Source organism: Paramisgurnus dabryanus, chromosome 22 (genome assembly GCF_030506205.2).
Source record: "Paramisgurnus dabryanus chromosome 22, PD_genome_1.1, whole genome shotgun sequence".
Taxonomy (NCBI): Eukaryota; Metazoa; Chordata; class Actinopteri; order Cypriniformes; family Cobitidae; genus Paramisgurnus; species Paramisgurnus dabryanus.
In genome coordinates, this window is record NC_133358.1 from 11,836,249 (window position 1) to 11,908,337 (window position 72,089).

At 39.0% G+C, this 72,089-nt stretch overlaps 2 long non-coding RNA genes across 4 annotated transcripts; one reads left to right on the forward strand and one right to left on the reverse strand.

Moving 5' to 3' along the window:
• Positions 1-24,694: 24,694 nt before the first annotated feature.
• Positions 24,695-26,930, forward strand: LOC135753583 (uncharacterized). 2 transcript variants are annotated; one of them, XR_012335727.1, is made up of 4 exons: positions 24,695-25,987; positions 26,070-26,217; positions 26,307-26,372; positions 26,448-26,928. It is a non-coding gene; the product is annotated as an uncharacterized lncRNA (long non-coding RNA). The 2 variants fall into 2 exon arrangements; XR_010533748.2 differs by having other exon boundaries at positions 24,695-26,217; positions 26,448-26,930.
• A 6,812-nt stretch (positions 26,931-33,742) lies between these two features.
• LOC135753584 (uncharacterized) lies at positions 33,743-36,035 on the reverse strand. 2 transcript variants are annotated; one of them, XR_012335726.1, is made up of 4 exons: positions 34,743-36,035; positions 34,513-34,660; positions 34,358-34,423; positions 33,743-34,282 (listed from the first exon to the last, which is right to left on the reverse strand). It is a non-coding gene; the product is annotated as an uncharacterized lncRNA (long non-coding RNA). The 2 variants fall into 2 exon arrangements; XR_010533749.2 differs by having other exon boundaries at positions 34,513-36,035.
• Between the last annotated feature and the right edge of the window lie 36,054 nt (positions 36,036-72,089).

Consider the following 72,089-nt stretch of genomic DNA (forward strand, 5'->3'; position numbering starts at 1 on the left):
CCTATGAGTCTGTCCCCCTCAGAGGCCAGACCCACAAACTCATTCGCTCTGGGCAGGGGTGAAACACAGTGCCCCTCGCCTGAGACAACAGATCCCTCCTGATCGGCACCTGAAATGGGGAGCCGTCTAGAAGGGAGACCAAGTTCGAAAACCATACTCGGGCCGGCCAACACGGGGCTACAAGCAACAGCTGGGCCTTCTGTTGACGGACCCTCTCCAGAACTCCCGGGAGCAGAGCGATTGGGGGAAAGGCATACAGGAGGCCCTCGGGCCAGTCCTGTACCATGGCATCCAGGCCGAGCGGGGCTGGATGAATGAGAGAAAACCAGAGAGGACAATGTGAGTTCTCCTGAGTTGCAAACAGGTCGGCTTTCGCTTGGCCGAACCTGAGCCAAATCTGCTCCACCACGTCCGGGTGGAGTCTCCATTCCCCCGGGCTCAACGTCTGCCTCGACAGAACGTCCGCTCCGATATTTTGTACACCTGGGATGTACACCGCTTTTAGAGAAGCCAGCTTCCCCACTGTCCACAGTAAAATATTCTTTGCTAGTTTGTATAGATGGCGTGATCTGACCCCTCCCTGATGATTTATATAAGCGACCACTGCTGTGTTGTCTGACCGGACAAGCACATGGTGGCCCCTTAGGGCTGGGAGAAAGTGCTTGAGTGCTCTGAACACTGCTAACATCTCCAGTGCGTTTATATGCCATGACTGATGGTGGCTGTTCCACAGGCCCTGGGCTGAACGGCCTTCCATAACCGCCCCCAGCCTGAAAGAGATGCGTCTGTCGTTAACGTCATGCGGCGACAGACTACACCTAGATTCGGGCCTTGTGACAGAAACCCGACATCTTTCCATATTCGTAGGGCACGTAGACATGAGCGCGTAACCCTGAACATGCGAAAAGGATTGCCCCTCGGGGAAAAACCCTTGCTTTTGAGCCACCACTGCAGGGGTCTCATGTACAAAAGACCGAGCGGAATTATATTGGCTGCGGCTGCCATGAGCCCCAGCAGTCTCTGGAAATATATGCTGGTGTGAAATTGACCTAGCCTCATTTTGCTCACTTCTGTGAAAATGGAGGTGACACGAGCAGGTGACATCCGTGCCTGCATCGCTGTCGAATTCCATATTATCCCCAAAAACGTGATCACCTGTGTTGGGACTAACGTACTCTTTTTGGCGTTCAGTCTCAACCCTAGGTGTCTCAGATGTGCAAGCACAACATCTCGATGCTGTGCTGCCATCTGTGCTGACTGGGCTAATATTAGCCAATCGTCTATATAATTTAGTATGCGAATGCCCTGGAGGCGCAGTGGCGCCAGGGCAGCATCTACTCATTTTGTAAATGTGCGGGGGGATAGAGATAGGCCAAAAGGAAGGACACGATACTGGTATGCCACGCCCCCAAGGGCAAACCTGAGGTACTTTCTGTGTGCAGGAAGAATCGAAATGTGAAAATAGGCGTCCTTTAAATCTATTGTCACAAACCAGTCCTCGGACCTGATTTGTGACACAATGTGAGGGACCGTCAGCATTTTGAATTTTAGTTTTCTGATGGCTCTGTTTAGGCGGCGCAGGTCTAAAATTGGACGCAGCCCGCCGTCTTTCTTTGGCACTATGAAGTACCTGCTGTAAAAGCCTGTATCCCTGTGTGCTGGCGTAACTGTCTCTATGGCGCCTTTTAGCAGAAGGGATTCCACTTCCTGCTCTAATATTAGGGACTGTTCTGACCCTATAGTTGTACTCAGCACCCCTTCGAATCTGGGGGGAGACTGAGTGAACTGAATCTTGTAGCCGAACCTTATTATGCGTAACACCCATTGAGATATATTTGGAATGTTTTCCCAGGCTGTCATAAATGTATTCAATGGAACCAACCTCTCGAGGCTGGTCCCTAACTCGGCTGGACTCACTGTGCTCCGTACTACGAGAGGCGGAGTGTTCACAGTTAACATCAGAGGGCACTGAGGAGTGTGGAAACCCGTAAACTGCGGAAAAATCCCGCACTCCCCGGGAGTGCATGCCCCCTTTAACTCGGCTGGACTCACTGTGCTCCGTACTACGAGAGGCGGAGTGTTCACAGTTAACATCAGAGGGCACTGAGGAGTGTGGAAACCCGTAAACTGGGGAAAAATCCCGCACTCCCCAGAAGGGCATGCCCCCTTTAACTGCTCTGTAGCACTCTGGTCAGGGCTGCTTTTTAGAGCTCTTTTTTGCTTGAATTACCGTCCTCAGATCGGGTTTCTTTTGGGGTTTTTGAGCGCGCCAACCTGACCCCCAGTCTCTACGAGGGGGGCCACGAGTGCTAACGCTCTCTTTCTGCACTTGTCTATGCTGAGGAGTTTGCGGGTTCGGCCGTGATGAGGAAGCATAAACTCTCCGAGGAAGAAAGGTTCTAAAGGCTGCCGCCTGCCTTCGCGCTTCCTGGTGTCTCTCGACAACGCTATTCACAGCGTCGCCAAACAGCCCAGAGGAAGACAAAGGAGAATCTAATAAAACTGACTTATCCGCAGATTTAATGTCCGACAGATTAAGCCACAAATGTCTCTCAGTTGTCACCATCAGTGACATAGATCTCCCAATAGCTCTAGCTGTCTCTCTTATCACTCTGAGAGAAATATCTGATGCCCTTCGTAACTCATGTAACTCATCAGAACCGCCCGCTGCCCCCTCATCAATGTCTTTCAATAATTCAGCTTGATAAGCCTGCAGAACAGCCATGGTATGCATAGATGCAGCCGCCTGCCCTGCAGCCATATAAGCTTTCCCTACCAGCGATGAAGTTAAACGACATGGGTGCGTGGGTAAAGCTGGAGATTTTAATGACGAGGCTGCCGAAGGCGAAAGATAGCTCGCAAGCGACTGTTCAACCTTCGGCATACCTGCATATCCTTTATCATAATGCCCGCTTATGTTAGAGTATATATTAGACTGGGGTGTGTGAACTCGTGCAGAGAAGGGGCGAGACCATGATTTTGCAACTTCAGTGTGTAAATCCGGAAAAAAGGGCAAACTACGACGCGACGGCTGATGTTTAGCCCGCAGAAAGCGCTCTGACAGTTTACTCTGTGGAGCGTCCTCCTGCTTATCTTCGGGCCAATCTAAACTCAACTTAGCCACCGCTCGTGTTATTACACCAACTAAATCATCATACGCTGGGGGAGAGGATAGCTGGGCGTCCTCTGCCCCCGCAGTCCCAGATTCAACACTCGTAACATCTACATCTACATCTACATCGTCAGAGGAAGATAGCATCATAACACCCTCTACCCGGGGGGAAGTAACCGCATAACGGGCTTCCGCACCCGGAGAGAGAGCAGCGGGAACGCCCGACGGAGGAAAAGATAGGGCTGAGCCCGTCTCCGCCTCCTCGAGCAGATCCATTTGCGAACCCCAAGAGTGTAGGACCCGGGCTGCCTCGACAGCGGCGGGACCAGAGCCCTGAGGAGCGCGAAGCTGCCCGCCTTTCTCAAAAAGCGAACAGCGAGAGCGAAGCACTTTTAGTGATAGGTTCTCACAGTCGGGGCACGCAGCTCCCTCGAGAGCTGCGAAAGCGTGCTCCGCTCCTAAACACTTAACACACATATCATGCGAATCCTCTCCCGTAATAAATCGAGAGCAGGGAGGAACGCATCGCCTAAAGTCTGACTTTGCTGTAGCTTTCATTTTTCAATCACACAATTTTTAAGCTATTCAGTCACACAGTTTTTAAGCTATTCAGACACTCTTTGACACACACACACAGATAGCCGTCTGAGGCAATAGAGATAGTGGGGGCGTGGTTGTACGTTGCCTTTATGCTTTCCGGCTCCTGCGTCACCCCGCCGGTGACGTCACGCCCCACCATTGGTTGGATTTGACATACACATTCAGACGCACTCACACCTGAAGGCGTTCCCATAGCGTCTCTATGGCGACGCAGCGCGAGTTCCCTCGAAAGGGAACCTAATAGAATCTGGACTTTTTTTGATAGACCCGCACCACACATTCGCAATCGAGCCAGCGATGTCGGTTAGTAGACACGCCCCTTACTGCTGATTGGCTACAATTGTGTTTTGTTACTCTGCCCACTCCCTTTTCCAAAGTGTTTTTCTAAAATCATGCACCCCGCCTTTAAGTGTCTAAATGTTTAAATACTCACTTTTGTCTGTAATTGATGTGAGTTTGGAACTCTATCAGTGTTGCTTTGCAAGCTTTCAGCTATGTTGCGGCTCACTAACAGGTGTTTTTTCATCTAAACACTTATCATCTGTCACTTTCATAAAATGGAAAACGAATTACTGTTAAAAGTTAAGTCAAAGTGGTGTCAAAGTTGCAATACAGTGACGAGTTAACAGCACTTTTTGATTGCTTTTTGATTTAATGACTGAAAACATATTCAAACTTCAGAAAACTTATCAAAATCAAAATTGGAAACAAAGATGTTATTTACACCAGTATTATTTAATAGCACACATAATGGCTTTAGTTTTTTAGTTTAGTTGATTGATTATTTCTGCATCTGGATCATGTTTATACAACGAAGTTCTGAACAGCTGTGCATGTGCAGACAGCAAGGAGGGTGTGAGCAAAAGCTTTACACTTTTCATGCTGTTGAAAGACATTTAATACAAACTGAAATATTTCATCAGAAAAGTGACCTTTCTTCAGCGCTGCAGGACAATGGTATCATTCTGTGAAATCATTCAAATCTATTCACAGAAATGTACCACTGTTTTGAGTATTTAATGGTCTCTTGGGCCCATAAAAGCAATACTGTGTCTTAATATCATGTAGATATAAATATGATTTCCGTATAATAAGGTCCTTTCTGTTTGAGATGCTATATTATCATGTTTTTTGGACATAAATGCCACAGTATATAAAAATGGTATTAATTTAATACAGTTTTTTTGCTGCAGTACGTTGGGTAGAGTGGGGCAAGTTGTCACACTTTTCACACTGTTTAACATTTACTGAGCACCATACATCACAATGGTATAAATCTCATACCAAATGAAAGAAGGAAGTTTTGGGCACATGTGTTGTATTCATAACATTTTCATATGTTATCTCTTTATGGAGTTGTAGACTAATGAATAGAGAATGTTCACATGTGAACCCCCTAAGCCCCCTATCGGCGTGTAAGTTACCGCACTAGATTATCTAAAAAGAAGAACACAACTACTTATTGATTTTAATTTTTAAATTCAAACCAGAACTGGAAATATTAACAATCATGCTTAGAGAATTTGGAAAACTCTTTTGTTGATCATTTCGAAACCATCTTCCTTCCTTTATTCCTTCCTGCCTTCCTTTCTTTCTTCAAAAACCTTATTACAATTACAAACAAATAACAATATTACAATGTGATTTTGAGCATGTTCTATGTGTTTATTTGTACTGGGGCAAGTTGTCACACATAACAACTTGCTATGGTGAGCTAACCCTGAGATTTAGCCAACATTAGCACACATGTCAGTTTGGGGCAAGTTGTCTCAATGACTTTGGGGCAAGTTGTTATGTGTGACAACTTGCCCCAAACTGACATGTGTGCTAATGTTGGCTAAATCTCAGGGTTAGCTCAACATAGCATGTCAGCTAAAGTATCAAAAGACATAGACATAGATATTGTCTCCTCTATTTTGTGCACAATAATAAAGTTTAACATTCATACACTGAAAAAAATTATTCATTCCACTTACTCATTTTTTTAAGGTGTTTGCAATCAATTTATTTAAGCTACACTTAAACAAAAGTTTTGTTTTGCCTTCCTAATTTTTTTGTTTAAATGTAGCTTAAATAAATTGATTGCAACCACTTACCTTAAAAAATAAATAAATTAATAAATATTTTTTCCAGTGTAGCTAACAAAGTTTTAGAAAAGTAAAAGTTTAGTTTTTAAAAGTAAAAAGTAAAGTTTTACTTTTAAAACCAGAAAATAAGAAATAAGAAAATAATTGTGCTAACGTCAGATTAGAGAGATCTTGTCCACATGTGAACATGTTGAAGTTGACTATAGAAAAAGTCATCATTTTTTTTCTAGTGTTGGAGTTAAAAACAGACAACTTACCCATGTGAAAACTTACCCCACTCTCCCCTACTGTATTTGTAAAGGTCTATTCTTCTTGTTTTCACCTCTTCTCTTGTCTTCCTTTAACCTAAAGATCTTTTCCCGATCCACATTACTGAGGCACAGATCCTCTGATCTCATACAATGACCAGAATCTGTGGAAACACTCCTATTCATTTGCACGTCATGTTCTGAGAAGCTGTCAAAGGCCATTAGCTGACTATCCGAAGGCCTGCGAGAGCTGGGAGGAATTATCTCACGCGACAGAGTGTCATGGTTGTCTGCTTCCGGCCCTCATCTTGCTACAAGCGTACGGTCTTGTCCGCTAATAATACAAGACAACCCCAGGTGGACCTGGGCCCAAAGCGACAGAATCAATTGATCCTGGCAAGGTCAACATGAAAGGAGCTACTTCATTTATAAAATGTAGAAAGGGTGCAGGGTATGAGAGGATATGGCAGAGCTAACAACATAATAGGGCTATGATAATTTGGCCGAGCCAGTGTCAAATAATAGCTTGGAAAATGATGTAGGGTTGGACCATTTAGCATGTTAACATTTTTTTCTCTTCACAGTTATGCTCGTATTGGATCTAATGTCACAAGTTTTGATGAATTGAATAAACAAAATGTTCCTTAAATTTAGCTCCACTAAAGTCACGAGCCAAGACCACATCAAACGATGAAAGCTTGAGGGAATTTTTTCCCGTTTAAGTTTTCTTATCCCCTCACAACTGGTCACGACATTATGACTGATGGCCTGGTTTTGTTTCAGCGCAGCTCTCTGATTTGTAGCAGCTTTATGAGAGCGCAGTTTATCAGGCACTACAGTTTAAATACATCAGGCTAAGGCCAATAAATGAATAGAAGCAATATACCAACAACCTGTAATGATACCTGTTTTACGGATATATATTGTTACGATAATTGTCTGAATTCAATTGAGTGAATAATTCGAAACACGTGCTGGAATAATTAATACGCTTTATTTCGCCAGGCAGACAGCTATTCACTCGAGAGTGTCTGTGAGGGGGTTTGTGTGAGACAAAAGATGTGTTTGACAGTCTTTATGTTAATCTCAGAGGGGTCACCTTTTATTTCCAAATCAACCAAATATAAAAAAGAAAATGACATTTTACATAATGAACATGATGCCAGATAAGACTTGTTTGCATTACAAAATTATTTCTGGGACAACTGCCACATACCCCCACCCCCAGACAGTCATTATCATAATATGTAGATAATGTGTGCCTGTATTAATATATATATATATATATATATATATATGTGTTGAGCCAATGACTGTTAAACCGCTTTCGCAATGCTTTTATTGGGAGGGAAATGTACCAAGCCCCTAAGGTGACATTGGAGAAAAAAAATCAAAAGTTTAGTTTTGCGTGCTCACGTGAAACTTTCGTGGGTGCACATGAAACTGTTGCGTGCGCACGTGAAAGCAAAAATATCTAAACGTGATAGTTTCACGTACACACGCGAAACTATACTTTATTTAATTTTTGCTCCATGTCCCCTTAGGGGCTCCGTAGTAATGTTCTATAATGGCACAATGCAGAAAATCATAATAGTCCAAAATAGCTGTCTTTTTCTTGCAAGGCAAGCACTGTTTTATTCCTCTTCTTTATCTTTTCCACAAAAATTCTGTAATTAATTCAACCCAAAGCACTTCAGGCTCTACTGAAAGTTTTGAATTCATTTTGTAGATAATTGTGTGCTATCTGTTTAAAGTTTTTGAACATTTGAACAATGTATTTTTATCCAAAGCGTAATGTATCATTCAATGTAAACATTATACCATAAGCAAAAATGTAAGATTATCCCTGTCTGTCATCCTACCGGTTCTCCTGTTCATCCCCAGTCTTTGGCCCCGTTTACACATGGTACATGGTTATTTTAGAAAATGGAGACATATACCTTCATTTGCGCCATTCATTTACATGCAAACAGAGAATACGCCTCTGAATCAGATTCTTTCTAACAATTTGGCTGTCTGTGACAAATTTTGAAATCCTAAAAGATTTCTGGAATCCCAGGCTATAATCTGCCGTCTTTGATCGCTAGTTCGACATGTTCACAGACAGCCGATTAATGACCATTGCGATCAAAATGATCCTTCGGCAGTGTCAGAAATTTTGAGACACAATCCTGCTGTGTGACATCTCCATACGACAACCGGCAGCTCAATAACCAATAGAAGCACAGAACCCGATGACGCAATTAGTGCGGCGACAACAACAAATCAACGCAGACAAATGTCAAAAAGAGCCAGGTAGACTGTACAGCAGAAAGAGAAACTTGTGGAGTTAGTCTGACATTGATGGAAACTGAGATCATACCGTGTGACATGGACTTAACTACGATCTTGATCGCACAGTGTGGCAAGATTTAAAATCGCACTGTGTATACCGGGCTTTATGTAAACTGAGACAAACGGGTGTTTAGGCAGCCAATGTCACAGTTTGCGCCAGAGCTCGCACCTACGTCAAAAGTGCAGCCTTGTTCAAAAGAGGAACAGGAAGTGATTTGTTGCTGTTGTTACTTTTTTTATTTTGATTGGCTTATGTTGGCTTGAGCTTCTAGGTACACCACCACCTACAGGTTTGGCATGCTCTTGACAGCATATATACACTTGTATGTTTAAAAAAAAAAAATGAAAACTGACATGTGTGCACAATGTTATTTTTGAAACCGGAGAGGTTGAAATGTCTGTTTATTAAAATAGCTGCCCACATTTAATTGATGCTGCGTCCGAACTGCCTACTTCCATACTATATAGTATGCGAAAAGCAGTAGGCGAGGTGAGTAGTATGTCCGAATACATAGGATTAAACAGTATGCGAAAAGTACCCGGATGACATACTACTTCCGGTTACATTTTGCAGTGTGCATACGATGGACACTTCACTATCACATGATGTTCCCCAGGGAGAGGAGTTATCCAACGAAGAAGACGCCGCGGTGGCTGTATTCGCACTGGAATGACATGATGTGATGACAACGTATGTCACGTGATGTAACATAATGGATGTAGTATGTCCGAATCTCATTCATACTACCAAGATTCGTACAGTACTGTACAGTACCTACTGTTTTAACTTCATCTCATTTAGTACCTACTATACAGGTATGCGATTTCGGACGCAGCCTTAGTTTTCATTTCCCATTATCCTCCATGCTCCCTCACCTGTCTCTCGTCATCATTATCCTCACCTGACAGTCCTCACCCTCATCACTCCATTGTATAAATACCCTGCTGTTCACGTTTGTGTATGTCATGATAATGTTACCCTTTTGATGTGTTGTATTTGCCTAGTATTTGTTTATTAAAAGTTCTATGTTTATTGTCATCCGTCGTCCGTCCTTCATCCTCCACCACATACCATAACAATTATCATGTTTACCGAGACTTTACTGGGATTAGTCTTATTTCTTTTATTGGTTTGCATTTTCCTACATCAATTTAGCATTTAAAGTCACAACTAAGGCAGCACAGAACACACAATGTTCCCGAGTTTAAAAGAGTTTATAACTGAACGCAATGTTTTTAACGATTTACAAGTTAAAAATACACCTAATTACTTCATTCTGTGTTTGAAACTGTAGCCTGCCAAAGTACGTCCTAATAATTTACTAAGTAGTTAAACTGCAGTCCAGTTACTCTTTTAAAAAGTTGTGAGCAACACCACAATGAAGCTACTTGGGCAACATCTATGCAACAATATAATGATATGTTTTACAAGCAGAAAATATTTTTTTTTACTACATCTCAAAAGACTAGTAGCAATTAGGAAGACAGCAATACCAACAAGCAAGTCTATGAAGTATTTGACGCAATCTCATGGCAACTTGTAGGTATTTTATGAGGTGACTAATTTGTATTAATTCATACGACCACATTTGTACATTTTTTGTCTGATTTTCTTTCACTCGTGTGACACTGGGGTTAGGAACGGGATTTTATTTGTTTTATCTTAAACATATATATATATATATATATATATACACACACACACACACACACACACACACACACACACACATATATATATATATATATATATATATATATATAAACACGATATATAAATAAAACATTTCTTAAATATATATATATTTAAGAAATGTTTTATTTATATATCGTTTTTATTTATATAGAATATATAAAAATATAAACAAATATATATACACATGTAAATGTTTCTTAAATATATACATACATGCATGTGTGTGTATTTATATATACATAATAGTTACACACATTACTTTTATTTTTTATGAGAATAATCTAGATTAATCTATGCCCAGCAAAAACTTTTATACGATTCACTTCATACAAATAGATTAACCAACTTGAAAAATACATATAAATTCAAATGAGATCATGCTAGAATCATATATTTCTAACTATTATTTTTAATAAAACATTCAAAGCCAAAATTAATTTAAAATTTTCAGCTACATGTGTGTGAGAGAAATGCTTTGGTTATTTCTTTAGCTCACACAGGAGCTCACATGTTTGGTTATGCTACATCACAGCAAGTATTTTAATTTTTACTAGAAAAGCGACACTATTTTGAAAACAGTTTAACTATTGTCATGCTAATCTAAATGTTAGTAGTAGTGTTTTCTTTTAATAACTGTAGTCACTCCCCAAACAGCCAGATTTTGAGTTGAAATATGAACCAGACATGTTCTTGGCAGGCCTCGAGACACTTAATCCCTTTGTGCGTGCGCATATCTTGAAGAAAAGCAGTAAGACAGAGAGGAAACACTCGGGGGTAGAGAGTGGCACATTAAGATCTTTTCTTTCTTTCTCTATCACACTTTTCCCAACATTTTCCATGGACAGGGTCTCTGACTGTCAATTCCAGCCAGCGGTGCTGAAAAGCTGGAAGCTGCTGCTTATTTTGGCCATCTTGTAGTGTTTTCTCAGCTGAAGCCACAGAAACATTTGGATCCGAAACAGCCTGACCACTGAGGGGCTGCTCTGAGTCTTCAGGCTTTGTCTCCACCATAATAAGGAAAAAGAAAGACAGACGTTTTTATACTCACCAAAACCGTCTGTTACACCATGATGGTGGGTTGATGTAATTATTTGTCAGACATACTCAAGAGCCAAAACACAGTATGAAGGTTTTTTCCATCTCAAAAGTGGATCGTTTTCATTCATGGTTTCTTCTTGCATGGAGATGACAACAGAATTGGGTCTTTTGTTGCCACTTACAATGGATGAAAGGATGTTGTGACAAAGAAAAGCCAAACATGGTTAGCGGCCTCAGTGCCAGCGTTGATGAGACTGCAGCTTATTTTGACGCTATTTAGTCTCTCGAAGTCTCGCGATTTGGCAGCCATCCATCTCGCGCTTCCTGCGATGTACACCTGCGCACCATATGCCTGCATCTAAACGTGCTTTATTTTGAATCAGGAGGATTCTTCTGAATACATGATGGAGGGGAAGGTCCTCTTGTTTAACAATCTAGAAGATTCAATGTCAAACGCTGTTACAGGCGCCTTTGATGTTGCTGTGTAACAGCGATTGTGTCGGCATCCTCATTGTTTCATTAAGTTCCCAAGAGGTTGAATTTTGACACGCTGCGCGAGTAGGAACAGTAAGGATTGCATCAGTCTCATTGATGTTCTCTTTGAAAAGCATGAGGTTCAGTCGCATGTGCAAGCGGAAGAATTAGAGAGGAATATGGGTTGAGGAGAGTATAGAGACAAAAGGAAAACGAGGAACAAAGAGTGAGAAAAGCATAGTAAGTAAGAGAAGCGAGGAGGGAGTTTGGGATGATGAGCGGAAGTCTACGAGGACTGTGAAACATGGAAGTGTGAAAGGTGTGAACTCAGAAATGGAGGTCTTGGCATAGAAAGCGACAGAGGGCAAGAAATACGAGCGAATAGGATACAAGATTTATGATTGGAAAAGTACTTGAGAGAAAGAAAGATGAGGAATATAATATAGAGGAAAATATATAGCTCAGAAGATGCTTTTCTCATCACATTTAATGATATCCTCAGTTATGCTTCATTTAAAGGGCTAGTTCGCACAAAAATCTGCTGCAACTCATTTTGTTCTATGTCGAAACAACTGAGATATCCTACAGGTAATTTGAGAGAAAGAATCCAAAGTTTCCTTTCACATCATATTAGTCAGTGCACTAGAGAGCTTGCCTAGCAGCGAAAGAAAGTGAAGGCGGAGGAGAGAAAATGAAGAGGAGGAGATAACTAGAGCCAAGAGGAGGAGAGAGACAGGCGAGGGATAGCAGAAGGAGGAGTTGGAGGAAAAGGAGAGAAAGGAAAGCTGCTTTCCCGCTCTGGGACTCTTTCCTGAAGTGACTAGAGGAAGAGCAGCTGTGGCAGCAGAATAAATTTCAATACTGATCAAGTCTCACTAATAAATAAGACTGCGAATCAGAACAGCTGGCCCGGTTCTCTAGTGTAACTCCACAAGAACGTCAGACTAGGATGGGCTGATTACACCAAATCTGCTTGATCCCACTAGTGGAGAGAAACTATCACATTTAGCACTGTAGTGCTGTTGATTTCTATATAAACCTGGTAGAATTGAACATCACACCGGGATAGAGAGGAAACAGTTGAGAGCCAGGGGCGGGGCCAGGGGGGGGCCAGGGGGGGCACGGGCCACCCCCACAATTTGATTGGCCACCCCAAGTGCCCCCCCTCCCACACCATCAGTCTCGTCAGTATTAATTATGTACTAGTGGTTTTGCTTTTCTTAAAATAAAACTTCATATTTTACAGGGCTTTGATTTATTTATATTACATTTTTTTTATTAGCTTAAAATATTAAAATATAAATTTTTGTGGAGGCTCCGCCTATGAAAAATTGTCTAGACCCGAGGAACCACTCTACCGTGACATGTTGTTATCGGAGTCAATTAGTAGGCGCACACTTATAGTAACGAACGGTGGTGGCACCAATAAAAAGCAAGGAAAAACATGGAAAAACACAGAGGACGGAGAAAGGAGTTTTATGCAGATAGTGAAAAAGGACAACAAAGTCATAGGTGAGTGAGCTGAGTTTTGATATGTTTCCTTAAATGTGGAAACCTGCGATTAGTAAGTTAGAGCTAGCTCCTCTCTGTTACTGTCGAGAATGCTCATTACTAAAGTTGAAGACAACCTAACGGTACATTAAAAGAATATATAAAGTCACGTTTGCCTTTGCGTTTGTAATAAATAGTGGTGTGTTAGATCGCAGTTTATCCATACGGATCAGAACCCACGTTTCAACCCGCATGCGATTCGATCGCGGATTAAACAGGGATAGTTTATAATTTACACGTATTTTAAAATGTAAACCTTCAAGTGCTTTTAAGCAATTTAACACTAAAAAGGCACTAAGTGAGTAGCTGTATGCAAAGACAGGTTGAATGTGTCCGGTCCCGTTCCAATCAGACGTAATCCTCCCTATATCCTTCAAATATTGATGTGTAAACTTTAGGGAGAGTTGCGCTATTGTATATCATATTGTATGGAATAGATCAATGAAAAACAACGTAACGTTTTTATGTGGAGTGACTGTTTAAGCTGCGCCGTCTGTGTGTGCATGGGTTTATTTAAGACGACAAGTGCCCTCAATAGTCGACACACGGAGAGAGCTTTGCGTTGATTCGGCGCATGCAAAAACATTAACATGTCATACGACTATGAATAAACGTCTAGAATTTCCTCAGCCTCTAAACTTTCATTGCTATTAACTGTTTTCCTTTTGTTAAGTACATTTTCTGTTGCATGAAGCAGGTTTCACTTTCAGGTGCACAGGCTTTGCAAACTCTAGATAAAACACAAAGTTTAAACCAAGCATTGTCCAACATCTGATCCTGATCTAAACCAGTTTGGATTTATCTGGATTTGTCGACTCCAAACTTACTCTGAATTTTGAAAATTAAGAGTTTGTTGTTCAAATAGCTTCATGCAACAGACCACAGCCTCAGAAGCATATTTAAAGAAAACAACATAAACATTATTTTTTTCTATACATTAACTCACATGGGGCTCTGTGCAATATGCCATTTAATACAACCAAATGTTAGGGATGGCGAAAACGAAACATTTTCTTGACCGGCCACCGAGCCTCTAACTGATAGGCCTATTAGTTTAAAATATGCTATGCTATTTAAAATAAACAGCCATTTCGAGCCGCGCCTGCAATTTCGCAACTCGCATCTCTCTGCGCTCTGCCTCCGGCTCACACACACACAGACCTCACAATACTTTTTAAATCCCCTACAGCGCGAAACATGAGTCCCGCAAACGGCGCCGTGCTTAGTTTCGAAATAGTTTAGGTACTAGGTGATCGCGTTGAACTTGAAAATAAAGGCGTTTGTGAAGCTCATTTGAAAATTGCCGCGGCTCATTTAATAAAATGACAGCTCAGAAGAGACGCTTTAGTTTGGGGTAGTAATATTAAAGACATAGGATGATCATCATCACCTTTTCTGTTACCACTGATGTAATGTATTTCCAAATCTAAACCCATCTTATGCGGAATGTTGCCTAATAGACTGCAACACGATAAAACCAATGGATTAAACGGGCACCTTCAGAATGTGTAAAAGCACCGGCCAAAGCAGGTCTCGCACTGTTTTTGTTCTAGAACAAATGCAGCAAAGATATTTAATGCTTGTATGAGGCATATAGGCCTACGCTGAGTTTTATTTATTTATGATGAGGTGCGTTCTAATTAACAATGCAATGCAAGTGAACTCGCAGTGCCGGCGCCTTCATGCACGGACCGGTAATTATATACTCTGCTATATTTGCTTTTTATTTAATAAATACATGCATTTGGTTGATTAAACATTTATTAAAATTAAGATACAATTTATACAAAACGAAATTCACTTCAAAGAAATGCTTTCTACAAAGCAAAACTTAATAAAGTGGTAAAAATCATGGCTGAGGATTTACAGAAACAAAACTTACTCTGCACTTTACTGTTAGCCTAAAAGACATAAATGTTAATAATTTGGAACACAACCAGGAGAGACTTTAATTTTAATTATTGTATTACTGTATTTTATTTACTATTCGAATAAAGGAATTTATCAAAAAATAGCCTGTAGCATTTACTTTTCGCAAACCTTGTGAACATGCGAAACCAAAAGCAGTGACCTCGCGCCAAATGTTTTTTTATTGGTTTATAAAGTACAAACAGACCAGTTATGAAAAACTGAGTGTGAGGGATTTGTTCACTTCACACAAAAAGATCTTGGAAAGAAAGAGATGACTAACTGTAGTAGGGTTTAGTCCACTGTCTATAATAGCCTAATTTACAGATCCCTTTTTTTAACCGACAACCGACAACTTTGACCGGTTAACGTTGATCGGTTAACATCCCTACCAAATGTAATATCTTTATTAAGATGATATGCGGACAACATTCAACTTTAGGAAATAAATTAGTTTATGACTTGACAAAGTAACTGAGAAAAATGCATTATTATTTCTTTAGGGACAGACAGACAGTCAGATACAGGCAATAGGACCAATGAAAAGGTCTCAAAAAATTCAGAATTTCTTCATTTTGAAGAAAAAAAGAGAGATAGAAGCAGAAAGGCATGAGGAGAGGGAAGAGAGGAAGACGCAGCAGTAGTCCACTGACTTTTCTGCAAACCAAGGTATGTGTATTACATGCAGAGACCAGAGGGAGGTTAAAACAAAAACACATCAGCAGGTTTAAATGTACTAAATGTATCAGGATACAGTATACAGTATTATTACCTTCAATGTAGGGCAAGTTACACTAATTCACTGTTTATATGTATTTAAATGTGCCACCCCTCTCTAAGTCTGTGCCCCAGTCCGGCCCCCCCATGAAAAATTCTCTAGACCCGCCCCTGTTGAGAGCACTGGGGAGGCCTTGCTGTCTTTTCTTCATTAGGGAGGAGAGACAAAGACGATGGCGTAATAACCTGCTGGTAACTTGTATAAAATGTGATTTTTTATTAATTGTTAACTCTCTAGAAATGTTGGGTTATTTTCAATATTTGATACCCTAGACTGGCTAACACCAGACCAGTCTTATAGAGAATGAGATGTGGTCTGGGAACCCTATGCTCATTTTCTCGTATTTGAGGTGTGGTTTACGAATGCCCAGAGCCATATATCCGTAGCTGTATATTGATATCGAAAAGCAACACAACTTAGTAGCACTGTGACAACCACAGTACAGGCATAATGACAATTTGATATTAATGAATACCACTTACCATTTATAAGTTAATTGTACTTCGTCTACAACGATGCCTATCAGGGTGGTCCTATTAAACTCCGTGGCTATCCTGTCTTGCCATATCCAAACATCCTTCTTGGATATGAAATTGTTTAACGCCAAAAGTTGGGCTTTTTTAATATACTTGCATTCAAAACTACTTTGAACACTATCTAAGGCTGCATCAAAAAGTTACTTCGCATCTACTGCCGTGTTGGATAAACAAAACTGCTTCAGTATGTCGCATAGACGTCGTCATCATCTTGCTGCCCCCTCCCCTTTCTGTGATTGGTCTCCTATTTGAGGGGCAAAATTGGCCCATAGTTTCCATGCTAGACTTGCAGGGTGAATACATTTGTACGCAAGGCAGCGTGGGGAAACCCAGGCTAGAGAAACCCAGCAGTTGGTTTAAATTAAACAATTTTTTTAAATATATTTGACCCAAAAATTGGTTAAAACAACCTAACATACTGGGTTGAAACATCCCAGCATAGGGTAAATTACAGTTAGGTTTGTCCCTTTTTGACCTAACAATGAGGCCCTGTCCCAAATGGCACATTGCGGACTTGAGGACTTTCTCCACACAAGTCCAAACTTTGATGACATCATGTAGTGCAGACCTTAGGGACCCTTGGCACAAGTCCACAAGGGTGCCCCAGAGTCATATTTTGGGACAGACTTGAGCGTCATGCCAGAAATAGGAAGAAAAGTTGCCAATCAGTGTGAACTCCTCCCTTTTGTCGTCTGATTGGTCTGATTGCTCTTTCGCAAGGACTTCTGGGTTGGTAAAATGCATGAAGCCTGCTGCAGTGCGGGCTCTGCCAAAGATCGAATCAAGGGTGCAAAGGGGGCACTGATGAGCACACTTTGGAGTGTAAAAATGACAGATAGGACGCCCTATGGGCTCGTAGACTAAGCGTGCATGCGCAATTTAAGGCTATGAGACCGAAAGCCCACCAGTGCGCCTTTTGGAACAGGCCTGAGTTGAACATAACCCAGCATTTTTTGGAGTGTACGCTGAAAAAGTACAAAAGTTGTCACTGGGACAGTTACTTTTAGAAAGGTCCTATTATGTACCGTTTTGGCACTAATATGTACCTTTGGGGTATCAATATGCACCTTTTAGGTACTACACTTAGGTACTAGGAACTTTTGTAAATTCTTGTACCTTTTTGTGCTGATGCCTTTTTCTATATCTTTGATAAGATTTTTTTTACTATACATGTATTAAGTTCACGGTTTTCTCAAAAAAATTTTTTTTACCTTTTCCACTTTGAAAATGTTGGGTTGTTTCAACCCATGTATGGTGAAAACTTTGACAAGCCCAACTACCGGGTTTATCTTTGCCTATCCGTGGTTGATGCTGGGTTGTGTCATCCCAGGGGATGCAACCCACTAGAAAGCAATGTTATGGTAACGCTACTGTATATGATGGAAAGAGCTTATAAACAAAATATGGGCCTATATACACATTTGTGTAACTTCTGCGAAGTTTGAAATCTGGGTCACTAACTCAATAAACACTGCACGGATTGAAATTCACTTTAATTACAGCAACAAATCAACAAGAAAATAACAAAAATACCATATTATTTACCATGTCAGAATAAAAAAGAAACAGAGAGAGCTTCGGCAATCCCAGAAGACCTCAAAACCGCATCCCACCATCAAAGGAGAGAGCGGATAAAAGAGGCATCATTTTCAAGGCACGATGGCTTTGAATTTCTGGGTTACAAATTAACAATGTAAATATCTTTGCTGTTAGCAATTATACATTCTTCCATCTGCGCGCCACACTCCTCTCTCTGCATTTTCTCTGAACATTTGCTTGAGGTCCAAGACCTTTTGCTTTCTGGAATTACACGCGTGTGGAAGGCGAGGAGAGCGGCTCTTCTATGTCATTAAACCGGTTCGCCAAATTCAACGAGTTTAGCTAATGAGAAATTTTAATTAATATTCTCATTAGGTTTTTTTTCATAATTGCCTGCACCCTGTGATTATGAAGCAGGAGGGTATCGCGTACGACACAGGCACAATAGATACCAGATAAAGATTACTGTAATGTTCCAGCGCTAAACAAGTTCAGCTATCGTGCTAATTACAATATGCTTTGATGATAAATACATGCCTTCAGTCGACTCATTAAGCTCGCCGTGGATTATTCTACCGTCCGCGTGCCGGAACTGTGTTCGTTTGTTTATGCGTTTCTACTGTTTGTTTGTGGGCTGGAAGGTTTTTTTTTCTCTTGGCAAGCTGGAAAACTGCAGGGCTGTGTGTTTACTGAAAAAGGAGCTTTGACGTGTTTTTAAAAACATTTGTATGAACATGTGAAAACGTGTTTCAGGCCCCTGCAACAGCAGTTCGTGAAATCTGGGTAGAGATTAACAGGGAGATAAGAATAATTAAGTAGAAAAGAACATTTAGTCAAAACAAACTTCGAATGTTGGTTTAGCAAAGCTTTGCCTGAACATTCAAACAATACAGAAGATTACTTCAGGGTTTAATAGTTATACAAAGAGATTTAAAGCTTGAAGGTTATATAAGCTTTGTGTCATTTAAAAACTATTATCTATAGGTTTCTTATACTGTACTAAATGGTTAGAAGTAGTTGCTTTGGTGTTACAGTAATTTGATTCTAGGGTGCTACTTGTGCGTTCTGGACGGTTGCTAAGAATTTGAGGTGGTTACTTGTGTTCTAAATGGTTGCTAGGGTGTTGCTAAGGTATTCAGAGTGATTGCTGGAAAGTTAAGGGCCAATCACATTATAAAGATAACTGGGTGATTCTCACGAAATCCAGAATTAGAAGGTGTCCAGCATCAGAATTTTTAAAAAGCCCTTGAAGCCAATTTTTTTGCACATAAGATTAAGGTCTGAACTTTTAGAGGATTTAAAAATATTTTCTATAGAATTTTTAACATTTTTTTAGATTATCATTATCAAAAAATTATCATTACCGCAACTTGACATTGCATTAAATTTATGCATTTACAACTAATGTTTTGGTGACGAGAACTAAAAAGTTGTCTAGGTACTATGACAAACAAAGTTGTAACTTTTACCTGGGGAGAAAAAATAAGAACTGCTTACCTGGTAGCAATTTTGAGTGTCAAAGTGAATTATGTCCCTTCCAACAATTTTTTTTAAATGTTAGTTCCATAAACAATGATTGAAAATTGTTGCGGAGGATGAGAAAATTGGTCTTGGACGCATTTATATTCCTTATTATTGTCTCTACATTTACCAATGATCACCAAATACCACATGTTTCTTTACTGTAAATGTTTATAGTATAACATGCACTGAAGCTTTTTATTTTTTAGATTTTTTAATTATAAATATTTCCATGTCAAAGAACCCAAATCCAGTCATGGACATGTTGCGGTAATGAAAAAATTCCCCTTAAACGTGGAAAAACCAACAAAATTGGTTTGTATGATGTCATTTGAAATCATGTGCAAAATAGTACATGAAGAGATGTTCGTAACTGTATGCTTCTTATTTTGATAGCATTTGCTTTTTTTTCAAAATGTTTCATGACACCTCATAAGTCTAATTCTGCGAGAATCACCCAACTATGTTAACTATAATGATAACTATATTAGTGCCCACACCACCGAACGATTGCGATACCTTTATGTTAATGGGCTCACGCAAATCAAATACCTTCAATGGCATTTACTAATACCTGTAAATAAAATGTATACGTCACTGAATCTGTAAATATGCTGTACATGTTGCATTTACACAGCGGGTAACCAGCAGATGTCTTCAACACTGCGTTTCACGTAACTCTAAACAGTGAATCCAGTAGTTTGTGTAATATAATATCTTACGTTTTGGCTTGGTCAGTGTAGTAGGATAAAAGCATTACGTAGTGAATTTCAAAGCAACTGCATCAGCGCTGGAAACCTGAGGTAATTTTATGTTGTAGACCTCAGCAATGAGCTTCTCCACCGTGCATCTGTCATTTGAAATGTGCGTGCACTTGACTGGCCGTCAATTATTTATTGTTTTTCAGAAAAGGAAAAAAGCGATTAGGAAGTGATCCCAACGATATCGTTCATTGTATCTTTAACGTTGTAGCTGTGGTGTGAACTCCGCTATTCTCTTTAATATAAAATTATATTTTTTATACTTATAGTTACCATTAAATGTCCCTTTAACCATTAAACGTCCCTTTACAAGGGAATTGATAACGATGGTTGCTATGTGATGAATGGTTAAAAAGACAGATATATGGATAGATGTCCTCTTACCTTAAAGAAAGAATGTGTAAATAATGTGGAACAGGTTTACCAGACAAAAGAGGAGCAATCAAGGGAAAACGGGAGAAAATCCTTTCCCATTCCCCTTCTGAGCTGACATTTTGATTGACATATGACTGCAGCTGGGTCTCTGCCTACAGGAATGTATCTGAACACAAAGAGCCCATTCCTGTCTGAGAAAGAGAGATTGTATTGATCAGGTGCGTGAGAGTTACTTGCAGTCAGTCATTAGTTCACTTTGGCTTAAACTGAAAATGGTTAGGGTGGTACAGGATTAATAATAAAGGACCTTTTCATTGTTAACCACATCTGAAGAGCAGTACTTGCACTCGATTTAATTCTAAACTTAAGGGTATTGATACAGTGCATGAAGAAAATGCATGAAAAAGAAATTGGGGAAATTACATATGAGATCTTTTGAACGTTTAACATTCTTCCTAGACAACAATGTGATTAAATTCAGATGCAAGATCTTTGTCATCTGTACTTATTTTGTCCATTCCTCTAAAAAGACAGGGGAGAAGGCCATAAGAAACAATCAATGACACAAACACTACGCTGTCAGAAATAAAGGTACAAAAGTCGGGCAGTATCCTTTAAAAAGGTCAAAATGTCTACCATTTAGGTGCAGATATGTATCTTTGAGGTATCAGTATGCATCTTTGAAGTAATATTTACCTTTGAAGTACTAACAAGCACCCTTTAGGCACAAATGTGTAAGGGAGCAAAAGTAACGTGGGAAGAAAGTAACAAAGCATTTTCTGCCAGCCCTGATAACATTTGCATTCCAAACTATGACAGCATCTTTAACACACAAACCCTTGACAGAGCTGACAATTATCGCGTTATTTACTCACCATTTTCAGCGTGTAGATTCAGAAAGGTTTTTTGAACCATGATAAGTAACAATATATCGCAGTCTATAACATTATCTTTTAAAATTAAGTTTTTCTGAAAAATGACATTTCGCCCCTGCTCTCCCCTACTTTAAAAAAAGGGTACAGCCCCAGGGACAGCTTTTGTACCTTTGTTTCTGAGATTGTAGACATACATATAAAAAAGTATACAATATATGATTGCGATGTGATGCGATTGCAATTGCCACTGCGAATGCGACTGCCAATGATAATGCCACTGCGAATGCCACTGCGAATAATGCAAATGTCACTGCGAATGCCACTGCGAATGCCACTGCGAATGCCACTGCGAATGCTACTGCGAATGCTACTGCGAATGCTACTGCGAATGCTACTGCGAATGCTACTGCGATGCACTTTATTTACAATGACCCGACCCACACCACACAATTTACTATACCGGACAAAGAACTGGGAAATACATAAGAACTTAAATAGAGGAGCTGATGAGGGTAATGGCTGGCAGGTGACAATGATTGGAGACGAGGAGCAGGTGCGGGAGAGTGAGGGATGCTGGGAGTCCATGGGGAGAGGACATGGAAAACAAAGGGAAAACAGGCAGGTAGAAAGAATAGGATCCTGACACATTATAAGAATAAACAATATACAATAATAAAAATCAATGTAAAAAAGGGGAATCAAGAGTGAAAAATTAATTCGGAAGTGTATCAGAAGAGAGCTCAATGTCACAAACTCACATAGATTGCAAGATACAAAAAAGAACCAAATGTTTATTTCAAGTAAAGATTTATGTACATTAAATATAATAATAAATATTTAAAAAAAAAGCTTTGTACTCCCACTATTTTTGACAAGTGTCTCATTTGCATGTTTTATAATAATAAAGAAGAGACAAAGTTGACACTTAAATGATACAAAACCCAAATGAAGTCTCATGAGCAAGCAACAAACACAAATCAACATTGACAAGAATAAAGAATTGTTGCATTAACATTTATTATTTATGAATATGTAACGTTTAAAGGCTAAAATAAGGAATGACTATACGAAATTCATAAATAAATCAATTTGACTCAAGCAATGACGCTTAAAAAAAAACAAAATGATTCATTCCGACCAATCGCATCCAAACTGCCCACACAGCACTGAGCATTGTCACTCGCAGCTGAGCGAACTCTAAAATGACAGGCTGTTGGGTCACGCCTAACGTCTGCCAGCCCCATGCCCAAATGTGCCATCTTCAAATGGTACATGTGATGCCACGGCCTGCTCCCTCGTGTTCCGATAACGCCAGTAGCAGGGGTTCATCACCACCACCCCCTCTCCTCCCTAAACCAGACCTCCCCTGACTCTGTATGCATGCGTGTGGTTATGCTTCATCATGCAGTCAGTGAAAAACAGATGGGTACTGCACACTTCATCTGGACACCAGGGAGCCAGAGGCACCCTGATAACACCCCGGTGGAGGAGAGCCAAGCCTGGGCTCCGCTCTTCTGAGAAACGGGCAGAGCTTGTGCTGAACAGAGCGCTTGCTTTGTTTGCCTAAAAGATTAAGTTCAGATTTTTCTTTGCTTGGTGACGAGAGAGGACATTAGAAGGCGATTAGACTCTGCATATGTTTTCCAGTGTGGAGATAAGATCTTAAGACTGTCATTAGTCTGATTTCACAGCCAAAATAAGCAATGCTACGTAGAGATTAAACTGTGAATCGAGCCACCTGTATGCAGGGTTAAAAAATAAATAAGCAACTGTCTGCGAATATTTTATTTGGTTGCATTTCATGTAATCCATTCCTGCATTTGATTTGTGCTGTTCTTTATAGTCACAAAGCACACAAATAAGCAAAAGTATTTTGGGAACTAAAAGTGTTTTTCTATCCAATGGTTATAATCCATGTGAAGGTGAAGTTAGGTTATCGTACCTTTTTCTTGCAGAAAAGGTAAATTTTGGTACAGCATTTTGCCGCTTTCTCTTCGTTTGTGCGTTTTATGTTTATCTGGTCCAGCGTGTCAGTTTGATACAACGGCAAGCTGTTTTGCATTTGCCCTAATACACACTGCATAAATATTGGATTAAATAAACAAATCCAGACTCTAAGGGATGAATGGTATCGGAAAGTGGGCCTCCGCAGCCGAGAAGAAACGGCACGGTCGCATTCTGTTGCAAGTCTGCCACATGAAAAGGAAATGAGAGAGAAGGAAGAGAGGGAAAAATGAAATGGTGGCTAATCCCCCTGTAGCGTTATCTCTCAGGTGTTTTGCAAGCTTTGCTGTGTAGAAACTTTGAAACCAGGCCAAGCTTTCATGTCGAGTCTGGGGTGATGGTCTCTTTCTCTATGCCAGAGAGAACCCAGATTCTTGCCTGCAAACTCAAATAACATTCACACATGTCATTGTGAGAGTAAGTCATTAACTGACTTCCAATTATTGACCCATTTTGATGTAATGTAAATTGCATGTCCAAGTCGAATCTGTATTAACTTGTAGAAACTACCCTCTATTAATAATTTATTATAATAATTTGACTAATTGTCTAAAACAAATGATGCTAGTACTCCCATTTGTACTGCCACTGATCACGCAAATGTACAAACAAAAATGTATAATTAGCTACAACATTGCGGCTAGCCGGCTAACAGCTTTTCATGAAGTCCAGTATAATATAGCTATGGGTGAAGAAAAGTCCTGCTGTTACTGCTTTGCAGCCAATCACATTGTGTGGACTGCTGTGTATCCAATCAGTTATTCAGCCGTCCACAGGAGTCACACCAAATGTGAATGTGTGTTGATTTTCTTGCCCTCTAGCTCACAGTAAATGTCAGCGCATCCAGTTGGTGTCCTGAGCTCATGGGCATCACAAATGGGACTTTTAAGGCGAGTGGGGTGAGTGATTGTATTGTAGGGTGGGCTTCAGTGGTAGAATCTGTGGAGAGCCATTGTGCATTAAGCCTAAGAGGGCAGTAGTTGTAACGATACACCATTCGTCAAACTTTTATGACCCCCTCCCCCACCCGTTGACAGGTCGTTTTTATGACCCTTTGACAGGGGGGCGGGACCATCAATCAAAATCTGTACAAGTTGTCAACTTTAGACAGAAAGTATTTAATGGTTTTATTGCCGGTCATTTAGAGTGATTGTTTTTCCTGAGTGTGTTTTATGTTAAGCGTATGGTGTCATGTTTAATGACGGCTCGTGTTTCGACATTTACTGTTTATTGACATTTGATGTCAGCCCTCAACCATCCTCCCACCTTTGCTCGCCCCGTGCGCTTCTCAATACTGACTTTCACACCGCGGGTGTGTTGTTGAATCTAAAGTTTTGCAACAGCATAAGTTTATTTAAAGGCAATCACTAATCATATATATATATATATATTAGATGTACCAGGCTACGCTTAAAGCCGATGTTTTCTATCGAGCTATAGTTTCTGATCAGACACAAAGTCTGAACTAAATAAAATTTTAAACGGTTCACGAAGTCCGGGAATCTTTTCATGACCTGGTCTACAGTTTCACGCGTATTAAAGATCCGGCGGTGTCTGACAAAGCGTCGGGTGATTGTTCATATCTGTCATTTAAAATAAAGTTAATAAATGTAATTCTGTCCACTATGGCAAAATAGGAATTTATTTTAGATTTAGGGGAATCTTTAACCATGTCTCTGATTAAAACTTTTGATTGTAACATCACAAGTTATTTAATTAAATATTCTGTATACGGGTATAGTTTAAGCAATGACCTGAGCCATTACCTTCGGAGCCGTCAATACTACATTCTTTAGACGATAGTCTAAATAAATAAATTTTTAAACGGTTCAGGAATTCCGTGAATCTTTTCATAACCTGCACTATAGTTTCACGCGTATTAAAGATCCGGCGGTGCCTGACAAAGCGCCGGGTGAGTGTTCATATCTGCCATTTTAAAATAATGTTAATAAATGTAATTCTGTCCACTATGGCAAAATAGGATTTTATTTTAGATTTAGGGGAGTCTTTAACCAAGTCTCTGACTAAGACATGTGTATACGTGCACAGATGGTGACAGAGAAACTTACATATGACGTTAATAAACTTTTAAATGTTTTTAAGACGTATTCACACCATTTTGGGGTTTTATTTTTAATTAAAGGCTTCTTAAAACATGTGTGAATATGTGTATATTATACAAAGAGTCTTATATTGTCTGCTCTGACAAAAATAAAGTATTTTTTAGGTTTAGGGGAATTGACTGCGTGTGTCTTATAAATACAACTTGATAATACGTTTGTTTTGTAAAGAGACTTCTTTAAAGTCACGCAAGAATAAAATATTTTAGTTGTAACTGGTTAAACTTAAAGCCGATATTTTCTATCGAACTAGTCTATTTTCTGTTCAGACACAAAGTTTTCTGATGCTGATATTATGTCAGGGTGTGTTTGTGTGGGGGTCGTGTGATGTAATCTTTGAAAGTTTATGACCGAACCTTTATTGGGGAGCGACAAGAGATCTCCCGGAATCAGTTTGGATGGAGCAGAGCTGTTATACTCAAGTCTATTGGTATGTATGTGTTTCGCTGTGTTCGTGCCAGTATTTTGTATGATTTATTTAAAAACTAAAAATTCGATCTCTGGTATTGCAGCGAAATTGTCTAAACTGGTATTAACTATTCCTGGTAAATCGCGGAGAAGAGTGGCCTGAACAAAAAAGTCAGACCGAGACTAGAACCTCCCGCAGCGTAACACGGAAATCTTGGAACAAAAGAGACGCCGACTGGCTCGTGTTGTCCGGTGTGTTTTTATTTAATCCTGTTACAATAGATTTAAACAAACTGGTTTGGTTTAATATTTTCTAATAACATGTGTTATCTGTTTTAAAGGTTTGGATATCAGAGGCAAAGCGAACGTTGTGTGTACTATTGCAAAATATATAGCGGATCTCCACGGTACGTTTATCTTGCATAAGAAAATTGTTTTATTTAGATATTTGTCCTAATAACTTTGTTTTTATCTGTTTACAGGTTAGGATACAGACCACAACGCTTTGGACGTATCTTTAAAAAAGATTAAAATCAGAGACTTTTTGGATTTGTCTGGGGACATTTTAAACATTTTGTGGCAAATTGGATTTAAAACATTTCGGATACTGGATACCTAGTTTGATTTGTCCACAGAGCTTGTTTAAGACGTTTTCACCGCATTTTAGGGTTTATTTTTAATCAAAGGCTTCTTAAAACATGTGTGAAAATGTGTATATTATACAATGAGTCTTATATTGTCTGCTCTGACATAAATAAATTTTTATATTAGATTTTAGATCAATTGACTGTGTGTGTTTTATGTCAAGCGTATGCTGTTATGTTTAATGACGGCTCGTGTGACAGCTTGTGTTTAGGCATTTGATGTCAGATATCACCCTTCCTCCCTCCTTTCGCACAAGACCTGCATTCTTTCACAGGGGTGCGTGTTGTAAAGCGATTAAAGATTTCTAAAACTCAATGTTGGTAAAACAATCCCCCATTACGGTGTCAAAAAAGTAAAATGTTTATTTTAGATTTAGACAAATCATGAACAATGCTACGATTAAAACATTTGTTTATAACATCACAAGTTATTTAATGAAATATTCCGTATACGTGTATAGTTTAAGCAATGGTCTGAGCCATAACCTTCGGAGCCGGCAATACTATAATCTTTAGACGAAAGTCTAAACTAAATAAAATTTTAAACGATTCATGAGTTCCGTGAATCTTTTCATGACCTGCTCTATAGATTCACACGTATTAAAGATCCGACGGTGCCTGACAAAGCGCCGGGTGAGTGTTCATATATGCCGTTTTAAAATAACCTTAATAAATGTAATTCTGTCCACTATGACAAAATAGGATTTTATTTTAGATTTAGGGGAGTCTTTAACCAAGTCTCTGACTAAGACATGTGTATACGTGCACAGATGGTGACAGAGAAACTTACATATGACGTTAATAAACTTTTAAATGTTTTTAAGACGTATTCACCCCATTTTGGGGTTTTATTTTTAATTAAAGGCTTCTTAAAACATGTGTTAATATGTGTATATTATACAAAGAGTCTTATAGTGTCTGCTCTGACAAAAATAAATTATTATTTTAGATTTTAGGACAAATGACTGCGTCTATCTTATAAATACAACTTGATATATACGTTTGTTTTGTCAATAGACTTCTTTAAAGTCACGCAAGAATAAAATATTTTAGTTTTAACTGGTTAAACTTAAATGTACTATTATCTATTTAACTATAAGCTATATTTTCTGAGCAGATATTTTTCTGTTTCTGATGCTGGTCTTATAACAGTGTGTGGGAGATGATGGCTGTTCACAGCAGGTGGCGGGTTGTAAACTAGGGTCTTTTTAAAACTGTAGTGGTAAAAAATGTAATAGCACATTGACAAAAATAAAGCATTTGGTTGTAACAAATTATTTAATGAAATATTCAGTATGTGTATAGCGATGAACGGTGTCAAAATCACCGGGGTCCCAACAATACTATAGTCTTTAGACTAAAGGGTATTTATTTTAATATAAATAAAATCTTAATCTTTTCGTGCACAATATTCTGATCACGCCATTAGATTGTGTACCAGCGTTTACAATAGAGAACATACGCGGATGAGTGTTCATATACACCGTTAAGAAACTTTTTTTTAAACGATTAAAGACATTTTCAAATCATCTTATGGGGTTTGTTTTAAATTAATGACATCTTAAAACCAACAGGGAATATGTGTTTATTACACAATAAAATGTAATTCTGGCCGCTCTGACAAAATAAGGGTTTAATTTTAGATTTAGTGAATTCTTTAATCAAGGCTCTGATTAAAACACATGAATGCGCGAACCACAGTTGCCAGAGAACGTACGCTGAGGCGCTCTTATGGCGTTAAGAACCTTTTTATTGTTTAAGACATTTTGACCCCATTTCCTGGTTTTGTGTCCGCTGTGGATCCCAACCTCTATGTGTTTATTATACAACAAATGCAATTCTGTCAGCATTTCTAATTTAGAACGCCTTTGATTTAAACATGAGGGTTTTAAAATGAAACGTCCATGTGACTTTTATGACAAAAGCTATTCGATCTTAATTTTTTGTTTTAACATCCAAAAGTTTTATACACAGTCCATAATTAAACAACTAGGTGTGTATGAGTAAGATTATATCTAATGTCACACGAGCAGCACCAAATCACGCATGTGTCTGTGTGTGTGTGTGTGCAACCAGGCTGTTTATGTGTGGGCGTGTTTATGAGCCTGTGTCTTTGCAAGGTGTGTGTGCGTGTGTGTGTGTGTGTGTGTGTGTGTGTGTTTGCATGGGGGTCTATGATGTCTCTGTTTGTTACTAAAGTTTTGATATTAAGTCTGTGTCCTCATTGACAATAAGTAAGGGTTTTTAGATGTAGGCTTTATTACACAGATACTGATTAAATCATGTTATGCATTATTTGCGATTTAAAGAAACTTAAAAGGTTTAAGACATTTTATCTCACATTGTGGTGTTGTTTTTTAATTAATGTAACCTTAAAACCCTCTGTTATCCATTTAGGGAACAATAAAATGTTAGCAAATATTATTTATCAAAGTTGACGATGTTATAAGCCAGGATGTCACTAACGTGACAACAAACATTTATTTAAAGACAAAACATTTTAACAAAATTGCCATGGCTTACAGAGACACACTAGACTTAATAATAAAAATAAAAATATACTATTCGAACATCCTAACCTGGTATTAGGTTAGATTAGGTTTTAAGGTCAATCAGCGTCTTTAGCTTTACAACTTACAGCACAAAACCCCCAATGACAGGATTTTTATGAAGTGGAGCAGACCCTTGGTATGCCTGTGGGGTTAGGTACAACTAAGGTCAACATCTATCAGTGCATAATAAGCAAACATGAAATTATATTTTAACTATGGTTTGTTAATGATGTTGCTAGGTTCGCGTATTTTTTCTGAAACAAACTTTTCTTTTCAAACTTAGTTAGGATACACACGTTTGTCGCCTCAAACACCTGATCAAAGTTTTTCTTCGCTAGCGACAACTAATGTCTGAGATTTTGTAAATTCATCAGATGTTTCTTACTTGTGTATTTTCTTAAACAAACTTTTTCTTTTCAATCTTAGACAGTCTTCATACGTTTGTCTTTCGATAAGTTGTTCATAGTTTTTCTTCGCTAGTGTCAACTCATGTATGAGATTTGTAAATTTCATCATATGTTCTTACATGTGTATTTTCTGAAACAAATTTATGCTTTTCAAACTCAGGTAGTCATCATACTTTTGTCTCTACATACATTTGTTCAAAGTTTCTTGTAGCTAGTGTCAACTGATGTCTGAGATTTTGTAAATTCAACAGATGGTCTTACGTGTGTATTTCTTAAACAAACATGTTGCTGTTCAAACTTAGGCAGTGTTCATACGTTTGTCTTTTCATAAGTTGTTCATAGTTTTTATTTGTTAGCGTCAACTAATGACAGAGATTTTGTAAACTCATCAGATTCAAACAAAACTCATTCATTTCTGTAGTTTATGTAACACCTTGTCAAACTCTTAAAGGTAGTACTATCTGTTTAAAACAACAATGCAAAGTATTTTAGATTTACTTGATAAATCTTTTACATCAAAACAAACTAGGATAGCAATATGTTTGAATCTGTAACAGGTGATACCACCAATAGCGTGATGTACATAACAAAGTCTGTAAAATAATAAAGATTGATTAGGTTTTTATTTAGTAAACCTTTTAACACAAAGTGTAGAGTCTTTTGTATGTAACAACAAAGATGCGATGAAACAACGCAAAACAAGAGAGGATGCGTTTGTTAAAACACATATAAATTAAGATGCATACATCTACAAATGGGGCAATGTTTGAAATAGTTTGGCCGTATAGCCTCTAAATTCGGGACCAATAGATTAAAGACATTGCCCCATTTGTAGATGTATGCATCTTAATTTATATGTGTTTTAACAAACGCATCCTCTCTTGTTTTGCGTTGTTTCATCGCATCTTTGTTGTTACATACAAAAGACTCTACACTTTGTGTTAAAAGGTTTACTAAATAAAAACCTAATCAATCTTTATTATTTTACAGACTTTGTTATGTACATCACGCTATTGGTGGTATCACCTGTTACAGATTCAAACATATTGCTATCCTAGTTTGTTTTGATGTAAAAGATTTATCAAGTAAATCTAAAATACTTTGCATTGTTGTTTTAAACAGATAGTACTACCTTTAAGAGTTTGACAAGGTGTTACATAAACTACAGAAATGAATGAGTTTTGTTTGAATCTGATGAGTTTACAAAATCTCTGTCATTAGTTGACGCTAACAAATAAAAACTATGAACAACTTATGAAAAGACAAACGTATGAACACTGCCTAAGTTTGAACAGCAACATGTTTGTTTAAGAAATACACACGTAAGACCATCTGTTGAATTTACAAAATCTCAGACATCAGTTGACACTAGCTACAAGAAACTTTGAACAAATGTATGTAGAGACAAAAGTATGATGACTACCTGAGTTTGAAAAGCATAAATTTGTTTCAGAAAATACACATGTAAGAACATATGATGAAATTTACAAATCTCATACATGAGTTGACACTAGCGAAGAAAAACTATGAACAACTTATCGAAAGACAAACGTATGAAGACTGTCTAAGATTGAAAAGAAAAAGTTTGTTTAAGAAAATACACAAGTAAGAAACATCTGATGAATTTACAAAATCTCAGACATTAGTTGTCGCTAGCGAAGAAAAACTTTGATCAGGTGTTTGAGGCGACAAACGTGTGTATCCTAACTAAGTTTGAAAAGAAAAGTTTGTTTCAGAAAAAATACGCGAACCTAGCAACATCATTAACAAACCATAGTTAAAATATAATTTCATGTTTGCTTATTATGCACTGATAGATGTTGACCTTAGTTGTACCTAACCCCACAGGCATACCAAGGGTCTGCTCCACTTCATAAAAATCCTGTCATTGGGGGTTTTGTGCTGTAAGTTGTAAAGCTAAAGACGCTGATTGACCTTAAAACCTAATCTAACCTAATACCAGGTTAGGATGTTCGAATAGTATATTTTTATTTTTATTATTAAGTCTAGTGTGTCTCTGTAAGCCATGGCAATTTTGTTAAAATGTTTTGTCTTTAAATAAATGTTTGTTGTCACGTTAGTGACATCCTGGCTTATAACATCGTCAACTTTGATAAATAATATTTGCTAACATTTTATTGTTCCCTAAATGGATAACAGAGGGTTTTAAGGTTACATTAATTAAAAAACAACACCACAATGTGAGATAAAATGTCTTAAACCTTTTAAGTTTCTTTAAATCGCAAATAATGCATAACATGATTTAATCAGTATCTGTGTAATAAAGCCTACATCTAAAAACCCTTACTTATTGTCAATGAGGACACAGACTTAATATCAAAACTTTAGTAACAAACAGAGACATCATAGACCCCCATGCAAACACACACACACACACACACACACACACACACACACACACGCACACACACCTTGCAAAGACACAGGCTCATAAACACGCCCACACATAAACAGCCTGGTTGCACACACACACACACAGACACATGCGTGATTTGGTGCTGCTCGTGTGACATTAGATATAATCTTACTCATACACACCTAGTTGTTTAATTATGGACTGTGTATAAAACTTTTGGATGTTAAAACAAAAAATTAAGATCGAATAGCTTTTGTCATAAAAGTCACATGGACGTTTCATTTTAAAACCCTCATGTTTAAATCAAAGGCGTTCTAAATTAGAAATGCTGACAGAATTGCATTTGTTGTATAATAAACACATAGAGGTTGGGATCCACAGCGGACACAAAACCAGGAAATGGGGTCAAAATGTCTTAAACAATAAAAAGGTTCTTAACGCCATAAGAGCGCCTCAGCGTACGTTCTCTGGCAACTGTGGTTCGCGCATTCATGTGTTTTAATCAGAGCCTTGATTAAAGAATTCACTAAATCTAAAATTAAACCCTTATTTTGTCAGAGCGGCCAGAATTACATTTTATTGTGTAATAAACACATATTCCCTGTTGGTTTTAAGATGTCATTAATTTAAAACAAACCCCATAAGATGATTTGAAAATGTCTTTAATCGTTTAAAAAAAAGTTTCTTAACGGTGTATATGAACACTCATCCGCGTATGTTCTCTATTGTAAACGCTGGTACACAATCTAATGGCGTGATCAGAATATTGTGCACGAAAAGATTAAGATTTTATTTATATTAAAATAAATACCCTTTAGTCTAAAGACTATAGTATTGTTGGGACCCCGGTGATTTTGACACCGTTCATCGCTATACACATACTGAATATTTCATTAAATAATTTGTTACAACCAAATGCTTTATTTTTGTCAATGTGCTATTACATTTTTTACCACTACAGTTTTAAAAAGACCCTAGTTTACAACCCGCCACCTGCTGTGAACAGCCATCATCTCCCACACACTGTTATAAGACCAGCATCAGAAACAGAAAAATATCTGCTCAGAAAATATAGCTTATAGTTAAATAGATAATAGTACATTTAAGTTTAACCAGTTAAAACTAAAATATTTTATTCTTGCGTGACTTTAAAGAAGTCTATTGACAAAACAAACGTATATATCAAGTTGTATTTATAAGATAGACGCAGTCATTTGTCCTAAAATCTAAAATAATAATTTATTTTTGTCAGAGCAGACACTATAAGACTCTTTGTATAATATACACATATTAACACATGTTTTAAGAAGCCTTTAATTAAAAATAAAACCCCAAAATGGGGTGAATACGTCTTAAAAACATTTAAAAGTTTATTAACGTCATATGTAAGTTTCTCTGTCACCATCTGTGCACGTATACACATGTCTTAGTCAGAGACTTGGTTAAAGACTCCCCTAAATCTAAAATAAAATCCTATTTTGTCATAGTGGACAGAATTACATTTATTAAGGTTATTTTAAAACGGCATATATGAACACTCACCCGGCGCTTTGTCAGGCACCGTCGGATCTTTAATACGTGTGAATCTATAGAGCAGGTCATGAAAAGATTCACGGAACTCATGAATCGTTTAAAATTTTATTTAGTTTAGACTTTCGTCTAAAGATTATAGTATTGCCGGCTCCGAAGGTTATGGCTCAGACCATTGCTTAAACTATACACGTATACGGAATATTTCATTAAATAACTTGTGATGTTACAAACAAATGTTTTAATCGTAGCATTGTTCATGATTTGTCTAAATCTAAAATAAACATTTTACTTTTTTGACACCGTAATGGGGGATTGTTTTACCAACATTGAGTTTTAGAAATCTTTAATCGCTTTACAACACGCACCCCTGTGAAAGAATGCAGGTCTTGTGCGAAAGGAGGGAGGAAGGGTGATATCTGACATCAAATGCCTAAACACAAGCTGTCACACGAGCCGTCATTAAACATAACAGCATACGCTTGACATAAAACACACACAGTCAATTGATCTAAAATCTAATATAAAAATTTATTTATGTCAGAGCAGACAATATAAGACTCATTGTATAATATACACATTTTCACACATGTTTTAAGAAGCCTTTGATTAAAAATAAACCCTAAAATGCGGTGAAAACGTCTTAAACAAGCTCTGTGGACAAATCAAACTAGGTATCCAGTATCCGAAATGTTTTAAATCCAATTTGCCACAAAATGTTTAAAATGTCCCCAGACAAATCCAAAAAGTCTCTGATTTTAATCTTTTTTAAAGATACGTCCAAAGCGTTGTGGTCTGTATCCTAACCTGTAAACAGATAAAAACAAAGTTATTAGGACAAATATCTAAATAAAACAATTTTCTTATGCAAGATAAACGTACCGTGGAGATCCGCTATATATTTTGCAATAGTACACACAACGTTCGCTTTGCCTCTGATATCCAAACCTTTAAAACAGATAACACATGTTATTAGAAAATATTAAACCAAACCAGTTTGTTTAAATCTATTGTAACAGGATTAAATAAAAACACACCGGACAACACGAGCCAGTCGGCGTCTCTTTTGTTCCAAGATTTCCGTGTTACGCTGCGGGAGGTTCTAGTCTCGGTCTGACTTTTTTGTTCAGGCCACTCTTCTCCGCGATTTACCAGGAATAGTTAATACCAGTTTAGACAATTTCGCTGCAATACCAGAGATCGAATTTTTAGTTTTTAAATAAATCATACAAAATACTGGCACGAACACAGCGAAACACATACATACCAATAGACTTGAGTATAACAGCTCTGCTCCATCCAAACTGATTCCGGGAGATCTCTTGTCGCTCCCCAATAAAGGTTCGGTCATAAACTTTCAAAGATTACATCACACGACCCCCACACAAACACACCCTGACATAATATCAGCATCAGAAAACTTTGTGTCTGAACAGAAAATAGACTAGTTCGATAGAAAATATCGGCTTTAAGTTTAACCAGTTACAACTAAAATATTTTATTCTTGCGTGACTTTAAAGAAGTCTCTTTACAAAACAAACGTATTATCAAGTTGTATTTATAAGACACACGCAGTCAATTCCCCTAAACCTAAAAAATACTTTATTTTTGTCAGAGCAGACAATATAAGACTCTTTGTATAATATACACATATTCACACATGTTTTAAGAAGCCTTTAATTAAAAATAAAACCCCAAAATGGTGTGAATACGTCTTAAAAACATTTAAAAGTTTATTAACGTCATATGTAAGTTTCTCTGTCACCATCTGTGCACGTATACACATGTCTTAGTCAGAGACTTGGTTAAAGACTCCCCTAAATCTAAAATAAAATCCTATTTTGCCATAGTGGACAGAATTACATTTATTAACATTATTTTAAAATGGCAGATATGAACACTCACCCGGCGCTTTGTCAGGCACCGCCGGATCTTTAATACGCGTGAAACTATAGTGCAGGTTATGAAAAGATTCACGGAATTCCTGAACCGTTTAAAAATTTATTTATTTAGACTATCGTCTAAAGAATGTAGTATTGACGGCTCCGAAGGTAATGGCTCAGGTCATTGCTTAAACTATACCCGTATACAGAATATTTAATTAAATAACTTGTGATGTTACAATCAAAAGTTTTAATCAGAGACATGGTTAAAGATTCCCCTAAATCTAAAATAAATTCCTATTTTGCCATAGTGGACAGAATTACATTTATTAACTTTATTTTAAATGACAGATATGAACAATCACCCGACGCTTTGTCAGACACCGCCGGATCTTTAATACGCGTGAAACTGTAGACCAGGTCATGAAAAGATTCCCGGACTTCGTGAACCGTTTAAAATTTTATTTAGTTCAGACTTTGTGTCTGATCAGAAACTATAGCTCGATAGAAAACATCGGCTTTAAGCGTAGCCTGGTACATCTAATATATATATATATATATGATTAGTGATTGCCTTTAAATAAACTTATGCTGTTGCAAAACTTTAGATTCAACAACACACCCGCGGTGTGAAAGTCAGTATTGAGAAGCGCACGGGGCGAGCAAAGGTGGGAGGATGGTTGAGGGCTGACATCAAATGTCAATAAACAGTAAATGTCGAAACACGAGCCGTCATTAAACATGACACCATACGCTTAACATAAAACACACTCAGGAAAAACAATCACTCTAAATGACCGGCAATAAAACCATTAAATACTTTCTGTCTAAAGTTGACAACTTGTACAGATTTTGATTGATGGTCCCGCCCCCCTGTCAAAGGGTCATAAAAACGACCTGTCAACGGGTGGGGGAGGGGGTCATAAAAGTTTGACGAATGGTGTATCGTTACAACTACTGAGGGCATTGAAAGAGAACTGACGGTCTGACTGAATATCTCTGTCCAGTGAAATGACTGTAATGTCCCATAGAGAGAGAGAGAGGGAGGGAGAGAGACTTGTCAGTTTGGATGACCTTTTACTAGGCTCACCACTTTACATTTTCAGACTGAATCATCTTCCATTTTGGAGCTCATATTGGAGCTGTGAGGCACCCTAAGTGTGTGTCATATCCGCCCCTTCCTCGCCAGCTGAGTGTACCATCTCCCGAAATATATCTTCCGCTGATGTTACTTCCTTTCACTACTTCTCAAACACAAAAGCCCTGTCCCAAATGGCACCTTAAATACTCAAGGTCTTCATACAAGTCTGACCTTTCATGACGTAACACAGATTTGATTGTCGGGAAGAAGTCTGCTGCGAAGCTTGCATCAATGGCGCATATCGATTTAAAGGGGAAGCACATGAGCACCCTTTTGAAACCTAAAAAGGCACATTAGACACCTTACGGCAGGGTTCCCCAAACTTACCCTGCAGAGTTTAGCTCCAACCCTGATTAAACACACCTGAGCAAGCTAATCAAGGTCTTCATGATCACTAGAAAATCACAGGTGGTTAAGTTTGATTAGGGTTGGACCTAAACTCTGTAGTGCTCTGACCCTTCAGGGTAAGTTTGGGAAACCCTGCCCTACGTTCCTGTGGACTTGTGCATTTGAGGCCATTCTATGTCCATGAGATCGCCAGTACACATGAACTGTATCATTTGGGATGTGGCCTATAAATATGATGGACTTTCTTCTGTATTTTGTGAAGTGTTGTTGTTTCTATTGTTATGCAATTCTGGATGTTTTCCATTGTACCTGTGTTTAGATTTTTTGCCTGGTTTGCCGTGTTACCTGGTTTTGACCCATGCCTTTAATGTGCCTTTAATAAACACAGCATATGGATACAAGTAGACCCAGTCCTTTTGGAGTTCATAAACTTGAGGATACGGTTGGGTGGATTCTGACTATATAAAAACAGGACCATGAAGGCCCATATCTGCACAAAACACCTGGCCATCAGGTGTCCTTCACGTTTATTAGGGGACTACGACACTACCAAGTCTGCTTCTAGTAAAGACAGTGTTTTATTAGAGTTGTGCATTAAGGCGTCTCCAGTTGGCCGTGTACAAACGCTCCTGAGGGGCCGTAGAGGGTAAAACCCCCTTGATTAATCACACACATGTCTCTCTACACGCAACATTGGTCATCGTGTTCCATATGTTCCAATGGTAATGGGAGCAATTGTTCAGGAGGAACTACACAGAGGCATCAGTCAGTGAACAGCACCCACAATCACTGAGAGACTATACACTCTAAAAAACGCTGGGTTATTTTCAACACAGCATTGGGCTTAAAGTGTCAAGCCTAGCCAATGGATTAACTTAACCCAGTAAATGTTTATATTTGACCCAACAATGGGTTAAAACAACCCAGCATGAGTTAAATTATAGCCCACTGCCCTTTGGTTCATCACTTTTTCACCCAACGCTGGGTTGAAAATAACCCAGCATTTTTTGAGTGTAGTGTGTACTTGTTTACCTGTGCTTTAATATTTGAAATATCTGAGACACTAGAGCAATGAAAAGCATGATATTACTGTCACAGTATGTGTAGGAAGGACAAGGAGGTAACATTAAATATATAACTTTAATTCATAGATTCTGTAGATCATGATGTAATACACATAAAACAAAGACGAGAACCGCAATGAATAAAGACAATGGTGAATATAAATAGAGTCTGCAAATGATGATGGGTGATGTAGTCAGGTGAGTGAGGGGAGATGGCAGGGGAAACATTACAACGGACCAAAGGTAGGCACCGTCGGTGCTGGTGTGCCGATGTCCTGCAGATTTTAGCTCCAACCCTGATAAAACCTCGCCTACCTGTAGGTTTCAGGTGACTCTTTAGACCTTGATTAGTTGTTCAAGTGTGCTTGATTAGAGCTCAAGCTAAAATTGGCAGGACATCGGCACTCTAGTACCGACATTGCCTACCCCTGCACTAGACCCTCTTACAGCCCACGTGATCAAATAGTTGCGTGCGCATTTTGCCAACAGAAGTGGCGTTGTTCCCCAGTGGTTCTAACGTGTTAACAACTCAGAAAGTTTATCAAAACGGTTTTCCAGCATCACAGCCGTTTCAGTAGAACCGTGGCTGCAGACGATTAAACGTGTTGATTGGAGCGAGGACATATTAAAAAATGCTCGCGTCTGCAGCGCCCACTTTATACTCTTACCATACTTCCGTTGCCAAAATGCGTGCACATACGTTGCTAGGTCATCATTGTGTACAAACAGTGAAAGGGTCTATTACATCTTCAGAAAAATAACTTAACAAATTAAGTGAATTTCATTTTAAACAATCTGAAAATTGAGTAAGACAAAATTACTTTCTTCAAAGGGAAACCAGTTTTTTATTACCCTCTTATTGCAGCATGCTAAATTGGGTTCCTTACAAATCTTGAGTTGAATTAAGAAGCACTCTTGATTTAATTACAAATAGTGCATAGCCGTGATAAGTATGTGATGCATATTTAATTTAGGTATGTGTGAGTTTTGAAGAGAGTATCACTGTCGTATGGTAGAGGGATGTCCTTTCTCATTGATGCCATTAGACAACACCGCTCACCATCTGCTGTCGCCCATTCTGATGCTGTACAGCAATGCCTTTCCAGGTAAACACTAAGTCATTCTGACATCTTACGACTCCCACATTAGATCACAGAAGGAATGAGAGAGTGAAAGAGAGAGGAAACTGGCAACCAGTCCCCGCTAGCTACCTTCTGTAGCTACCTGACTGTCTGCGGTCTCTGGTGAATTATGGGAAAACTGTCAGGCCAAATGAGATTCCCCATTTCAGGGGCCTAATTTATTGGCCAAAACCTTCAGCCAATAAAACACCTGATATGCAAACTTGCAAATACTGTAAAGTTTATAGTTGAGCTGCTGAAAGTTAAGCATAGATACCAACACGATTTTGGTATTTTCTTATTTGAATACATACATGCTGTACGTTTGTAACTAAGAGCAGTGCTAAGGTCGTGGGTTCAGTTGCTTTGAATAGAAGTCGCTGCTACATGTGTTAATGTAAAGGCATCCTAACAAGCACACATCATGACTCCTGTTACACTTTTGAGGCATTCACCAAACGTTGTTTATTTGAGTTCAAGATCCTTGTAACCCGGCACAGACCAATCAAAATGTAAGCTCAAGGAGGTGCTGCAAAATCACTTCTGTGAGGCAAGACATCTGCTACAAGCTAATCATTAGCTAGATGGACTTCTATCAGGAAGGCCAGCGTTTCCTCTGGCCTGCTGAATAAAACATCCAAGTTTATCAGGGAGAAGGAGTCGACACAGAGGGCGAGGAGACGCAAACAGAGCCAACGTGGACGAGATTGCCATCAGGACAGAGGAGAGAGAGATAAGCCCTACAAGAGAAGCCAGATAAGGACGGCCGTGATTGGATGGGCGTGGGAGAGCAGGGGGTCGGGTGGGTTTGGGGATGGGTAACTAAACGAAAGATGATGACAGAGGACTCGGGTAAAGGTTACAGCCAGTGAGGTTTGTGAAAGAATATATGTGTGTATGCATGTACAATGAGACACTTCTTTAGGTTTTTGCAACATTTATTTCACATGAGATTAAGGGTTTATTTTGGTCAAACTCGCAGCCTACACGCTAACCACTTACATTTAGTACGAAAATAAATAAAAGTAATTTCACATTAGAATAAACATGTGGGATTAAATGAACAATTTCATATCAGATTTTCATTTAAAACGGCATAAAAACCACTCACCCGGAGAGTTTTTCAATCATTTTTTTTTTTGTTAACAGCATGAAACCATTTAACACAAAAGTTTTGCTGCTCATTATTGTGCAGCACTTTGTAATGTGAAAGAGGAAAATTAATGACACTTTATAACTTGAATTAAAAAAAAGGTTTCACATCTAATAACTCTAATCTTTAGCTGGCTAACTCTTCAGGTTGGAAAGCTAACTAAACTCTTCGGTATTCCACACAGAACTTGTTGTGGTTCATTCATCAGGGCAGAACCACAGGACTGACATCCCAGAAACACAACCAGGTGTGTATGTCATAAGAAATCCAAAGCAGAGGTTTTGACGAATGGCTATCTAAACAATTTACTTGCATGACATCCCCACCAGACACAGAGACTGCAAGTGAAATTCTGCAGTAGTCATACTGTATGTTGTGTTTACTTCATTCTCTTGTTCACCATTGTTACTGCCTTATTTTCCCTTCCCTATCTGCCAGTGGCAGTGATGCTTGTGCAGTCGCAGTGAATGTCAGAGAAACAGCCTGTTGCACCCGTCATCTGTCAGCAGGGCTGCTTCCCATCTTAGCCAGCGTTCCTTATCACTTTCTACTGACTTGGGATCAGCGCTGCACGGGAGTCCAGAGTCCGGCTCTGCTCAGCATGGATGCAAGCAAGTCTCCTCATGCTAAAAATAAAGGAGCTGGTGTGCTGGCTCGTGTTTATGGTTCAGGAGCATTAATGCAGTAATGCTGGATGGCCAAGGAGGAAACGTTTGCTTAGTTCCCTTTCAATACGGTTCACTTCGCATTGCGTCAGTTAGCTGACGCTATGGGGGAAACTCCTGTTTACTCCGTGACTGAAGCCTATTGGTTAACGTCTGTACAAATTACAGACCAATGACGTTTGAACCCGCGCGCGGGAGGAACGCGTCCCTATATAAGCGCGGTTCAATCGTCAGCAGCTCATTATTTTCTCCTTCAGCGCGAACCTCTCGCTGCTCCGAAGAAAAGAAGAAGCCTTACCTCGCCGTTGACAAAAGCCCTGCAGCGGAGTCCAGGCCTAGCGTCTTCCCTTGCCGTTTTCCGGCTGAGAACCGAAGATAGCAGAGTCCAGGCCTAGCGTCTTCCCCTGCCGCTTTCCGGCCGAGAACCGAAGATAGCCTTCGCTTGCCGTGGTACGAGCCCTGTGCAGCGGACACGCCTGACGAGGTCTCCCCTGCGGCCGCCCGGTAAGATCAATATTTTTAATATAAAGCTATAAGCTAAAAGAGCAGGCGCTGTTGTAATAGCGTCAAGCACAGCGGCTCGGTGAGCCTCTCTGCTATGAATTTCCTCCGAGCGCGTTACCGGTCTGGCACCTCCCACGCCGGGACCGCGCTTATGCTTTGGTTGTCTTATCCATGTTTCGTGCTCCCCCTGCTGTTCCTCTCTCGCCGGGATGAACACACGGCGAGCCATGAGACTAGATGGATGCATAGACAAGCACACACGGACTAACCCCCCCTGTGTTCTGTCACACCGCAACCGTTCATGCTTACAGAGTCCCTTCGCTCCTCTCAAATTCAGTGGCGAGATCTCTGGCACATATATTAATCCCCCGAGTGCATCGGGTGATACCGTCACGACGCATGGCTGTTCTGTCTGTGTTGCTGCTCCCCTCTGCCGTTCCTCTCTTGTTGAGATGAACAAGCGGGGAACCGTAGACCTGGATAGATGCATACGACAAGCAAACACGGGCGGTCTGCCCCTGTCTCTGTCATAGCACAGCCACTCGTGCTCCACGCTCGCGGAGTCCCTCGCTCCTTTCCCCACAGTGGTGAGGTCTCTTAACGGCTTAGCTAGCACGCGGTATTACGGCTCGCTGCCTCTAAATGCAGCTGTCCAGTGTTCAACGATTACAGAGCTTCATGCCCCTCCCCTCTGGAGCGGCGCGATCTCATTCGTCTGCTCAATAGGGCCGATTCGCCGCTATTGGAGCACCAAGAACACTCATTATAAGAGAGCTTCATGCCCCTCCCCTCCTGGAGCGGCACGATCTCATTCGTCTGCTCGATAAGGCGGACACGCCTCTATTGGAGCGCTAAAACACTTATTATAGAGCTTTACTGGCCTGAGCCGATCTCACTTCAGATAGCTCATTTTTCGTCTGCCTGGTAATTTCTCTCTGGTTTAGACGGAATCAGAGGCAGAACGAATTTGTTTATAATATACTGAGGCCCGAATACCTCCCTTTATTCAGTCCCGTCCTATATCAGTGCGCTGAATATTGGTACATTCTTATATATATACCCGGTTTTTCTGCCCTTTTAATAAACGGCAAAACCGCGGGCCTCACGGCAGACTTCCTCTCTGCGATGGGTTCAGTCTGACATTAAACCACCTAGACATACTGCTCTGCTCCGTGAGCCGTTCGGTCACCGTCACTACTGAGGCTTGTGCACCTGAACGGCTGAGCTCTGGTCTCCGCAGCACAGCTGCATCAACAGAGAACGAAACTGTCTGGGAGAAAAGGGGTTATGTCGCGCCTCGGCTGGACTGCCCTGTAATGTTTTCTGTGTGCTGTTTATCCAAACATACTGTGTAATACTGTCGGCTATGCGACCTCACTATAGTGGCGAACGGTATTTAATTCCTCTAAAAAGAGTAATTTCCGTGCTTACTATACTGTGTATTGACACCCACGGTTGTACGGTGTCTCTAAACACTTTATCGCCTTACTGACAAGCAATCAGTAATACGCACACACGGTCCGCTGTCCATAATTCTATCGACGCTAGCCGAAAAAAACCCCGGTTTGGCCATATACTGTGTATTGACACCCCACGACTGTACGGTGTCAACCCAGTCTCACCCCATGGCGTCAATATTTGACGACACTTGACCATGCGTCAATATGTTGACGCGGAGGGTATACCCTGCGCGTCACTTTTTGACGAACTGGGGACTTCAATGCTATCAGGTACGCGAAATTCTCTTTCCTATTTTCTTACCATTTTCTACCATTTTCGCGTCGGTTTAGGGTTAGATTTACATAATGACATCCCTACCCAAACCTATCCCTAACCCCAATGTCAGGCGACAACTGTTTAATTTCGCGTACCTAATAGTATTGAAGTCCCCAGTTCGTCAAAAAGTGACGCGAAAGGTATACCCTCCGCGTCAACATATTGACGCATGGTCAAGTGTCGTCAAATATTGACGCCATGGGTGTGAGACTGTGTTGGTCTCTAACACCTTTCTGCCAAATTCGCTCGCAGCCCACCTCAGTTTCTCCGCTACGATGCTGATGGCGCAAACGAGCACGGTCTTACGGCTGTTATTCTCTCTTCCTAGAGGAAGGACAGCCTCAGACTTTTGCATGGCTCCAAGCGTTTGAATCGCGCCCTCTCCGGACGGCCACTCAAAGGCTTACAGCCAAGCGGTTTATGACGTTTTTCGGCCATATAGCTGATTTATATTAGCGGATCCGAAGACGCTCACACCTCCGCTCCAATACTCGGAGATATTAAGGGTAATATCAACCTCAAGTGAGCTTGCTACCCGCCACAATAAGTTTCAAAGCTTAAAGCGCGCGCACAGTCAGACGCGCGCGGCATCTCGTTTAAGACGGGCACACGTACCCCTCTAACGAGCCTCAGAAAGCTGAATATCGTGGCATTCTGTTCATAAGTCCACTTCAGTTTGACTAAGCAAAGGTCCCGCCCCGAGCTGACGGCCGGGAAGCTTGCTTAAGTTACACACGGCTGCATGAAGTGCTGTCATTACGAGCTAGCCCAGCATTTGCTGTGGGTTGAACACGCTTTACGACGGCAATCAGCCTTCGGCGCGTGGAACGCCGTTTGTCTCATATAAATCACCTTGTACTGTGAATACGGTACATTATGAGGATGATTTAGCACTGCAGCACTCTCGACCGTGTTATTGTGATAATGCGGTCGGGCAATCTACGGTGGTTTCATTATTTACCGAACCAGACTGAGATCTCGCCCCCTGAACAAGCTGACGAGTCATCTCCTTTATAAACTCATTGCATCGCTTTATAAGCTATGTTCAATCAGAGTGATACGCATCTCATGCTTAAACTACCAATATTAACCCATTACGATGGGCGTGCGGAGATGGCATCCGTGGGACACGACCTACATTACGTGCCTTATGACACATTGACACAAGCTGCTAGGACCCCTTTCACGAGGCGTCCTTATGCAAAGTCTGATCCATTCTGTCTAGTGACATTTGAAAGTCAAAACCCCCCGCGAATCGCCGGGGGAACACTTTTCTCCTCACTACAGAGGCACGGCGGCTCTCTCCCCTACCTATATCTATGTGGCCGTGATAACAGCGAACCACGCTTTTACGACCGACCATTCATTTAATTCACAAGCCTGTCATCTCTCAGATGCGGACGGCGGCGGTAACAGCGAACCATGCTTTTACGGCTGGCCATTCACTTTATTCATAAGCCTGTCATTTCTCAGATGCGGACGGTGCCCGAGGCACAGCGCTCTGGAACTGTCCAAGGTCCTGTATGACACATACGTCTGACGTACATCAGACGATCAGCTGTTTATCTGCGTCACAGATCACTCACTAGAGCACCTGTCAATACAGGCTATTTATGGATCGTTGACGTTATCACCTCCCGTGACAATTATGCTCACTTGTCTTAGAGCATGGGCATGGTCTTAGAGGTTTCTCATTTGACAATTGTGACACGGCCGGCTGGTCCCCGCCGTCCACGTTGTCAGTTTACAGCTTCGACATCCCTGCTTCGCGCACTACTGAGGTTTGTTGCATTAAAGGTGCGCCCATTAGCTCACCTGTATGCACGATATGGGTTTTAATTATATGCGTCCACCGTGCGCTTAGAGAAGCTCACATGTACACGCTATAACATTTTGGTATACAATAAGATGCGCTTGGGAAAGCTCACCTGTATACACAGCTGTGTTATGCTTTGTGACACATACATTGTTGTTCATCTGTGTACGTTCACGGTGCGTTGGGTGCCCACCGTTACGTTCATCAATCATATCTGTACACATTCACGGCGCGTTGTGTGCACTGATTTATCTATACGCATTCACGGTGCACTGAAGAGTTCACCCGTGTGCGCACAATTTATTATCAGAACACATGACGGCGCGCTCGAGAATCTTGCCGGCCTGTGCATTATAACACTCTGATTCATCTATATGCATTCACGATGTATTCAAGTGTTCACCTGTGCCCGTGCAATTTATAGTCAATACACATTTACGGCGCGCTTGGAAAGCTCACCGATCTGTGCACTATAATACTACCTATATGCATCCCGATGCGCTCGAGGGTGCACCGGGGTTCACACTATTGTGGTATCTGTATAATCCCACGCTACGAACCGTTCTGCCGCATATTATAGTCAGATCGGCCGTTCGTGAGCTTCGCAGATCACTCACTACGTATGTCTGTTGCTAACAGTGGTTATTTAGATGGATCGTTGAAACCATCGCACTGGCTCACGCCCCTCTATGAGCTATGTCCTATATAGAGCCCACTCTGTGCGAGTTTGGCTTCTTCATGAACTTGGTCTACAGGGGTATCTATATCTATATTTAATATCTGCTACGCGGCCGGCTGGTCTTCGCCGTCTACGTTGTCAGATTGTACAGCTTAGACGTCCCTGCCCTACGAGCGCAGGTTCTCTCGGCTCAATCATGCACGCTCATGCGTTTTATGTGTACACCACGGTGCGCTCAGCGAGCTCACCAACGTGACTCTGAATTTACTTATCTCGCACAGCCGCGGCGCGTACCTCGCCGTCTTGTGCTATGTTATGTGCCCCCGGTGCGTTTAAAACCCCACCGTGTGCGCGTCAACAATTTATATGGTGCTTACACATTTGCTTTTAAAGCTGTGAATATGCCGGGTATAGGGCCACACGCAGTGTCTCTCCGGTAAGGCACTTCAGTACGTTGTGTATGCACGGCGTGATGGGATTACGTTCCCCCATAGCGTCAGCTAACTGACGCAATGCGAAGTGAACCGTATTGAAAGGGAACGCTTAGGTTACTCACGTAACCCCGGTTCCCTGAAATAACGGGAACGAAGCATTGCGTCTCTTGCCGTGCTACAAACGTCTACGCAGCGAGTGTTATTCGGCTGCGCGCTTCAGTCGAATAATAATGAGCTGCTGACGATTGAACCGCGCTTATATAGGGACGCGTTCCTCCCGCGCGCGGGTTCAAACGTCATTGGTCTGTAATTTGTACAGACGTTAACCAATAGGCTTCAGTCACGGAGTAAACAGGAGTTTCCCCCATAGCGTCAGCTAACTGACGCAATGCTTCGTTCCCGTTATTTCAGGGAACCGGGGTTACGTGAGTAACCTAAGCGTTCTTTCATGTCTCGTTAAATTTCATGCATCTAACACAACTGAAGACAGTGAATTATGCATCCCTGTAGGAAAGGAAATTCACAAATGAGGTCTCGATTGTCTCATTTGTTTCGCCCTAGTCAGCAATGAGATTAGATACAGGACAGATGGAAACTTTAAGTTCTCTGCTTTAGAAAATAAGACAATAATCTTGCATGTCTCCTCTAAAGACACAAAAGAGATCTCAACGTCTTAAACCTTGCTCAGATTTGCTAAGATACCAAGACCTAGAATTATCAGATATAAATTTATTACAGCTCCTTTAGGATTTGCGATAATGCAATCACAGAATTTAACGCAAACTCCAGTGAATTGCAGTGAATTTCATCAGAATTTCACGTGATGTTATCAAATCGTGTGATGCTATTTCTACTTTAAAGTAAGAGCATATAATGTTAGTATACAGGAGCTATAAAAGATTTACCGCAGATCACAGAATGATTGATAAGTCAAGTGTGAGAACCTGACTTGCCAATTCAAGTAATTTTTAGTTTTTCCACAAATTTTATTTCAAAATTTGAATCAAGCTTTTTGCTGCAGAAATCATGAAACCAAATTTTCTTACATATACTATTAACATAATTTGTATTCTTCAGCTTGAGTATATGAGCTTAAACATCTGATTCACTGTGTTAAAGCATTGTAAAGTACACACTGCAAAATCTGTTTTAATGTGACAGACTGCTATGTAGCCTGCAGTTACTTGGCAACAGTAAACAGCTTTATTATACTAATTAAATTCATTGCTTGATAAAAAATATTTTTATTAACTAAATGCATGTAATAAAATAAGAAAATATTATTATTAATTAAAATAAAGATTATAAATGTTATTTGGGCTCCAGCCCCCCACTACCCTGCAGAAGATTAGTGTTTTTGGGAAATGGATGGATGGCTTAATGTTATTCAGCGTTGCTGTCTTTTTTTATATTGCTGTTGTTACTGAGATTTTATCACTGTGAAAGTAAAATACATAAGGTACAATCACAGATCAAACTTATGTTATGTTTCCTGATAATGTCTTGTAGATGTAACATATATAACGAGAAAAGGATAGGGCCTAGAACTGATCCCTGTGGTACATCGTATTTAACCTGAGAGTGACATGACTTTTCCTTATTTAGAATTAAGTGTCTTATTGCTTTGTTTTATTTATCTTTAAGGAATTTTTATTGTAACATTTGTGACAGGATAATTTTATTCTTTTTCTCATGAATCTTAACTTTTAAAGTTAAGTCTCCAGAATCTCTTCATTCTCCTTTCTGCATAAAGGTAAAATGTTAAAACATTTGGTCAATATCCTAATATATCAGTAAACCTCCTTTAAACAGGTAAAAAATGCACCTTGATGTACATGAGCTGTTGTGCATACTATCTGTATTTCCTGTGCTTATTCCGAGGACTTTGCTTAAAAATCTGCATGGTTTTTACAGATTCTTCCAACAAACCGGAATTTCGAAATGGCCTGAGGATGGGATCAAGTGGGTTTGAAGCAAAAAAAATTTGATGAGCGTATAATACGTGCTGAGAGCATTCAGTCAATATCGTTATCTCATTTTTGACAGAGGTTGTGTTTAATGGTTTAGAGGTTGTGTTTCATCTGAGCTCTTCATATTAATATATGCAACTTCAATGCATTAATTAAAATAGTTTGACAAAATTATATAACACAATCAAATACAAACTCTCTCTCTCTGTTTCACTCACAATGAAAATACCTGCTGTGTGCTCTTTCTAAGGAAGTTCCAACCGGTGACAAGCAGCGTGCTAAAATGAGAAATGATCTAAGTGACACTTCTTCATGCTAACATGCAACATGTGATGCAGGGAGGAACAGGAATTATTTAAAAGAGCACCGCTCGAGTGATAAACAAAGGATGAGACGCAGCTGCCAGCTGACAAATCTGAAAGAAAAACAACAGGACTTCAAAAAAACATACTAAGAAGTCAAACAGGCGTTTAGCTCTACAAAGACATCCTACATTCCCTTTCAAGAATTATCTGCACGAATCATCACCACAGACACCTCAATGAGCGAAGACAGACAGATTTACAATAAGAGTTAACATCTATCCAAATCCTCGTACTTCCCGGATGAATTAAAGCAATAGATAAGACAGAAATATAATTTCATGTCTTTACCCTCAAGTTTTTCTTCTATAAACCTCAAAGCTGTTGGACAGGATACCCATGCTGTTCTTATACAATAGATGTAAGATCAGTGGTTAAAAAAACCCTTAAAGAAATAATGCACCATAACAGTAAAAAGTTGTTAATGGATGAGAACACATTAGACTTTAGAAAATATTTAAGCTTTGAAATATGGAGCATGAGTCATATGATGTGGTTTTATAGGTTTTGTTGTTTTAATAACTAGCCAGCCTTGGTCACATTCAATTTCAGTGTATACGCAAAGTCAATATATATTTTTTTTTCAATACTATTTGTTTCAATTTGTATTCATTAAAACAAAGATTTGGCACATTTGGAATGAAATTACTGCGAATAAATGTAACCATGGTCACAAAACCAGTCATAAAGGTCAATTTTTTGAAATTGAGATTTATATATCATCTGAAAGCTGAATTAATAAGCTTTCAGATAATGTATAGGACAATATTTGGCCGAACTATTGTAAGCTGAAAGTCTGGAGTCTATAAGGTTGACCCATACAATGTATTGTTGGCTATTGCTACATACTGTATATACTTGTGCTACTTATGACTGGTTTTGTGGTCCAGGCTCACAAATGATGACAGGAGTTTAATATCCTTTAATAATCCTACAACCAATACAGCCTGCTGAAATACACAATCCAGTCTTGCCTTTCATCCACTCTGAAACAAATATAACACAGACGAATAAGATATAGAGGCAAAGTCTGGATTTCATGAGACTTCATTAAATCCAACCAGGCTGTGGGGAAGGTGGAAACAAACCAGATAATTGACAGTATCTTTCTCAGAAAGGATGTGGAAGAGACTCTAAGAGTAGCAGATTGTTTTCAGAAAGGAGAAAATTCGAGGCGCATGAGAAATCTAAACTCACAACACTTTAAAGACATCTGATAAATGTGGATCATTGGAAACAGATTGCTCCGAGGAGCATACAGTCTGTAAGACCACAACGCCCCGTATGTGGTTGGAGGGTTGTTGTGATGCTGTTTCTATCCAGAACTTTGGCATGATGGAGCGATAGAAAGAGAGAGAGAAAGAAAGAATGCAGGGCTGGTCAGCCCACAGTCACAACCACAATAAAGGGTCTTCCGTAACAGAGCGCTCCTATGATCTGATATTTCCAGGCATGGATAATAAAAGACAGGCCATGAGGAGATAAAAGTCAATGAGATTTTAAAATGGGACTGTGTGGATTGAATGACACCCAAATAGGATGACATGTTTGCAGTAGAAACGTGAATCGAAGTGCGTAACAGATGTCTTCAATTTAGGGTCGATAAACAATTTAAAAACATTTTAAATGTTAGAAGTATAAAACTAGATTGTGTAATCCTGATTCTGGTCCTTATAGTCTCCGTCCTCACTTTCAATTTAAGTCTTTGGAATTTTTCATTATAATATATGAACTAAATTGACCAAGTTATTTCAAGATTTAATCTCTTTACAATTTGTGGCATAAACTGTACAGTAGCCAAGAACAATATTACATAGTTAAAATTACTTCTGTTGGCAAAAAAACTTGGTGAAATGTGTTGTTGAACTTGTTTTATGACCAAGATAACCAGAAAGTAATGAAAAGAGAATTTTAAGTGAAATGTTTATTTGTTATTTCTGCTTATTAGAGTATTGTGCTAGTGTAGCAACATCTGCTAACACCAAATTCAGTTAAATTTTTAACTTTGTATCATATAGGTCTATGTAGTAAACACTGACTGCCAAGTTCAGCTGCAATTATTCTTGTTTTATAAATAAAATACCCATATATAAATCATGATGCTTCTGAGTTTAGATCACTGATCTATATAAATGACTGGATTGCGCATGACGTCACACTTGTGAAGCCACCGCGCCGCCATGTTGGTATACCCAAACGTTCTATTATATCCGATTAAATCAATGGACGTTATCAGATTTTAATGATAAAACATCACTTTACTCGTCTTCGTTTTTATATGTGAAGATACCCTGTACATTATTACAACACAAACGTCCTAAGCAAAATAGTTATTTACTGAAAGTTATACATTTTGCGTTTTAATCAGTTATTATACATTCATCTTTATTACAGTATCAGATCAGCAGACAGACCGCAGCATATTTAGTATTAATGACAATAAACGTGCTCTTGAAATCTAAATAAATAATCATGCTTTGTACCGTATGTGCATGCAATAATTTGCTAGTTTTGTAATTATGTTATCTAAACTTACAAGTTACCTAAACTTTAGAGAAATAACGCTGACCGTCACAGTGTAGCTGAATGTCAAAAAAACTTTATTTATAACCGTGTCATTAACAAATGCAACAGACACACTCACCTTAACGTTTTTTTTATAAATCCATTATCCTGCCCGATTAAAACATAAACATTGCAAATAACACCAGAATTAACAAATAATTAACGTACACATATCCTAAAAATTAACTTTGTGTAACTGATACGCTGTAAAGGGGGTACATTTTGATCATGATTTTGAATGGAAGTCAATGACGGTCTCTGCCGGTTGGGTATACCAAGATGGCGGCTCGAACTCTGCGCTCAGTGCGCTGGCTTCACCTCACGCAGTTACGTCAAGCGTTCTATGCGCAATCCAGTCATTTATATAGATCAGTGGTTTAGATACAAAACCCTTTAAGTACATCTTACATAGTTTTTTTTATCAGGCTCTCATGTTTAGGTTAAGTAATTTTACATTAATGGGAATAAAAAGGTTATTAGTCAGTATGCCTTATTTTCACATTTTACTGTCTTTCGCTGCAAAACCCACTAAGTGCCTGCAAGCTTTTTGTCAGAAACCCTTCACTCCTCCAGTTCTTTGGAAAAGATAGTTGCAAAATCACTAACGATGCAACTAGAAACATTGAAAACGATAAAGGAAATTCAGAATTCAAAAAGTAAAAATTAAGAATCTGAAACCCAAATTAGGGGGTGCTGTGATGCATGTGACTGCCAGATTCTGGTTGTATTCAAATTCAAGTACCCACAAAGGAAACTAAGTTTGAATGTGATTAATGGTCGTTTCACATTCTTTTTCGGTGCAATATGAGAAGTTTTCTGAAAAATCTATGTGGTGTTCAATGGATTCTGCCAACAAACTGGTATTTCTGAATAACCTGAAACCATGATTAAGCAGATTTGAAACTAAAACATTTGATAAGTGACAATGAGCATTCGGTCGATATAATTATCTCAGTTTAGATGGGGGTGATTTATTTCTCTAATTCCATTCAAAAAGTGAAACTTGTATATTATATTCATTCACTACACATAGTCTTATACATGTCAAATGTTTATTTCTTTTAATTTTGATGATTATAACTGACAACTTAGGAAAATCCCAAATTCAGTTTCTCAGAATATTGTGAAAAGGTTCAATATTGAAGACACCTGGTGCCACACCCTGATCAGCTAATTACCTCAAAACACCTGCAAAGGCCTTTAAATGGTCTTTCAATCTATTTCTGTAGGCTACACAATCATGGGGAAGACTGCTGACTTGACAGTTGTCCAAAAGATGACCATTGACACCTTGCACAAGGAGGGCAAAACACAAAAGGTCAGTGCAAAAGAGGCTAGCTGTTCACAGAGCTCTGTGCCCAGAGAGGCGAAGGGAAGGAAAAGATGTGGTAGAAAAAAGTGTACAAGCAATAGGGATAACCGCACCCTGGAAAGGATTTTCAAACAAAACCCATTCAAAAATGTGGGGGAGATTCACAAAGAGTGGACTCAAGCTGGAGTCAGACGGATAAACGTATGCAAGACATGAGTTTCAGCTGTCGCATTCCTTGTGTCAAGCCACTGTTGAACAACAGACAGCGTCAAAAGCGTCAGAAGACAAAAAGGACTGGACTGCTGCTGAGTGGTCCAAAGTTATGTTCTCTGATGAAAGTAAATTTTTCATTTCCCTTGGAAATCAGGGTCCCAGAGTCTGGAGGAAGAGAGGGTAGGCACACAATCCATGTTGCTTGAGGTCCAGTGTAAAGTTTCCACAGTCAGTGATGGTGTGGGATGCCATGTCATCTGCTGGTGTTTTCTGAGGTCCAAGGGCAACACAGCTGTATACCAGGAAGTTTTAGAGCACTTCATGTTTTCTTTTGCTGACCAACTTTATGGAGATGCAGATTTAATTTCCTAACAGGACTTGGCACCTGCACACATTGCCAAAGCTACCAGTACCTGGTTTAACAATTGAATCTCTGTTCTTCATTGGCCAGCAAACTCGCTTGACCCTTAACTCCATCGAAAATCTATGGGGTATTGTGAAGAGGAAGATGCAATATGTCAGACCCAACAATGCAGAAGAGAATATATACACGGTTCACTTTTTGAATGGAATTAGTGAAATAAAGCCAGCACCTGTATTATTGGGTGTAAAGGAAGCAGTTACACAGCTTGCATAATAAACCTGGACTAAACCTAATGTCTGTACTCAATCTACAGTATATTAAACATTGTTTCATAAACAACAAAATTGAATTTTCCATTGGTGTCTCATTTTGCAGACCATGTTTAGTCCCTGTAATTAGTGACTATAGTGGACACATAGATACGCAAGGGTGAAAGTGAGCCCAAGCCATTGATGCCCATCTAACCATGAAGAGTTTCTATGGCAGCCACCATACGTGATATGCACATTATGACTCAGCTCATGTTAGCGTTCCACCCAGCTTCTCTATAATGGTGATGATGAAAACAGTAAATTCTGAAGACATAATAATGGCTGATTAGAAAACAGGTGTTAAGTTTAATATCAGGTTTTGATGATTACTGCTGTATGCACAATTATATTATGGCTTTATCATAAACTACTAAATAGGTAGCATGAAAGTTTCATTAAACATTTGATCACGCCAGAGCACTTATATTCATTAATCACTACTAAGTGACTGTTTTACAGTATAAATTGATGTAGTCCATGAGTCAGTAAAATATCATTATACAATATATTTTACGCTGCCTGATTTCTTCATGGAAGTAAAAGGATTGTATATGGGACCATGTCCTGGCTAAAATCTCTTAATCAAATTATGGAGCATCACAGTTTGTTCCCACTCTTTGATTTTACATTGATTTCAATTTTGACATGACCTCAGTCAGTATTAAAGATATCAAGGTTATATTTTCACAGATTTTTCTTTACATTATAGACTGTTTCAGCAGCAACAACATAACTAAACAGAGTCCTTGACAACAGAGTCCTTTTACGGTAGTTTATTTCTGATAACAAGGGAAATACATGACATGTAAATTACCTTTGTTTACAGTATATATCATATCTAATGCGTATCAACTATTACACTGAGCTAATGTTACTGTGAAAAATTAATGTATACAATTTTAGCTACAGATCTTTGAATACTTGCCTGGCTGCCAAACCTCTTCGCAAACCTCCCCTCATCTTTAGCAAACCAAAACTTTTTTCTACAAGGCATTTGTTTCAGTGACCAGTTTAGCCACTAGCCAGACCGATAAATAAATACAGAACGGAAGTTTAGCATTTTTTAATCAGGCTCTTATGGTTAGGTTCAGGCATTTTACTTTAACTCTTTCACCGCCAGCGTTTTAAAAAAAAGTTGCCAGCCAGCGCCAGCGTTTTTCATGATTTTCACCAAAGTTTAATGCCTTCCAGAAAATGTTGTTCTTTAAATAAATAAACATACAATATACCAAATGAAAGAACAGACCCTCTGCTTTCAAACAAAAAAAACCGTTTCATCCTACCTTTAGTGGTTCTTTTGTAATCAGCTTTTGAATATGGGTAGGTTTTTGCAAAAACACCATATTTTGAGCAAAAAGCAGATATAATTCCATTTTTATGACGGACTTTTCATAGAGATCCCATTCAGAGCGATCTTTAAAACAGACACGGACATGCAGCAGCTTGCCATAGAGCAATACTTCCGGTTTTAAAAAGTTGCGGAAGGGCGCCACCTGGTGGATAATAGCGGTATTGCGGAAAGACGGAAAATCTCGTCATTGGCGGGGAAGCGTTTTCTCTTAATTGACGAGATATCTCGTCAATGGCGGGGAAAGAGTTAATGGCAATGAAAAGGTTATTAGTCAGTAATTGAAATGTGTTATTTTTAATGTCACTTTAGTCAATGTATTGGTGGTTAACAAATTTAATGGTCTTTCACTGCAAAACCCTCTAAGTACATGCAAGCTTTTTGCCAGAAACCTTCACTTCTAACAAAAAAATCCACTTCTTTGGACAAGGCATAGTAAACAGTTGCAAATCACTAAATATGCAACAAGAAACATTGCAAAAAATTAAGTTTAGAATTTAAAAAGTAAAAATGAAGAAACTAAAACCCAAATTAGGGGGCACCGTGATGCATGTGACTGCGCCTTCTGGATGTATTCAGAATCAAGTACCCACAAGGGAAGTTTGAATTGCTGATTCACATTCTACATTCTTCGTTTTGGTGTTTAATCTGTGATGTTTAATGGATTCTGCCAACAAACTGGTATTTCCGAATGGCCTGAAACTGATAATTAAGCAGTTTTGAAAGAAAATATTTGTTGAATGTATAATACATGCCGAGAGCACTTTTATATTCAGGCCGGAAACTGCGACAACGCACATGCATTCGATGAAACCTTCTATATAGGATAAACATAAAAAAAAAGAAAAATTAATTCCCTCTTTCCCAAATTATGCCTTCTTAGATGTATGCTGAAATATGCAGTAAACACATACAGAAAGTACTGAAAACTATTATTTGCTAATAACATTCTTTGATTTTTTGCTGTGAATACAGATCGTATCTCACTACCTTGGGCTGTGTGTGGTCACGCATACCAAACTCCTGAAAAACCAGACCATAAACATGAGAACACTGCTATTTACATAACTACAGCCATAAACAAGGCTAACAAGCCAATGCCTATACAACAAAGGCTTAGTGTATGCGGCATCCACAAATATTCCCAAATGTCATGTATGCTAAAAAACCTAGCCACCTCTGGAGGAACATCAAAGTTGAATCACTACTCAGAGGGTTATTATTGTCATCGTTCTCGCAAAATCATAAAAACTGTTATAAATATCAGGTGTAAATGCAATTAAAGCATAGGGGGGGGGGATATCTCGTGCATTTTTAAAATAATACATAAGTGAACATGTTCGGAAGTTTAAAAAGAACCCAAAGCAATGATTCCAAGTAAACAAAACGCAGTTTTTTGCCAAGTGCGATAGGATGCAGGCGACAATAAATGTATCTTAATGAGTTTGAACATGACGTGGGTGGAATTGCATGACTACATGTGATTGAAAAGCTTGACTTAATTTGTGCATATTTTCTGTCTGCCCACCATCGCCTTTTATTTTTCTCTCTGACCCTGGCAGGCAGCATAAATGAGAAGGTTTTCATTAGAAATGCAGCTCTGATTTGTTGGGCGTTTAAAATGGTCCGCTTTAATGAAACAGATGTGATTCAATAGATTTAGACAGACATTTAGAGTGAGTGGATGGATGGATGGACAGAACGTTAATTTTTGTGTGGGCTATAGCTTTAAACAATGAAATGTATGGACATAACAGCCGTAATGCATTTCAATTCCTGTCAAACCTTAAGAAGTGAATAAAGATTTCTAGCTTCATTTCGCACTAAACAGGAGAAATTATTTATGCACATGTCACTCTTAATTATACCACTAAAACAGTCACTAACAGGGAATATTTTTATCTTCTCGACTGATTTATCTCCCTAACCGGCGTGATAAAATCGCTCTCAAATAATTAGCGCTGTCACAGGCATTGATTGGAGATATTGATAGAATGAGACAGTGAAGTGAGCACATTTAGGATGTTTAATTGGAGAGCTGAATTCCAGACCGGCTGTGAGTCCAACCCTGATCACAATCAAGACAAAATGATCCTCGTGCTAGCAAGTGCTAACGCTGGCTGTAGACTGATGGAGACGTACAGTTTGTATTGATTAGATCCCTACTCGTTCATCAGATTATACAATAGACAGATAATTCCACCCAACTCCTTTCGTGAAACATCTGCATCCACTCGGCTCCCGCAAATCACGAGTTTCACTCGTGTAATCAAAGTCGGACTAGGCAAAGCCATGTCTTTCTCAAATTTTGGCATTTCTTTCTGTTTTTGTGGCGTCTTTTTGGAGTATAAATATTGATTTATGCCATTCTTTCTTTCAAAGCCACAAAAAGGCAGCCATTGCCAGGTTTAAGGTCAATGTATTGCTGCATTTAATCAAGCCAGGAATTTGCTCTTGGATCAGTTATGTCACAGCTTACTCTGAATTTAATGGTTTCTCTTAGTTTCCAAACCATAGGAGTGAAATTCATGCTCTCTGCATGTGATGTTGTTATATACACTTGTAGTCTTTGCTACCTGCTGATAGTAGATGCTGTTTCCTGTAAGCAGTGTTGTAGAGTAAATAAATGCAAATGTAAGTGCAAAGCCTATAATGAACCCCCATTCCCATGTCTGTGTCTTTAAATGTGATATCTTAAGCCATAACTAGCATGCATCTCTTGTTTTTTTTTCGTAATAACATTTTTCAAACTTTAGTTGGTGTGTAAGGTTGCTGTTCGAGCATAAATAATGCTGCAAAGCTATAAAGCTCAAAGTTCAATAGCAAGAGATATATTGGGCCCTATTTTAACGTTCTGAAACGCAAGTGCGAATCGCAAAGCGCAAGTGACTTTGTGGGTGGATCTTGGGCACTGTTGCTATTTTCCCGGCGGGAGAAATAACTCTTGTGCCAGGCGCAAATCAATAAGGTGTTGGTCTGAAGTAGGTTCATTATTCATAGGTGTGGTTTGGGCGTTTGTTTGTTGTTATTTTTTCTTAGCGGAATTTAACAGAAGTTACATGTTGACCACAAAAGCCACATGTTTATGTTGTTACTGCTGAAACCGTCTATGGTCTGTAAAACGTTTCTTCACTACAAAGAAGCTTTTGTGCCACAGAAAAGTTTTGTAAATGTTAAAGGATCTTTATGGAAACATAGAGCCTGACAAGTATCTCTTAGAAAGTTATTTATAAGATTGTAAAAAATAGGGCGGTCAAAATTAACGCATTAATAACCCGTTAATGCAAATTCATTTTTACAGCACTAATTTTATTAACGTGCGATTAAATTGCTTCTCTATTGGTTAGATCAATGTGCGCAAAATTCCAACGGAACCCCGGAAGTAAACAAAAAGGAGGAAAATACAGCAGACACCGTGGACATACAACTGCGAGCTGTAATTATGTCCGTGGTTGTTGTACGTAGTTTGTATACATCGCTCTAGACAAACTGTTCATTTCCAGAATGAATCACAGATGTGGCTTAAAAACAACGTTTTAATGCACTGCAAACGGTAGAGACATTACATTTCTGAGGCTCCGCCCGCACCTCCTCGGTACTCCAAGTATGTCTGTGATCTGTCATTGTGCTTATATTGGTAATAGAAACTATCAACAAACACTTCTTCATCAGATAATTCACTGCGCAGCTAACTACGGCAGCTGGTTTAGTCCAAAATGCGCAGTACTTTTGCAGTTAGGTGGGTTCGATCTCGGATCGTGTTCTGACCCCAAACAAACCACTCTAGAGTTCGTTTGAAAGTGTACTGAGAACACCTCTTGAAGGAGGTCTCGGTCTGCTTGTTTGGTCCGCTTTTGGTGCACACCAGAGTTCGATTGCTGCATTCTCACCTCCCCAAACGAAACGCACCCAGTGAGCAATCGAACTCTGGTACGATTCAACCGAACTAAACGAGGCAGGTGTAAAAGCACCCTAAGAGCGACAAGACTCGAAAACGATCTTCTTCGCGCTGCATGACACATCTGAAGGGTGTGCATACAGACGTACAAGTGTCTGACCCTGATATATGCACACATAGACAGATTAATAGTTTTAAAAAATATCTGTTTTGACATGAATTCACGCAAATATAATCTAGAAAAATATTTGATGTCAATCAAAAAACAAAAGAAAAAAAGTTGAACATATATTGATATTGTTTTTGAATTTATGTGTGCCAAATCTATTAGTTTTACTAGTGATTTTAAAGGTATAGCGGAAGATTTTCGTTTTCCGGGTGGATCACCACTGTTATTGGTCATCCCAGATGTCAATCATTCAGATTATATGTTGACGTATATCCGTCGCACGTGCTCGCCTCTACGTTCGCTTTCTGCACATGCGCACTTTCACGTGTATGTGTGTTGTGCTACGGTTTCAACCATTCATTGAAGGTCGCGTTCTCACTGTGATTTTTCAAAATGTCTGAGGGTCGCAAGAGAAAAAGTGTCTACGAATTGTATGACAAGAAGAGAAAGGACTATAAATAAAGAAACAAGACCAGATGTTTATGGGAGACTATTTCACACGCTGGCGTGAGCTAAAAGGACAGGTTGGGCTTCCCACGCGAAGTTTCTACTGGAAAGGTACATTTTGTCATGCTATTTGGAGAAATCCATTTAAAATCACTGCTGGTAAAAGTTGATGTAAGCTATGATTTGCGATGCTAGCCCTGGCACAAGTCACGAACAGCACAGACACGGTAAACATGCCGACAGAAACTTGTAAACAGAGCGAAGAGAAGAACTGAGCTCCTGCACGCTCTCTCTCTGTCTCGTGCACGCGTTTAACAGGCGTTCCCTCTCGGGAGCATTTTTTTAAAAATATCGAGGGGCGGTTCTTTTAAATAATTCGGGAAAATCTTCCGCTATACCTTTAAGGTATGGATGTGGTAATTGTGTGGTAATTTTGAATATTTCTCAAAAGTAACTTTGCTGACTCTGTCAACTTCAAACAGGTGTAGTTCTGTCCTGTTTAGTCAGATTCAACAAATCATGCATCGTTTTGAAGTTTTTTAATAGAGAATGTCAAACTATAAATAACTAATTTTTGAGAATGTTCTCATTCTGACTCAATTTTTTCAGCACGGGTCACAAATGATGCAGCAGCAAAAACAATCTTCCAAATATCTTCCTTTGAAGATTAAAGGGATTGTTCACCCAAAAATGAAAATTAACACTCACATTCTTTACTCAAACTTTTTTCTATGATTTCATTCTGTTGGCATTTACCTGATTACAACTTTGTTCACTTTCACCTCTTATCTGATTATTCCTCAGTTGACAGCATGCGGGATCTCTATAATCTTCTCATGGTCTGTTCCTCACAAAGATTTCTAGTCAAATGAGAGAACTGACAACATGCCTCGCGATTACAATCACAAACCTGAAGTGTTAAAACACAAAAATATCTTAAGCTTATGCACATTCCATCACGTCTGCCACAACACCCTCATAAATAAATCAAGCAACCCAGTCTAGCTCCTAATCCATTGTTTGTTTAGCAAACTCTCTTGACCAAGCGTGAATATTCAGAGGCTTGTTTACCAAGGATGCTTATACGGTATTATGGTGTGTAGTACCCAAAGGATCCAACATCTAATGTTGTTTTCATAAGGACTGCAGAATTTCCATAAGGAGCCCTTGGGAAGTCATTACATTGAAGCTCTTTCACCAAGCATCAATCTGTAATTAATATATGCAAGTCGGATAACTCATTTTGGCCCACATCTCCATTATTATCTGCCCAACCAAAAAATAAATTCAAGCAGATAATTCCTGAGACTCTTTAAGGAATCAGTGAAACCATGTGGGAAAATTTCTTTTTGATTAAAGGCACAGAGGACATCTGCTAGGTCAGGGATCATCTCCAATGTGTGAACTAATAAAATCCAAACACGAAATGAAAGGAAATGTCTGCTGTGTTGAATGACAGGAAGGAATTGAAGGAATGGCTGTCGGATGTGTGGAATTCTAGCATGCCTTTCTAAGAAGTTCTGCGCCGGAAGGCCGTGTTGACCCAAGGCTGTATTTGCATGAAAGAACGTGCATGAGAATTCATCTGTGAAACCTGGAGAAATGGGCGCAATTTTTTGGTTGAAATACCAAAAACAAAACAAAAAGAGCTGGAGAAAGTAAAGAAGTTCATAGAAGAAGCAAAAGGTGCATTTCTTTTGTCATTTGCATGAAGAGTTGCATGAAAATCTTAAAACACCACACAAACAATCAAAAAAAGTTGTTTTGTAAAAACTTATTTTCTGTTTAAAGAACCAAAATCTCTACTGAATCGAATCTCATTCATCTAAGTTTTCGCTACTAATATAACGTTTCTCATTGTTTAGCCTACTTGAACTAAAAAGAAATTGTAAGAAAAGAAAATATGTTAACAATAACAAACAAATGGACAGCACACAAGTCAATGGTGAAATGCTCAAAATGGGTGCTTGACCAAGACCATTTCTAGTCTAGAAATAATGCAGATAAAGTAGGCACACCAGAGGTCCAAAAATACAAGAATTTAAATGGGGGGGTCTAATGATATTTCATGCATTCTGACTTAGAAACACAGGTAAAAAGTTAGATTCCCAGGCAAAACATGGGCAAAGGTTCAAAGAACCATTTGGACATATGTCAGAGTATTTCTGTGTCGAATCGCAAAAGTCTGAATGGCCGCTCTAGTCCCACGTCCAAGTATAAAGAGCTAATCATCAATTGAATTCTCTGGGAGAGTGACTTTGCGTAGAATCGACAGGTCTTGTTCTTAATAAGACCTGGCATTGCAAATATGGCTGCGGAGTGACATTACTTCATTGAAATGACTTTGATTTGTTGCGTAAGCAGTGTAGGAAGTACACTGGAAGTAAAAAGTGCAGCAAGTTTAAAAAACTTAATTATGCAAGTCAGTTCATAACATAAGTTGACATAATTTGATCCAAAAACATTTTTAGTTATGCTGGTTGAAAGTCTCCTCACATCCTGATAGCGATCACTATGTTAAGTTGTCTAAATGTATTTTTACAAAAGGCATAGGACCAAAAACTGTTGAAAAAATCATTGAGCTCAGACAGAATGCAATATTGGGTGAATGCAGTTTTTGCTCCTCTTCTGTGAACGTGTTTTGCATGCCATTGCGCACCCTGTTCACGAAGACACCATACGTCATCAGCGCGTTCACGTGCGCTCACCTCGCATCTGTAAACAGATGGAGAATGGCAAACTTTCCTGCTGAATTGACAACCTGCACAGGAGCCATAAAATGAAAGACATTTTTTAAAACAACAGCCACAAAGTGATAAAACAACCTGCATCAAAACTGTCTTTGTTTTGTTGGCAATCGGTGCGTAAGTGCATATAATCCAAATGTGAATGTTAAGTTATCCAGAGATAGCGGCTTAATGTTTTTTGTGTTGTTTGTTCATGACTTGCTCCGCCAGCAGTACGTCTCTAGGAGCTTGACTTTTAGCAAAAGTAGTGGTACAGTTGATTTTTTTTAATAAATCTGATAGGCTAAAGACTCTTCAGAGATAAGAAGGATACAATACTACTCTAAAGGGTACTCAAGATTAACATGAGATTAGCAGAAACAGTGTGTGTTATGTGACTTTAACACTGGGGTCTCATATAGATGTAATAGTTCAGTTCAGTTTATTTTCACAATATCACAATTTCACACATTGCATTTGTTACTACATCTGAAACAGTGTTGGAGGTAGTAATTTACAAATTGAGAATAATACCCAATTGCTCAGCTACATTTTTAAAACACAATAAATTACACCATACACAACACACAAAATTTTAATGCAGCACACTCTAAAAATGACTGGGTTATTTTTGACCCATGATGAGTAAATATTAAAAATGTGCTGTGTCCAATATTTACCCATTATGGGTTAAAAAATAACCCAGTCATTTTTAGAGTGCAGCTACTACTGTAATGCTATTGTGAAAAATGGACTCCCAAGAAGAGGCAGTTATAAATAGGGGTCCATCCCACCACCAAACACCACCCAACCCACACCTAGCAAAGATTATGTGAACGGTCCAACTTTAAATACCAGGACTACCCCATTCTCTAAATTAAGGATATTTGGAAAACAATTACTACAAATTAACAGTAATTTACAGTTACTATACCTTGCACAGTGATTTAAATAGAAACTATATTGAAACTATATTGAAATTTAAATTTCTAACTTAAGAATAGTCACCATACTGTGTCCTTGTTAGCAATATTTACTTGAAGAAACAGTGAAGAAAAGATGACTAGATCCCAAATACTTAAAGGAAAAAAAACAGGATAGTCTCCAAGAAAGAAAGGAACTACTGAAAGGCTAAAACAGAGGGAGGGGGATGTAGAAAGAAGTAGCACTGCCAAGAGCCAAGCGAGAAATATTTACCCCCATATGCCTGAAACGGTAGACTGCCAAACCGAACGTGTGTGCTTGTGATAACGTGAGGCTTTGAGTCTTTCATCTGAGGCAGAAAACTGCAAAAAGACGATCTACCCCACTCCCTCGTTCTCCTATAAAGAGAGCAAGATGACAAAAGAGAAAATGTGTTTCTTCTTCTCGTGAGAAGCGAAACAGCTTGTCTCGTCTCATTTGACTCTGCGTTCGGTGTCTGGTAATTACGGCAACGGCCCGCGTCTTTTGATAATGTCATTTTGCTGGGGAGGCGGTTATTTGTTGGTCACGCATATTAGCAATCTTCTGAAACATTCATGAGTCTAAGGAAACAGGTGGGGCATCATCCCGGCACGGTAAGGAACTTGTCCGGAGCAGTTATTTTGGCAGTCGCTGCTTAATTTGGCCGACAAAAACGAGAGGATGTCTCTCAGGTGGGCTGGCTTCTGTTTCTTCTCCGCAGGCGGTCGCGTGCCTGTTGATGCAGAGATTACCTGGATGAAAACACACCTGCGGTTCTTAAGAAGTGTTAGTAAATACAGACTCTTGATTGATCCACGGGAGCCACTTTGACTTGGCTGCCTTTGAATTAAGACCAGTCATAGCTTACTCGCGGTAGGAAAGCTGGTCATGTTTTTCTAAAGCAATGCATTTTCAAAGCATGAATCTTTGCATTGCCTCTGGTTAATGATGTTGCAATTCTAGCACACACTGTCTCAGAAGTATGTAGTGTCTTATAACATACTAGTGCACAGCAGTATGCAAATTAAGATGCAGCCAATGAAATTCACAGCATGAAAGATAATTGCATACAGTTTGAATTTAATAGAAGCTGTTAGATAAGCTATTAAAAACACTTGCAGTCTTAAAAATATCCTCCAAATTACACACAATATTAACTTTTTCATAAACAGATTGTAAACTCATAATGTTTATGAGTTTGTTCAGATATTTCCCTCCTCTACAGGCCTTTGGATTCATTTAGCATGTGTAAACAATATTTTGAGTGTCAGTGTTAACCTACCATTGTATGTCCTTTTTTGTAGCCTACTTTCTTCTCACAATTACCTTTGGATGGAAGTCTGTCAAGAGACAAATCTTTATTAATGCATTGCTGTAATCTTTCATAAATGCTTCATGAGGATCTTAATGTGTCTGTAATCTAATGCAACCGACATAAACAAAACATGTTGCCTTTGTACCTGCACTTTTAAATGTGAGAGGAGTCAAGCGGGATTGTGAATAAAAATTAGGTTGTAAGGTTAGTGCGACACTTCTGTGGGTTTCTGATGGAGCCTCTTGTGGTACATAATGAGCCCTACCGAATCAAACTGGACCGTGTGATGACTGTATCTGGGTTTCTTCCCCTCTGCCTGCCAGCTGAGCTCCCTATCATTGCTGGAAAACACATAGCATATTGGCACGTAAACAAAATGATGAATGAAAGTTAGATGTTTCATTTCAAAAAGTAAACAGGAAAGACAAATGCATATTCAGTGCAAGGGTGTTCAAGACTCTGTAAATGATTTCTGCGCCACTAGTGGCATCAATATTATTTTTTTAAATACGATTTTAATACTTAAAAAATAATTGGCGCCTATGCTGTAAAAATGATTGATTTCAAATATTTTATGTTACTTTAACTTAACAAATTAGCTTAAAAAATTTGAACTTGTTATGTTAACCTATCATAAGTTGTAAGGGTTTTGTCTCGTGTTCTGTTTTGTCTTGTGTTTTGAACTTTTATTTTGATATCCTGTTCTGTTTAGGCGTTTATTTTGATATCTTGTCTTGTCATGCTTTACATTTCACTTCCTGTCTGTTCACTATAAAAGCGGTAAAGTCAGATCATGTCCCTGCGAAGTATTGTACGTGTAACACTGCATTACCAAGCGTTCTCTGTCTTGTTTCTTGTATCCTGATTCTGTTTTATCTGTTCCTGTTTTTGACCTGTTGCCTGTTATATTGGATTTGATTGTTTGCTGCCTGCCTTGACCTCTTGCCTGTATATGTGGATTACGCTACTTGGATTGCCCTATATTGGATTTGTTTGCTTGCCTACGTGGATTTACATTTTAATAAACCTCCTTGCACATGGATTCATCTCTCTCTCGCTTTGTGAAAAGCAGCCTACGTTACATAAGTTAAATATTTGAAATTGACTTCATGATGCATTTTTTTCCTAAGGAGCACAATCAGATAATTAACCAATTCAGCACAGGTGCAACTCGTTTAGCTAACTAGCCTAAACACTACATATAGGCCCTGTCCCAAATGGCGCACTTCATGTGGACTTTCAGTCTCGTGGCCTAATGGTGCATTCCCACCAGCTGCAGTAGAGGCGGCAAAAATACCCTATTCGTACGTAGTTGGACGCTTGAACATTGAGTTCACTCGCTTCATTCGCGCGTGAAATCTAGTCATTCCAGACATTCACGCGGAAATTCGCGTCATGGGAGGGGCTTCTGAGACTCCGCTGAGACCCCACCACGCCGCTCGCTTCCTGTTATCACGTCACTACTTCAGCAAGGTCCTGATTGGTTAATGCGGCGCGGAATTCCGCCGAAGTTCAGATTTTTCAACTCTTGCATTTCCCAGTCACAGGATGCCTAATCGCGTCTTTGAATTGACTTAACGTGTAAATCACTCACACTTGCCGCATCTACCGCGTCTGGTGTGAACCCTGCATTACACTGCGCATGCTCGCTTAGTCTACGAGTCTATATAGGGTGTCCCATCTGTCATTTTAACGGTCTTAAGTGTGCTCATCAGCACCCTCTGTGCACCATTGACTCTAAAATACAACTCCGGTTCGCCCTGGTATCAGGGTCCCTAAGATCTGCACTACATGATGTTTTCATAGTGTGGACTCTAATGGTACATTCACCTGGGACAAAAGTGTTAACGCTTGAGTGAGTCTGTCTAGGTTATTTGCATAAGGCTATCTGATTGGCTGATGCACATGTTGCTGCTTGAAAAGTTGAGAAATGTTCAACTTTTTCTGCAAGCAACGGCACTGACGCAGAGCCGACGGATTCACAATTCAGTCCGGCAACGCATGACATCACCCATTAAAAGTGAATGGGAAGCGTTAACGCTTACGCCCCGTGTGAACGTACCGTTACGAAGTTCACAGGTTCGGAGTTTGCCATTTGGGAAAGGGCCATACATGCATTCTACCTACCTCCATCCTGAGACCGTTTTCTAACATCCCCCCCTTCACCCCAACATCTCGTTCTAATCAGTTTTTATCCCACTTCAGGGATGGGGGAGTTCTCTGGGTTTGGGCCATATACCCCAAATTCGGAGTTCGGGACAGACTCCGAATCAAGACCCATCTTCCAGGAAAACATGAAAATTGTGCATACATTTGCAATCAGATTAAATAAAGGGGGAAACTCGTGAAACAGTGTAGTTTATAATAGTAATATTTCAAATGTTCAAAAACTGTACATTCATAGTTAGGTCAGATACGGGTTAAAATTAACCCAACTGTTGGGTTTGTCCATATTTGATGCAACTATGGGTAAAAACAACCCCAAAAAATTTTTTTTGAGTGTATGAATTTCACAGAGATTCAAAGTGTGATTTTACAAGACACCTACTGTTTCTCAGTGTTATCTGTCAGGAACTCGATTTATGCATGACATTAAAAATAGCTTTAGGCATATTATGAAGTAACCTACATAAATGACATGTAGCTTACAACATTCCTGCACTAATTATGTCAAAATAATAAATCGAGTGGACAAAGACTATTATTTTTTTTTAGACATTTGGAAAACCCCATGGATACAGAAAAAAGCTTATCACGTGTATAAACACGCTGCTATGGTGATTTATTGCCCTACAGGATGTGAATAAAAGACGTATGACCCATCACAAATCATTTTGAGTCTGACTACAGTATGTGAGTCATGATTTTAAGCTGCCAGGTGCATCTGAACTTAAATAGTTTCTTTATGGCATCGGCTGGTGTATGTATCTGAATCTTCACCTTTGGCTAAACACAAGAGCTCAGCTGGTTCAAATGGACAAACAGGCCCAAAGAAAGAATAAGGGAACTGAACGGAGAACAAAAGCTGATGAATGAGTGTGGAGGAAACAGAGACGAGCGAGACGCTTTACAGCCACAGGCCATAAAGTCCAAACAGATGTAATGTGCGACATGAGCAGAAGATTAACTTCCTTACAGATGAGGTCATGAGGAAGTGTTTCTCAACACAAAATGCCACGAGTTCATGTCAGGATTCATTTATATAGAAAGTGAAATGCAGATTTTGCAATATTGTTTTCAATTCTCGTTTCCATTTCTTAAACATTTCTCTGTTTCACAGAATTCTTATGGAAGGAAATAGCTGTGAATGACTATTGCAGAAACCAATTCTTATGAGTTGCATATAAATAGCATCCCTTTCGAAAACTCGTGCATTCCATACGCCAATGTCCAGTTTTGCTTCCATATGATACGCCAGTTCTTCCCTTTTTTTATTTAATACCAAGCATTTTTTCGTGTCCTTTGTATTGGTTTCTTATTTTTTTTAATCTATTTTTTAAAACGTTGTCGCTTGTGGTTGGTGTTAGATTTGAGATTCGGGTTAGGATGTCATTTTATGTATAGATTTCTTCATACATTTTTTTTCTATTTTTAAACTATGGTCGCTTGGAGTTGAAGTTAAAATTGGGGTTTGGGTAAGGGTGTATGAAAAGTTACCGAAAGTTGTTTTAACCCCAATAAAAAGTGACAATGTTAAAAAAGAAAAAAAATCGAGAAACCAATATATAAAATTACACGAAAAGATGCGTGGTATTAAGTGAACGGGAAGGCACAATTGGACTTTGGCATATGTATTGCATGACTTTTCAAAAGGAGTGCTATTTATACGCAGTTCAAAGGGAATGTGCTGGAGTGGCGGCTCGTGACTGCTCTTCCGAGCGCGCAAATTCAAAAAAAGTGTTCGGAGTGTCATGTGTGTTCAAAATATGTGTTTGTTGCATCATGTGAACAATATGCATCACGTGTTTTGTCAAAATAAGTGCCTGCTGCACATGCGTCAAAACCGTTTATGCTAAAAGAGACGCTCACGTTCACAAAATACACGAAAGACACTCCCTTAACATTAAACTCTGATTATGCATGAGATTATGCGAGTATCTGGCAAACGCGGGCGTCTCTGTTATCATAAACCCTTCAGACGCGTCTGCAGCAGGCACTTATTTTGACAAGACACGTGATGCACACAGGATCTCTTGACGCACAGAACACATATTTTTAAATTACGAACCACACACATGATGGGCTACATACATGTTGTGACGAACTTCACATTGTGCGCCCTCGAAAAAAGAAGTCAACGGCCGCCACTGATGTATATATTGAGTAAAAATTGGAAAGAACACATGCTGGGTTAAAAATGACCCAATGTTGGGTTGTTTTTACTTGTTATGTAACCATGGCGTATAATAACTCAGCATTTGGATTACAAACAACACATCATTGGGTCAATTTTAACCCAGCAGTGTGTTCTGTCCAATATTTACCCATTATGGGTCAAAAATAAGGGTTTAACAAACCAGCATTTGTATATAAGCAATTAGGTGTGAAATATAGCTAGATATGGAAAGAGAAATGCCTTATTGTCAGGAGAGGTGTGATTTTACTAAACTCTTTCACCCTCATCAGGACATAAGGCTTGTCATCAGTTGCTGACATGGTGTAAATGTGATGTTAAAAACAGCTGAGGGAAGTTCTGGGCTGTCAGGAATTCTTCAAGTACAATAGGTTGCAGACTTCAAAAACGTGTCGGAAAATGTCTCTGCACATCTTCTTGTTATTGTTATTTTGCATACAAGCCTCATCAGCAAATTTTGGCATCTGAAACAGGTCGAATTATGCAAGAAACGCAATGTTTTTTGCTGATTGGTGCCTCCTCTGCCAGCTCAGAATCGTCTTTTTAGTGTTGAGACTGCTGATTATAAGACACGTGGAGGGAATACAATCACATCTCAGTCTTTTACTATAGCAGACAGCAAAGATCGCATTCAATTGTAAAGCCTGATCCTATGGGTATTCATAACTATAAGGTGGGTAATTCTCAGGGTCGTAGTCGACATCTTAAACGGCCACCTACTACTAGCATAGATTATCGACAAATCCTGATGTATGTATAGTGCTATAAACTCGTTTTTTTCAGCAGTGCTCAATACAGACACGTGTGCACGGAAGATGATTTGCCTCATAACGCTGACCTGTTATTGCCTTAAAGAGCACCTATTTCATTGCTAAAAAGCAAAGTTATTTTGTGTATTTGGTGTAATATATATGTGTGCTTGGTTTATGGTTAAAAAATTCCGAAGCGGGAAGAATTATGATAATATAAAAGCCCCAACCACACTGAAATCTCATTGGATGAAACCCTCAGTCCTCATGAATATTTACCTTTTTTTCTTTTGATAGTCAAGAAAAATTAAATGACAAATTGCTTGTTGCTGGAATGCTGTCATGTAGTGGCCGGTTAAGTCACCATGTTTGAGTAAATAATATGTAAACAGTGATAAGAGTTGAGCAACTGAGGCGTCAAACTCTGTTCATTTGGCAGTTTTAACCACAACACTATTCTGTCATCATATTTCCCTGGTCTAATTCATCACTCAGTTTTAAAACATTAACACAAGGCCTGAGGACATGCTGTCAAGACGCACATATTGGACCTGACATGCACAAGCTTGTTTTGCTGCTGGTGTCTCATTTAGTGTAATGCTGTGAAGCTACACTATTTAATTCACTTATATGGTTCATGTCTATCTACGAGACAAAGAAACTCTTTGTCCCATGACAGTATTTATAGTCAAAAATTACTTTGTACACTGTTATGAGTTATGAAGAGAGGTATGCCATAATGATGTCATTCGGTACCAAGTGCAAACTCAGCAACAAAACTTAGGGATGAGACGCAGATGGTTGCACACCCAGCAATGTTTTGAACACTGGCAGTATTTAAGTAGATGAGGAAACCAAATAAAAAGCTACAGTTTGTTCCCAATACATTGTTGCATGCTTTTTGTGCATGTGTTTACCAAATTAGTATTTAGCAAATGTAATAATTCAAATGATGTGGTGCAAAAGTCATGTTAAATTGCTATTACTTTTCACATCTCAAAAAATGGGCTGAAATCACACAGACAGAAGATGTGAGCACATAATAATATTTTTTATATTTATAATAATATGATAATAGCAACACATAATGCTGCTTTAGTATTAATTGTATATTGCAAACGTTTGTCTGCTTGGCTAAACAACTAACCAGATCTGCAAAGAATATAACTAAATAGTAATCAATATTAATAAGGTAAGGCTATACAGCCAGCAGACCTAACAATTGGTAAAAAGGCTGTCAAGGTTTTTTGCATGAATATTAATTAGGTCACATGTCTGCATGCTCCATGAAGACCACCAAGCAATGTCACTACATTAAATGAATATTCATGAGGTAAGCCTTCACGTGGCTGTCATATTCACAATCATCATCCCAAATGCTGGCATTACTAATTCAAGCCTGAATAAGAGTAAAAAGAGTCTGAATGTAAAAGATTACAAATATATAATCAAACACTTTTTAAAGGTGGGGTGCATGATCTCTGAAACCTAGTGTTGATATTTGAAATCACCTAAACAAACACGCTCCTACCACAACAGAATCTGGAACTTCTTTTGATAGACCCTCCCCATACATACGCAACCCAGGCAATGATGGTGGTTAGTAGATACGCCGCTTACTGCTGATTGGCTACAAGTGTTTTTAAAAATTCATGCACCCTGCCTTTAAGGTATATTACACCCATTAAATTTGATAAATGTTTAAGAGTTTATAGGCAGATATTACAGAATGACTTTATATTTTTGTTACATTTCCTTTGCAGTACTGTCAAATTATTGTGAAATATGTTTAAATTCCCTGCAAAAAAATAAAAACATTATGTGCTTTATATGTGAGTCTATCCATTAGTTTTACGATCCTCGGATTAAATAAGATCTATAACTATTGATATACTGTAGGCCCATAGATTGGTTTTCGGGTGCCATGGTGGGCTATTAGATAGCTTGTTGTACATAAATGCTGTATGTAAATAGTTGTAGTCTTGTATGATACTCATATAATAATGTATTCCCTCTGTTAATAACGATATAAAATGTAAGTGTCCCATTAAATTTTATATAGCCATTAATGCCAACTCAGGACAGGAATTCAGTGTGTTGTGAATCACATTATGTTAACTGCTAGTGTGTATAAAATTTGTTTCACAATAGAGTTAAGGGATAGGCTTTTTTATGTTTTGAACACTTTAAACACTTGTAAATAATGAGTCTGAATTCATTGCTTTACTATGATCCTTTACAAATAGTGTTTCTCAAGGTGCGTCAATGCCTTATTTAACAGTGTTATAAATCTCAACAGTGTACAATTGAAGACAAAATAATTAACCCCTTTGGTAAATATTTGCAAAGAAAGCTGGGAAAGATTTAACTACGACCCATTATAAGATTTCTAGCAGAGCAAGTCAGGTTTTGACTTTTTATCTGTTGGTATTTGATATAATCCATGAAGCCATGTATCTGAATAAGATGTCCAGGACCTCTGGTATAAAAGTAGCTTCACAACATTAAAAATTTGTAGATATGGAGCACTACTTAATCCCTGTGTGCACCTAATCTATCTTGTGTTCTTACTGCAAAAAAAAAAAAAAAAATTTAATATATAAAGTTCCAGTACAACAAATTAATATGCTGGAGTTTGTTTTTGCATGAGAACAGAGGATTTCTTAAACTGTGTCCCAAACAACTTGTGTTGATGGAGGTGCTATTTTTCTTTTCTTTTCTTTATTTTTAAGCTTTCTGACCCCAAGATTCATGTTTTAGTTACCTCGGTGTGCTAAGAAAATGTTAATATCAATGGAAAGATACTTCAGAGATATTTTACTCATAAAAATGTCTAGGGGGGCCAATAATTGTGTCCATTGTGTATTAGAGAAAAACATTCAATCATAATGTAACCCCGCACACTTTAATAAAACATCATATTTTTGTGATTTTTTTTAATTAAAGTTCAAAATGAAAAACATTGTGGATTTATTTTCACAG